The sequence below is a fragment of the Leucopleurus acutus genome (assembly GCF_964270905.1).
Source record: "Leucopleurus acutus genome assembly, chromosome: 9".
NCBI classification, from domain to species: domain Eukaryota; kingdom Metazoa; phylum Chordata; class Mammalia; order Artiodactyla; family Delphinidae; genus Leucopleurus; species Leucopleurus acutus.
This window is the reverse complement of record NC_139144.1, coordinates 97,440,281-97,510,591: the sequence shown is the minus strand read 5'-3', so window position 1 is coordinate 97,510,591 and position 70,311 is coordinate 97,440,281. Positions and strand designations below refer to the sequence as shown.

General features: G+C 48.8%; 3 protein-coding genes and 1 pseudogene across 7 annotated transcripts; 1 reads left to right on the top strand and 3 right to left on the bottom strand.

Moving 5' to 3' along the window:
- Positions 1 to 8,167: 8,167 nt before the first annotated feature.
- On the bottom strand, positions 8,168 to 9,116 carry TAS2R60 (taste 2 receptor member 60; the record flags this gene model as incomplete). The annotated part of the gene is given in 3 exon segments (XM_082846864.1): positions 8,168 to 8,742; positions 8,745 to 8,915; positions 8,918 to 9,116. Coding segments are annotated over 3 exon segments (945 nt in total).
- Positions 9,117 to 12,666: 3,550 nt separating this feature from the next.
- LOC309966658 (taste receptor type 2 member 143-like) lies at positions 12,667 to 14,943 on the bottom strand (annotated as a pseudogene). Its single transcript has 2 exons — positions 13,974 to 14,943; positions 12,667 to 12,715 (listed from the first exon to the last, which is right to left on the bottom strand). The product of its transcript is annotated as a taste receptor type 2 member 143-like (transcript).
- A 26,980-nt stretch (positions 14,944 to 41,923) lies between these two features.
- EPHA1 (EPH receptor A1) lies at positions 41,924 to 57,039 on the top strand. 3 transcript variants are annotated; one of them, XM_082846602.1, is made up of 18 exons: positions 41,924 to 42,035; positions 43,066 to 43,133; positions 47,361 to 47,642; positions 48,635 to 49,043; positions 49,500 to 49,655; positions 50,248 to 50,322; positions 50,447 to 50,574; positions 50,837 to 50,987; positions 51,529 to 51,625; positions 51,858 to 51,925; positions 52,761 to 52,886; positions 53,735 to 53,920; positions 54,081 to 54,142; positions 54,262 to 54,468; positions 54,646 to 54,795; positions 55,042 to 55,235; positions 56,584 to 56,739; positions 56,823 to 57,039. In XM_082846602.1, exons 1-18 carry the CDS (start codon positions 41,954 to 41,956, stop codon positions 56,899 to 56,901), a joined length of 2,676 nt encoding a protein of 891 aa, XP_082702728.1. In that variant the 5' UTR covers positions 41,924 to 41,953; the 3' UTR covers positions 56,902 to 57,039. The 3 variants fall into 3 exon arrangements, with proteins under 3 accessions (XP_082702728.1, XP_082702726.1, XP_082702727.1); XM_082846600.1 differs by having other exon boundaries at positions 49,978 to 50,322; XM_082846601.1 differs by lacking the exon at positions 41,924 to 42,035 and adding an exon at positions 42,245 to 42,296 and having other exon boundaries at positions 49,978 to 50,322.
- A 197-nt stretch (positions 57,040 to 57,236) lies between these two features.
- Positions 57,237 to 66,727, bottom strand: ZYX (zyxin). Of its 2 annotated transcripts, none has more exons than XM_082845929.1 (10): positions 66,613 to 66,727; positions 65,749 to 65,962; positions 65,064 to 65,263; positions 64,821 to 64,913; positions 64,181 to 64,705; positions 59,904 to 60,024; positions 59,589 to 59,758; positions 59,262 to 59,440; positions 58,403 to 58,523; positions 57,237 to 57,820 (listed from the first exon to the last, which is right to left on the bottom strand). In XM_082845929.1, the coding sequence occupies exons 2-10, from the start codon at positions 65,948 to 65,950 to the stop codon at positions 57,716 to 57,718; spliced, it is 1,716 nt and encodes a 571-aa protein (XP_082702055.1). In that variant the 5' UTR covers positions 65,951 to 65,962; positions 66,613 to 66,727; the 3' UTR covers positions 57,237 to 57,715. The 2 variants fall into 2 exon arrangements, with proteins under 2 accessions (XP_082702055.1, XP_082702054.1); XM_082845928.1 differs by lacking the exon at positions 66,613 to 66,727 and adding an exon at positions 66,093 to 66,199.
- Positions 66,728 to 70,311: the final 3,584 nt, after the last annotated feature.

The window sequence follows — 70,311 nt, the reverse complement described above, 5'->3', positions numbered from 1 at the left end:
TTTTCCCTAAAGATTCTAAAAGCTCTTTATATAGTAGAGATTAAACTTTGGCTATGAATGCAGATCATTTCCCAGCTTGTTATATTTTTTTGTAAATTTCTTATGAATTTTTACCATGCAGAACTTTTTAATTAATCTTTTCTTTTACGAGCTTAAAAGGTTTTCCACACACCAAGGTTTTAAAAGAATCTTCATCCTCTCACTTTTTTCCAGTAACTATATTGGGTTTTTTTTGGTTTTTTAATATATTTATTTATTTTTGGTTGCGTTGGGTCTTCACTGCTGTGCGCAGGCTTTCTACAGTTGCGGCAAGCGGGGCTACTCTTCATTGTGGTGTGCGGGCTTCTCACCGTGGTGCCCTCTCTCACTGCGGAGCATAAACTCTAGGCGTGCAGGCCTCATTAGTTGTGGCACGCAGGCTCAGCAGTTGCGGCACACAGGCCCAGTTGCTCCGTGACATGTGGGATCTTCCCGGATCAGGGCTCGAACCGGTGTCCCCTGCATTGGCAGGCGGATTCCTAACCAGTGCGCCACCAGGGAAGCCCAACTCTATTGGGTTTTTTTTTTCTGCTGTATTCGGGCCTCTCACTGTTGTGGCCTCTCCCGTTGCGGAGCACAGGCTCCGGATGCGCAGGCTCAGCGGCCATGGCTCACGGGCCCAGCCGCTCCGCGGCATGTGGGATCTTCCCGGACCGGGGCACAAACCCGTGTCCCCTGCATCGGCAGGCAGACTCTCAACCACTGCGCCACCAGGGAAGCCCAACTCTATCGTTTTTAACATTAAAATATTTGATCCATTTGGACTTTATCCCAGTGTATGGCAGCACCTTAATTCTTTTTTTCAGATGACTATCCTGTTATCTCAGTATCGATTACTGAATAATCCATTTACTTCTGATCTGAAATATTATTTTTATTCACTGAATTTATACTAAAGTCCCATATTATACATATTTGTTTTCTGGACTCTCTATTCTACTGTTGTATAGTCACACACTCTTTTAAAATTTTGAGGTTCATACCACAAATCAAACCATGGTTTTTAATGTATGATAGAGCTTATCTACCTTTTTTTGGGGGGGGATGTTCCTTCCAGCTTCCATAATAGCCTTAGATGTTAGCCCTTTTTTAAATAGGTTTATAAAGAGGGGTAAAGTTGGCATTTTTATAGGTCTTACATTAAATTAAGAAATTAACTTAAGAGTAGCTGACATCTTTACAGTACTGAGCCTTCTCATCCAAGCACATGGTATTGTATTCCATTGATTCATATCTTCTTCCACGTTTTCCTGAGTGCTTTAAAGCTTCCTTCATGTAGGTCTTACATATTTCTCACAAAATTTATTTCAAAGTATTTTGTCTTTTTGTTGTTATTGCAAACAGAATCTTTTCTTTCATTCTAACTGGTGACTATTTGTATATATTAGAAAATTTTGATTTCTGTGCATTTATTTTTCTCCCCACTACTTTACAAAATTCTTACTGTTCTATAGTAGTTTTTAACGTTGATTATTTGGTAGTGGGGAGAAAAATATGCAAACATATATTTTGCCTCCCATTTCCAATGTCTATAACCAATTTCTTTCTCTTGATTACATTAGGTATTATCACTTTAAAATGTAAATAGTGGGAGGGCTTCCCTGGTGGCGCAGTGGTTGAGAGTTTGCCTGCCGATGCAGGGGACACGGGTTCGTGCCCCGGTCGGGGAAGATCCCACATGCCGCGGAGCGGCTGGGCCCGGGAGCCATGGCCGCTGAGCCTGCGTGTCCAGAGCCTGTGCTCCACAACGGGAGAGGCCACAACAGTGAGAGGCCTGCGTACCGCCAAAAAAAAATGTAAATAGTGGTCATAGTACTCATTCTTTTAATATCTTGAGTCTTATAAGAATGTCTAAATTCATTAAATATGCTGCAGGTTTTGGGCTGACATAGATATATGCATCGTTATTGAATACATATATTATTGAGTGTTTTATCAAAATTCATATCAAATTTTTTCAAATGACAGCATTTTGGAAGGTGGTTATATGAATTTTCATTTAGATTTATTTATAAGATAATTTAATGGATTTGCTAACAATGAATCATCCTTTAATTCCTAGATTAAACTCTATTTGATAATGATGTAACGTACTGCTGGACTTTGCTTTCTGATTTTTTTTGTTAGGCGCGTTTTCATGACTATTCCATTGGTATTTGCAAAGAAGTTGTGTTTTCTGAGTGTGTACAGTTTGACATCTATCAATAAAAGCTAATTTATTTGATATTTATTTTTTTCTCTTTTTGACAAAGGTAAAGTCTTTTAGTGATTCTGTTTATATTTCTTGTAATTTGTACTTTATAAGGCTGCTATGTTATTTATCATATATTCACACCAATCTAAATTTTGCATTTTACCTCTTAACATTAAAAACTTATCTCATTGATCATTTAGGTTTAAATTTATTTTGTTTGCATTTACTTGACATGTTATTTTTCATTCTTTTATTTTCAACTCTCTCTTTTTTATGGATCTTAGAAATACCATAAAGTTGTTTTTGCTTTTTAGACAATCTGAAGACCATTGTCTTTTAGGTGTAAAGCCCATTTTTATTTAATTATATATCCAATATGCTTAGTCTCAGTTCTAGCACATTATTTTATGTTTTGTGTTTTGTTTTTAAAGGGTTTCTTTAGGATTTTTACATTTGTTGCATGTTTCTTCATTTTTGTTTGTGGTTCTATTAATTCTAAGGAAAGTATGTTTTTTTGTTCTAGCGCTTACCTTTACAATTTTATATAATTTTCTTAGTTCTCTGCTTCTTTTGATCAAATCTGTTGGTTACTACCTATGAGCAATAATGAAAAAAATAATTAACTATGTTACAATAGGCTGTGACTTCCATCTTGCTGGCACTCTCTCTTGCTGACACTTTGTGTCACCTTCCCATTTATTCACTCTGATCTATGGAAAAGGCTGTGGCCAGGAACTTAAGGAGGCCTCCAGCCAACAGCTCATGAGGAGCTGATGTCTCAGTCCAACAACCCAGGAGAAAGTGAATCCTGCCAACAGCTATGTGAGTGATTTGGCAAGTGGCTCCTCACAGTTGAGCCTGGAGATGACTGTAGCCTGTGAGACCCAGAATCAGAGAATACAGCTGAAATTCTCAACTGTATTATGATGTGCCTGGATTCCTGATCTACAGGAGTTTTGAGTTTGTAGTAAAGGTTGTTTCTTGACTTTCTTGACTTTAACTGATCTCATCTGTGATTGGTAGTGGTATCACATATTTTGAAATTCTGGATTATCTGTCTCTTAGCTTTACTGAAAATGCAGTTTTCAAAGTCTTTTTCAACTTTCCATTGCTTTTATGTGCTTTCCAGGGAAAAAAGAGGGAAAAACACTGACTTATGCAGCTGTGTTTATAGCAGAAGTCTTATTGTTGTTTTAGTTTGCATTTCCTTGATCAACAGTGATGATAATCTTTTCACATGTTTACTTGACAATCTTTATTACATATTTTCATCATTAATCAACATTCTATTAGTTTGCCTGTCTTTTTCTTATTGATTTGTAGAAGCTCTTTGTATATTAGAGATATTAGATTTACCTTTCTGTTACTTGTCCTTTAAAATTGAAAAGGACTTCAGTGATCCTTACATTTATAGAATTTTTTATTTAAAAAGTTTAAAATTTTTCTGTAGTCAAATTTACCAATTATTTCCATTATGACAATATTTTGAGTCTGACTTAAGAAGACCTAAGAAAACAGGGGTTTAGAATTGTAGGAGCTGAAGGGTAATACATACTCTTGATGACACCCAAAAGGGTGGGGAGAAAAGAGTCAATATTTCTGTAAAATATAAAGGCAGTATTTTATGGAATAAAATATTAGAAAATTAAATTATCAAGAAAGGGAAGCTTTTAAAAAATTAAATAACATTTACATTAAAGATCATCTATGTAGGATCTAGGATAAAATGTTGGCTCTGTATTTGCTGCAACACTATTAAATGACTATCTTTTCCCACACTGATTTGAAATGCCTTACTTATCAAATATAATTTTCCATGTAACTATTATCTGGATTGTCTGCTGATGTACTTACCTATTCCTACACCAATAACACAATGTTTTACATATTATAGCACTAAAGTATCACAGTTCTATCATACACTGACCATGAGACCTCAGTAAACTCCTCTAAACTTCAGTTTCTACTTTGCAGTGTTTGTCTGAGAATTAAGTACATAAAGGATATAAGTAAATAAATTTTGTGGCCCCATGCCTCACACAAGATAAGCATTCACGAATGACTGTTATTAATACCACCATAAAGCATGATGAAATTAGACTATAGGCAAAAATTAATGATAATAATATTACTAGGTATTCTTTTAACATCTTTATTGGAGTATAATTGCTTTACAATGGTGTGTTAGTTTCTGCTTTATAATTACTAGGTATTTTAAAAATATAACAAATCCTACTTCTCTTTTATATTTCCCTGTGTGTTCAAGTTCCAAGGGAACTTCTCCCTGTGGGGAGATCATGCAGGTTCTGGTAGATGTCCCATCTCCTAGCCTAATAATACACAGTGGAAGGAACAAAGAGTAGCTGACAGTTTGCTTAGGAATGGTCCACTGGGTCAGTAACCAAGGGGAGAAATGGCACTTCCCTTATATTTCCAGAGGTAGGAGCTTCACAGTTGCTTAACAACATGTAAATGCATAAGAAAGAAGGAAGGTAAAGGTATCACAAAATCAGGCAAATTTTACTCTCATCCATTTATTATTCCTCCATTGTGCATAACTCAAGAGAAACAGAATATACGTTTGACCTCCAACAACAAGCTGGCCAGTGAATGGCATACAGCTCCAATATAACGATAAAAATGTAATTGGTAGTAGTGGGTAGCCCAGATTATATATACACAGACAAAAGTACATGTGCTTACAGCTGGATTCCAGATGCAAGAGAACCATTCTGTTCAATGTAGCAAGTATTTATAAGTGTTTCAGGGGACACATGGAAGACTATGAGGCAGCCCACACTTTCCAGAACTTTAAAATCTACTAAGGAGAATAAAATGAGTATACAGCTCATACCACCACAAGGCAGAATTCATGTCACAACTGAGCAACACCCCACTTGTATGTCCTCTGAAGTGAGAGATCAAAGCTTGAGGTGTGGGAGCAACCAGAAAAGCTTCCCTGAAGAGAAGCCATTTGAATTAACCTTTAAAATTAAACAGGAGGGCTTCCCTGGTGGCGCAGTGGTTGAGAGTCCACCTGCCGATGCAGGGGACACGGGTTCGTGCCCCGGTCAGGAAGGTTCCCACATGCCGCGGCATGGCTGGGCCCGTGAGCCATGGCCGCCGAGCCTGCGCGTCCGGAGCCTGTGCTCTGCAACGGGAGAGGCCACAACAGTGAGAGGCCCGCGTACCACAAAAAAAAAATTAAACAGGAAAAAAAATTAAATAGGATTTTGACAGGTAGGTGTGGGACAAGAGAACACATTTCAGCACGTCATGGAGGAAGTTCCAGGCATGTCCAGAACAATGATAACCCAAATTTTGCTGCAAAATAGGGTTGGTTCTACTAGAATGGAAGCAGTGAAAGATAAAACTATTTCCACATTGTGGAGGTCCATGAATGCCAATTTAGGGACATGTGCTTTAATTGATAGGCACTGAACAGTGATAAGGGTGTGGGTGAAATTGTCAAGAGATCAATCTGGTAATGGTACTTTTGATTGGGGGTCGGGGGAGTGTGGGAGAGAAGGCACTGTAATGAAGCAAGTGGTGAAAACGAAATATAAGCAGTCTAGGTGGGAGAAGAGGACAGTCTAATCTAAGGTAGGATCTACAGGAACAGGAAGAAAGGAACAGATAATAGAGATACTACAAGGGTACCAATTGAAGACAAGCTGCTGATTAGATAGAAGGGTTCAGTGGAGAGTGAGGAGTGAAAACTCAGAGTTGGTAAGTCTGACTTATTAGATATCAATAATAGAAAAAAATAGATTCAACTGGGCGGTGGAGGGAAAGAAAGAGGAGGAAGAAAAAAAGGACAGCTGTTACAAACTTGCTAAGTTTGAAGTGCTCATGGTACTATCAGATAGAAATGCTCAGCAAGCAGGAAAAAATATAGGCTTAGAGTTTTGAGGAAGGTCAAGGCTTTGGTGATTATTCACATGAAGGTCATAATTGAAACTACATGAGTAGATGTAAACATGAAGGAAAAAGGAGAAGATTCATGTCAAGGAAGGAAGAGGGCTGGTGAAGGAAAACACCGAGTCAAGATGATGAACAGTGAGGAAGACACGAAAGGAGCCGCAGAGCAGGGAACAGAACTTAGTGCAGCATCTGAGAGGCCAAGAGAAGGATTTTTAGGAAGACATGTGGGTAAGCAATTACTGGTGATGTTTATTTTCCTGTTTTAAAATCTTCTACCAAAATCAGGTATTACTTTTTGTAAAATATTTTAATCCATTTTTTTAAGAAATCATTTTCTATTAAGAGAGGCAAATACTACAGCAACACATGAAAATGGGGGCTGAGGATAATACCACATTTAGGGATCAGGAACCCATGTGCGTCCTTTAGAAACACATTTCAACAGAAAAGGCAGCAGGAGGTTGTAAGTGCCCATGGGGAGACTCTCAGCAAGTGACTAATTAGTAGGATGATAACTTGAGGGAATGAAAGAGTGGAGGGGATTTTTTTGTGTGGGGGAAGGTAAGAGGCACACTGAAGAAGGGAAGGACAGTAAATAGGAAAAGGTTGAGGACTGGTGTAGAAGTGGGAATTCTTGACTCAGCAAGTGATAGAAAAGAGGCAGGAGAGCATGGGGCTAGGATAGCATGGATGTTAGCCCTGAAAAGCCAAAAGTAGGGATCTGTCTTCTAATACAGAGGGAAAGGGGAGGAAAAAGAGGAAATGAGGCTGAGAGATTTCAAAGCAGATACAGGGACATTGAGGGATCTCAGTTTGAATGATTCAAGAGGTCACTGAGCTTAAGGAAAGTTTGAGAAAATCTGTGAAAGGCAGAAAAGCAGTCTACATGCTTCACCAAACCAAGACTGGAGCCTTCTTCTTAAATCTTATGCATCAGAAACAGATGACCCTCTCCATGTCAAAAATTTTAGTAGGTCCCAATGGTAGAATAAAAGAAGTCACATCTGGGTTCATGGACCTTAACATTTATAGAACAGACTCACTGACTGAGCTACTGTAGAGGACATAAACCATATATAAATCATAAACCCCTAGAATTCAGGGGGATCTCAAAAGGTAATCTGTGAATATACAAATCCCAGGTAACACACACAGCTGCACACATGCACAAATCACACCATGCTCTGTACAGAGAGTTCAGACACCAGGAACTCTTGCATGAAAGGAGAGAGAGCTTCACTGCACTAGATGGCTAGAAATCAGTTAAGGATGAAAAAGGAAATATGGTTTTACAGGATGAAGCCAAAGGAAAATTCAGTTTCCAAAAATCTTCTCCAGTCTGATTCAACAGATAAAAAGTGAATCGTGGGCTTCCCTGTGGTGCAGTGGTTAAGAATTCACCTGCCAGTGCAGGGGACACGGGTTTAAGCCCTGGTCCGGGAAGATCCCATAGGCCACGGAGCAATTAAGCCCATGCGCCACAACTACTGAGCCTGCGCTTAAGAGCCCGTGCTCCAAAACAAGAGAAACCACTGCAATGAGAAGCCCGTGCGCTGCAATGAAGAGTAGCCCCTGCTCGCCGCAACTAGAGAAAGCCCGCATGCAGCAACAAAGACCCAACACAGGCAAAAATAAATAAAAATAAAATTAATTAATTTTTTTTAAAAACGTGAATCATGTGTCCGGATCCTTGCATCCAGTTTCCAGAGGGATAATTTTAAACACCGAGTTTAGTCACAGGGAAATAAAAGTTTCCTGCTTCTTTGGCCACATCAAGTCCCACAGGGAACATTTACTATATCAGCTACACCCTTGCTGAGTGGAAATCACTGACACTAGACCACTAGTTCAGTACATTCCATCTCACCTTGAAATCCTATTTCACTGAAATCATGAAATGCATCAAAGAGGGAAAGAGCATTAAATGTGGCAAAGAGATTTAAAGAAGCAATGTCCCATTCTACCCAGGCCTTCTGCAGTAGAGTCTCTGGGGCTCTTCATCAAAGCAACTCAAGACGCCCCATGCCCTGAGGAGCAGCCCCTCTCTAGCACAGCTCTCAGCCTGCTGTTACTCCAGAAAAGAACAATGGCGTGGACTACTGTGCACAGATAAATCACAGCCTGCCACACCCAGTGCCTGAATTCCCATGATGGAAACACACCTGAGGCACTGAGCACCAGTGACAGAAAATAGGAAACAAAGAGGACAGCAAAGGAGATGAGAGCCAGGAGAGCCTTGATGTGTGCCTGGGCGCTGGGATCGTGAGAGCCTGAGATGGACAGGGAGACCTTCTTGGTGTGTCTTCCCAGAGGTGGAATGAGCAAAGCCATGCCAGCGATGAAGACAACAGGAGGGACTGTCCAGGTAACAATTTTCAAAGGGAAGAAGCAGAGTCTCTCATATGTTCTCACAGCATTCCCAGCGACATTCCAAGGTTGCAGAACCCTCTTTAAATAGTTCTGATCTATTCTCCAGTTGCCTATGAAAACTAGAATGGTGCTGAAGCTGGAAAACCCCACCGAGCTGAGCAGCACCCATGGAACCAACGCAGACACCATCTGCTTTAGCCAGAGGAAGACAGGGGGGTGAAGGTTGCGATTTTCACACAGTAGAAGACACTGAGCCAGGTGGAGAACCATAACGTGACAGCATTCAAGAAGTCCCACTGAAAGGCTAGGAACTGGAATACAGGGTTGTATGGGAAGGCTATTGGATTCAGGAAAATATAAATGTTCTTATCACCACCCATCACAGATAGAAGCTAGAGGCTCCCAGGCTGACCAATAACTTATTGCAGGGTGACAAAGTTCTCTGCAGCAACCACTCCATGCCCAGTGCCACAGTGATTAAGCCATTACCCACCACTGCCACCAAGCACAAAAGGAATAAAATGATAGCAAAGATAAAGGCTATCTTATCAGCCAACTGAGGTCCTGGAACCATGTCCTCTCCACTCATCTCTCCTGAAGACAAGATGGGTCCCAAGACTTCAAAGTCTATTCCTGTAGGGTGGCTCTGGAGGGTCCTGTATGATGCTGGTCTCTCCAGCTTCCCTACATACAGAGGATAAAGTAGAGGATGTGGGCAGGATGTGGGCTATCTGAGGAGGGTGAAGAGGTTTCTTCTTCTCTGAATAGATACAAATATCATTAAGGCTCAGTTTCAAAAGTCCCCCTGCCTGCCCATGAATTTGCCTGTCCTTCCTCTGCCTACTGTCTGCCTATATCAACATTGCTGTGGATACTATATCAGGCCCTTGCATTTAGCATCCCTTACATGGGAGCTTATACCTCTCCAAGCTGACACCTAAGATATGACCACACACCTACTGGCTGCTCTGTGAGGAAATGCAGTGAGCACACCTGCTACTAACAGTCAGAGCTCAACATCCTTGGTTGGTTGGCATGTTCTGGGCATTGTCCTAAGTGATCTTCATTGTCTTTAGTTCCCACAATGACCCTATGAAGCAAGTGCCTTTAGAAAACCCCTTTGATGGGCAGAAAACTGAACAAAACCTCTACTGAGAGAGGTTAATTCAAATACTATTACTTGTGGTGACTGTTATCATCAAATAGAACATAGCAGACAATTATACATAATCAAGCAAGTGCATTTTTTAACCATATTTTATTAGTGACCTTTAAAGGGCATTTCATATAGGAAAGCCTACTATGCTAGCTATAGCACTAATGGGCTATGGCAGGAAGAACTCTGGGCTAGGAATCAAGGCAAGTGTTAGTCCTAGTTCCACCATCACTGTGAGTTACTGGGTATGTCAGTAGGCCCCTCTGTGCCTCGGTTTCTCCATCTGTAAGATGTGAAAAGTATCATCTGTTCTAATTCACAGGATAAGACTAGATTCTAGGACTAGAACCTCAGTTTTCAGAGTGAAAGAAGACATTAAATGGACTGACATATATACACTAGTATGTATAAAATAGATAACCAATATATAGAACCTGCTGTATAGCACATGAAGTCCACTTCGCTGTACAGTAGAAACTAATACAACATTGTAAAACAACTATACCCCAATAAAAAAATTTTTTTAACATTAGAAACATCAAAAAAGATATTAAATAATTTTATAGATGAATAAATGAAGTCTCAAGTTATAGATTAAGACTCCCACCTAAAGTCACAGTTTGGAGAAAAGACCGAGACCCAAACCGATTCCAAGACCAGAAATCTTTGTATAGTTAGCAGCACATCTTGTATCCTATCTTCTTCATCCACAGCTGAAGGCAGAAGACCAGGCTTTGAGTTCTGTCACAGTCACTATCTATGGATCTTTGGACTAGTCGTTTAACCTCTCTGAACCCCACTTTCTTCATCTATAAAATATGGATCACAAATATATGTGAATATATATACACACACATATATGGATGTAAATGTGGAAACTAGAAATCTCTACACATGTATAAGAAATAAGTAAGGTGGTGATGACAAGTGTTATTATAATGATATCCATCCTGTGGAGGGACAAGTGGTCCAAGGAAAATTCAGGAGAGCATCAGGGATGCAACAGAGGTCCAAGGCACCAAATACTGGATATCTACTTTAATTAGAGGAAGGTGGAGTAAGCAAAGGCCACATTTTCAATAGGAATGAGGCTCAAAGAATCAAAAAAAAAAAAAGCAATCAGGTGAGCGCTTACTTACTCAGGTGCGTGTGAGCAGGTTAGTGTGTCACAGAGAGTAAGGCAAGCAGAAAGGGTTCTGGGTCAGCTATGGCAATAGTGAAGGCTCAGGATCAAGTAACATGAGAGTGAGGGAGTATTTTACAGAACACTCATCTTCTGACCAGCACCACAGCCTACTATTTCCATGCATAGAACCCCACAAAGACAGAATAGAATCCAGAACTCTCAGCATCTCTTTCTAGTTCCCAGTTCACCTGAGACAAAGGTCCAGTAGAACTGTCCTTCCAACACAGAAGCCCTGCTGTGGTGAACATGGTGATCTTGGGGAAAGGAGAGGTGAACTAAGGCAACGAATTCACTCTGCCTTTCTGAGAAGATGCAAATCTCCAGGGGATAAGTTCCCAGCTGCTCTCTACCCTGCCCTTGTTCCTCTGGCTGACATTTGGCTGTTTGCTCCTGGAACACGGAGCAATAAAGCAAACTCTGAGCTCGTAGCTCTGGCGTCTGGCCAGCCACAAAGTTCTCAATATGGAAAATTTACATCTTTTCCCTTCTACTTCCTACATATTTGATGGCTCATATAATGGGGAAAATATGCTGTTAACCCTCAATTTGACCAACAACAATTAATAAGCATCTCCTGTATATCATAATGACCCTGTGAAAGGCGCTGGGGCTATAACAGTGAACTAGGTATCTGCCCTCAAAGTGCTTTCATGCACTAACCATAAACCACAAACATTTACTGGACATACACTATGTACAGGTTAAGTTAATCCAAAAGTGTGAGCAATCATTTGTATTTTAATATGGAATATGCTTTATGGTGATTCTTTTGTTGTTTGTGCTTTTTGTTTGTTACATTTTGTTTCTCAGACTTTATTTGGTGGAAGCCAAGTCTGAGAATTTTGAAATTTTCACAGGTAGTCTTTGTATGTATGATCATGAGGGTGGTAAAGGTAGGAATCCTGAGTACATTGCCTGTGTGGGAAACACTTAGTTCTATCTCTCAGAGGATAAAAAAGGAGCACTCCCAGGCTGTGGTTCTAAATGTATGTGTCATCCTACTTCCATACCAAGAATTCTGGGAAGAATTCAGTAACATCAGCAGCCCCTTCATTGTGGGACAGCAAAGGTGCTGTCTTGTATGTTGAAAGGACAGAGATGACACCAGTAAAGGAGATGGAAGTTTGATCATGTCAAGGAAATAGGTAAGTTTGACTACAGCAGGGGATTTCCATAAGGGAATGGTGGCATATCAGGCTGAAAAGGCAGGCTGGGGAAAGATCCCAGAAGGCTCTGAAAGTCAGGATAAGATATTAGGCTGTGTCTTTGGTCAAGATGGGGCCACCAAATGTTTATGGGCTCTTATGAGCTAGAGCCTAGGAAAGGGAGGTTGAGAACATCAACCAATTAAAAACTCCTGAGATAAGCCCACTAGTCCTGGCATAAATCAAAAGGCTGTGAAAATGTTGCAGAACATGAGAGTCGCACCACCATTCCCCTCCCACCCAAGACATTCAGTAAAGTTCTGGAGCTCTGTCCAAGGGAAAGCCAGTCTTCCAGGTGACATCCCTGATGCTCCTGACTTTGCTGCCTCCACCCATCCCTCTTGTGGCTTAAGCCCCAAAATTCAGTCCCCGCAATTTATTATTGCCCTCCCAGCTCACTCATATTGCTGCCAAAAAAAAAAGGAAAAAAAAAAATTTCTTTATGATACTCCCAGCTTTCCAGTTTCCTCTATCCAGTTTCACCCTCTCTCTACTCTTTGGGAAATCCCTTGTGCTCCTCTCCTACAATTTGGGAATCTCCTCTTTTAAAGCCCTAATCTTCTTCCAAGTGAAAACTCCTCACCCCGTTACCTCATCTCTGTTCCTCTTTCTTGCTCTTCTTGCCGTAGCTCAGCCTCCAGCTAGCATTACAACAGAATGTTTTGGGGTCTCAGCTCCCAAGACTGTTGGACAACTTATCATAAATGCAGTTATTTACTTGAAAATCCTTTGTAAACTCTATTCTGTTCTGTTGTTTGTTACTCCTATCTTGATTAGCTCAGACATATAAATCTGTTAACCATGTATGGTGTTTTTCCCAATCTCTTCTGGTCTCTTGGTCTCCACATTTTTTTATAGTAAACTCCATCAGTTAAAAAAAAAATTATGAACATGAATTCTACCATATGCATGTTTATTTATTTTAATTATATGCTTGTAATACTCTACTAATACATTATGTACATCATAAAACACATATCAGAAATAGGGATTAAAAGGATGAGATAAAAATAAATGGAAATTGTCACGCTTTTCTTTCTACATCCAATGGATCATTTTGCACACACTCCGGGATGCAAACACCCTAATTTAGAGACTACCATCCTAGACATCGGCATCCAGGGTCCACCTCCTGGATGAGTGGACAGGAAGAGTAAGATTCTCAAAATTTAAAACTATAGCAAATTTCCTTTGTTTTCCTTTTCTATCTTCTGTTGGCCAAAGCATTTCCACATCATAAAATTCCTTTTAATTCAACATATACCGAACACACAAAGCCATGGGCAGGTCCTATAGTGGCACAAAACTCATACATGCCCTCAGACATCAATTGTTCAAAAGAAAAAGCTCCATGGGTGGAACTGGTCTTAAGCAGGGCACAAAAGAAGGGAATGGCAAAAAACAGCAGAGAAAGGAAAGAAGGAAGTTCCAGATGGGCCAAAAGACCACAGGCTGCAGGGAAGAGCATGTGGGGAGACAGAAAGAAGCTTTCCTGGGCTGAAGTAGAGAGACTGAGCTCTGAAAGCACAGCAAGGTTGAGGAGGGCAATTGATGTGTGTGGGATGGTGTGGGATGGTATGAGACAACCTATGTCACCATTCAAACAAAACTTTAGGTTGACCACAGAACAACTGACAACCATTACAGGTCTCTGTAAAGGGAATACAGACCAATATGATGCTTGGAGAATATATTATTAGGGCTGCGTGTGTAGAGAGTGAAGGAGGCCTGTGAGGAAATGAGGCCACCATTCTAGTCCAAGGTGGTTTGGGACCCAGATTAGGGACCGGGACCACTGGAAGGGAGGGTAGAAACAGAGAGGAGTGGAAAAAGAATTAATGGGGTGTAGAAAGAGTGGGGAAGAAAGAAGGAAATGAACAGAGAGGACAACACCCAAACCTTGTGCATTCTTGCCACCCATGGGCTTGTTCAGTGACAGCAGTTACTGACACTGATGAGACAAACTGCTCCTTGCCCAGGGCTCTCCAAGGCCTCTTCATCAGGGCCTTTCTCAGCCTGGGGCTGCTGTGCACCGAGGTGATGGAGTGCCGACAGATGCCTGCACAGGTCACCACTTCCCAGGCCCAGCGCCAGTGATTCCAGTGGGTTAGGATGTTTATAACAACGATAATCAGGCACAGGTAACGTGATGGTAGAAGGTGAGGAAGAAGGCAAGTGACTTCAGGGCCACAGTGTGAGCCCGGGTACTGGGATCACTCGGGGCCAGGTCTATGGTCCCTCATCTGCCCCAAATGCCGGCGCAGCGAGAACACAAGAGGGTGTACACCAGGGACAGGAGAAATGGAATTGACCGCATGATAATTACATGAGGTAGAAAAAAGTACAAAGAGACAGTCTGTGTTCTACCAGCCAGGGTGCTGTTTCCAAGGGAACTCTGGGCAGCAACCACCCGCACACGAATTGTGTTCCCAGTGTCTAACGGGATGGCTACCAGAGCAGATAAGATCAGGGAGCCCAGCAGCAGCCTGGGCACTGACTGAGAAATCCTCCACTTCAGCCCAAAGAAGACGGGGTGAGAGAAGAATGAGATCTTCACACAGTAGAATGTAGCAAGCCAAGCAGTAAGCCAGAAAGTGAGAGAGTTGATGAAGTCCTAGGGGATGCTGAAATAGTAAATTCTGGAACCAAAACCAAAGAAGGCCACGAGGTTGTTCAGGAGGGCCATCCCATGCAGTCAGAACCGGGAGGCGGCCAGGGAGGCCGCCGCAATCATGTCGCCTGCAAGCAGTGCCTGGCATTGTACCCACTCCCTGATCAGCACAGTAACTATGAAGCCATTCTGCAGCATGGCAGCCAGCAACTCCAGGAAAAAGATGACCATGAAGACCAACATGGGTGAGGAGGGCATCTTCTCCAGGGAGGCTCTGCTCAGACTCGGCTTCTCCTCCGGGGTGCTGGGGCACATCCACAGCCTCTCTGGACAAGCCACACTCTGTTGAGACTATAGATTCAGAGGCTCTCCTTGGATTCAGGCAAAAGCGTAGCAACCAGCAAACACCACCACCTCCCCACCCCCACCCCCACCCCCACCCCTGCCGGTCCTCCAGGATTTGAAAAGAGGATCCCCGTGATTTCCCGGGGCATGCAAATCCCTCCCAGCTCAATGACACCCTGTCTCTGTTTTGCCAAACCTGTATTTGCCTGTTCTTCATTAGGGCCAGATGTAGGAAAATGGTAACAGAATAGAGGCTCCAAGGGTGACTGAAAACACCCATATTTTTCACTACATTTCTCACTATACTCTTTTCTAACTTCCTGTTTGCCTCCCATGACCACAAACCTTCCCCGACCCTTCATGTCCCAAGTTAATATTTTATTCCATATCCTGCAGGTATTATATATGGGTGGAATAAGAAGTCATACAGAGAAATTAAAACCTTTACAGACAAGCAAAAGCTGAGAGAGTTCAGCACCACCAAATCAGCTTTACAACAAATGCTAAAGGAACTTCTCTAGACAAGAAACACAAGAGAAGGAAAAGACCTATAATAACGAACCCAAAACAATTTAGAAAATGGGAATAGGAACATACATATTGATAATTACCTTAAATGTAAATGGACTAAATGCTCCCACCAAAAGACACAGACTGGCTGAATGGATACAAAAACAAGACCCTTATATATGCTGTCTACAAGAGACCCACTTCAGACCTAGAGACACATACAGACTGAAAGTAAGGGGATGGAAAAAGATATTCCATGCAAATGGAAATCAAAAGAAAGCTGGAGTAGCAATTCTCATATCAGACAAAATAGACTTTAAAATAAGGACTATTACAAGAGACAAAGAAGGACACTACATAATGATCAAGGGATCGATCCAAGAAGAAGATATAACAATTGTAAATATTTATGCACCCAACATAGGAGCACCTCAATACATAAGGCAAATACTAACAGCCATAAAAGGGGAAATCGACAGTAACACATTCATAGTAGGGGACTTTAACACCCCACTTTCACCCATGGACAGATCATCCAAAATGAAAATAAATAAGGAAACACAAGCTTTAAATGATACATTAAACAAGATGGACTTAATTGATATTTGTAGGACACTCCATCCAAAAACAACAGAATACACATTTTTCTCAAGTGCTCATGGAACATTCTCCAGGATAGATCGTATCTTGGGTCACAAATCAAGCCTTGGTAAATTTAAGAAAATTGAAATTGTATCAAGTATCTTTTCCAACCACAACGCCATGAGACTAGATATTACAGGAAAAGATCTGTAAAAAATACAAACACATGGAGGCTAAACAATACACTACTTAATAATGAAGTGATCACTGAAGAAATCAAAGAGGAAATAAAAAAATACCTAGAAACAAATGACAATGGAGACACAACGACCCAAAACCTATGGGATGCAGCAAAAGCAGTTCTAAGGGGGAAGTTTATAGCAATACAAGCCCACCTTAAGAAACAAGAAACATCTCGAATAAACAACCTAACCTTGCACCTCAAGCAATTAGAGAAAGAAGAACAAAAAAACCCCAAAGCTAGCAGAAGGAAAGAAATCATAAAAATCAGATCAGAAATAAATGAAAAAGAAATGAAGGAAACAATAGCAAAGATCAATAAAACTAAAAGCTGGTTCTTTGAGAAGATAAACAAAATAGATAAACCACTAGCCAGACTCATCAAGAAAAAAAGGGAGAAGACTCAAATCAATAGAATTAGAAATTGAAAAGGAGAAGTAACAACTGACACTGCAGAAATAAAAAAGATCATGAGAGATTATTACAAGTAACTATATGCCAATAAAATGGACAACCTGGAAGAAATGGACAAATTCTTAGAAATGCACAACCTGCCAAGACTGAATCAGGAAGAAATAGAAAATATGAACAGACCAATCACAAGCACTGAAATTGAAACTGTCATTAAAAATCTTCCAACAAACAAAAGCCCAGGACCAGATGGCTTCACAGGTGAATTCTACCAAACATTTAGAGAAGAGCTAACACCTATCCTTCTCAAACTCTTCCAAAATATAGCAGAGGGAGGAACACTCCCAAACTCCTTCTACGAGGCCACCATCACTCTGATACCAAAACCAGACAAAGATGTCACAAAGAAAGAAAACTACAGGCCAATATCACTGATGAACATAGATGCAAAAATCCTCAACAAAATACTAGCAAACAGAATCCAACAGCATATTAAAAGGATCATACACCATGATCAAGTGGGGTTTATTCTAGGAATGCAAGGATTCTTCAGTATATGCAAATCTATCAATGTGATACACCATATTAACAAATTGAAGGATAAAAACCATATGATCATCTCAATAGATGCAGAGAAAGCTTTTGACAAAATTCAACATCCATTTATGATAAAAACCCTGTAGAAAGTAGGCATAGACGGAACTTTCCTCAACATAATAAAGGCCATATATGACAAGCCCACAGCCAACATCATCCTCAATGGTGAAAAACTGAAAGCATTTCCACTAAGATCAGGAACAAGACAAGGTTGCCCACTCTCACCACTCTTATTCAACATAGTTTTGGAAGTTTTAGCCACAGCAATCAGAGAAGAAAAGGAAATAAAAGGAATCCAAATCGGAAAAGAAGAAGTAAAGCTGTCACTGTTTGCAGATGACATGATACTATACATAGAGAATCTGGCACAAAAACAGAAAGATAGATCAATGGAACAGGATAGAAAGCCCAGAGATAAACCCACGCACATATGGACACCTTATCTTTGATAAAGGTGGCAGGAATGTACAGTGGAGAAAGGACAGCCTCTTCAATAAGTGGTGCTGAAAAAACTGGACAGATACATGTAAAAGTATGAGATTAGATCACTCCCTAACACCACACACAAAAATAAGCTCAAAATGGATTAAAGACCTAAATGTAAGGCCAGAAACTATCAAACTCTTAGAGGAAAACATAGGCAGAACACTCTATGACATAAATCACAGCAAGATCCTTTCTGATCCACCTCCTAGAGTAATGGAAATAAAAACAAAAATAAACAACTGGGACCTAATGAAACTCCAAAGCTTTTGCACAGCAAAGGAAACCATAAACAAGACCAAAAGACAACCCTCAGAATGGGAGAAAATATTTGCAAATGAAGCAACTGACAAAGGATTAATCTCCAAAATTTACAAGCAGCTCATGCAGCTCAAAAACAAAAAAACAAACAACCCAATCCAAAAATGGGCAGAAGACCTAAGCAGACATTTCTCCAAAGAAGATATACACACTGCCAACAAACACATGAAAGAATGCTCAACATCATTAGTCATTAGAGAAATGCAAATCAAAACTACAATGAGATATCATCTCACACCAGTCAGAATGGCCATCATCAAAAAGTCTAGAAACAATAAATGCTGGAGAGGGTGTGGAGAGAAGGAACACTCTTGCACTGCTGGTGGGAATGTGAATTGGTTCAGCCACTATGGAGAACAGTATGGAGGTTCCTTAAAAAACTACAAATAGAACTACCATATGACCCAGCAATCCCACTACTGGGCATATACCCTGAGAAAACCAAAATTCAAAAAGAGTCATGTACCAAAATGTTCATTGCAGCTCTATTTACAATAGCCCGGAGATGGAAACAACCTAAGTGCCCATCATCGGATGAATGGATAAAGAAGATGTGGCACATATATACAATGGAATATTACTCAGCCATAAAAAGAAACGAAATTGAGCTATTTGTAACGAGGTGGATAGACCTAGAGTCTGTCATACAGAGTGAAGTAAGTCAGAAAGAAAAAGACAAATACCGTATGCTAACACATATATATGGAATTTAAGAAGAAAAAAAAAATGTCATGAAGAACCTAGGGGTAAGACAGGAATAAAGACACAGACCTACTGGAGAACGGACTTGAGGATATGGGGAGGGGAAGGGTGAGCTGTGACTGGGCGAGAGAGAGTCATGGACATATACACACTAACAAACATAAGGTAGATAGCTAGTGGGAAGCAGCCGCAAGGCACAGGGATATCAGCTCAGTGCTTTGTGACCACCTGGAGGGGTGGGATAGGGAGGGTGGGAGGGAGGGAGACGCAGGAGGGAAGAGATATGGGAACATATGTATATGTATAACTGATTCACTTTGTTATAAAGCAGAAACTAACACACCATTGTAAAGCAATTATACCCCAATAAAGATGTTAAAAATATATATATATATAGTAAAATATATAAAAAAAAAAAGTAGTAGTAGTAGTCATACATACGCACAAGTCTTGGAAACACTAAGAAAAGGCTCCCTTTCCCTTCTAGTGGCTGCTCAGGCTGCCTAAAATTTCACTGGCAGGCTCCATATTGGAGTTCAAGGAGTCTCCACTTAAAAAGTGAGTTTCCCTAATGTGTTAACATCAAATCTGTTAGCCATTAACACTTTAGTTTCAGTGTGCTTAGAAAACCAAAATTAATCATTTCCCAATAAGCCTCTGAGGAAATGAGAGAGAGTAGATATGTCATAACGAGAAGAAGGGAAAGACAGAGAATGGGAATAGGCAGATCAGATCCAGAGTGGACATCACAATAAGAGCCAGAGGAAGCAAGAGTTTGTGGGACGATAAGAGGAGCTAAGAATAAAGCTCAGAACAAGCCCCCAGGGAGGGACTGTTGTCTGTGGGATGAACCACTTCCTATAATAATGCTTAAGATAATAACAAGCCACCTGTTAGAGCATCACCTTGCCATTTATAAAGTGATTTCACACGTTACATTTTGCCTCCACTGCCCACCACGCAAAGGGACACTGGTTCAGATCAGCCAACCCAGGCTCAGGTAGCCACTAAGAAAGATCCAACTAAAGTGGGCTGTAAAAGGCAGGAATGCAGGTGAACGTGAAAACAGACCAAAAAGGGGAAAAACGAAAAGAGAGAGGAGGGTATAAGAAAGCAGAGGTAAGGTGGTGAAGCAAGGAAGATCCCGGAGTCAGGGTCCTCCCCCATGACCACTCACAGATAACAGCCTTGCTTCCCACTTCACATGGTCTCACTCAAGATTCCAAAGGTGAGAGGTCTATGTGCAAAAGATTTAAAATAAATAAAACCAAGGTTAACTATTTACAGAGGAGACCTCAGGAGAATGAGGTTATGTCGCTTGCTTGAAGAGCTGCTTTATTTTTCTCAAAAGGTTATCGAAGAGCAGATAATCCAATCTGACCAATGGTTTTGCAACAAAGCTTCAGTGATGTGATTTAGTTCTTTGCCGGTTTTCTCTGGCTTCTCAAAGACAGCAGCAATGCGTGGTTTCTGCAGGTTTCACAACATTTTGGCTCTTCTCAGAATCCTTCGGTGAAAAGCCAGCTTCATGATGTCATCAAGAAGCAAGTTGAGGCCATGGTACACACGCCCTGTTGTGGTCATATGTAACCAAGTGTTCCCTGTGTGTTCACAGGCAACTTTCATGTGACTTGCACAGTCATCAAAACATATGCTTTCCCAGAAACAGTCTTTCCCAAGACTCTTCCTTTTCTACAGTTAACAGCTCTACAAAGTGAATGTTTTCTCCCATTTTGATACTCTTCTATGAGAAAGTTGAAAGAGTACCGCTCCTCAGGTACCTGTCCATCCATCTCTCAGCGCTCCACTAGACCTGTCTTAGAGAGGTCCCATGTCCCTGATAAATGGAATATTGCCTGCCATAACAGTAAACAAAGGATGTCACTGTCAACAGCGATTGCAGCCACAAGCCGACTAAGGAAACTCAGGAAGGAAAAGCATACCTGCCATCTAGCAGCCATCAGACTGCAGCCACTCCCTGCGGTGAGCCCTGAGGAAACCCAGGATACGAAAACACAGGATACTGGCCCCAGATAGCTGAGGTGCACTTCAAAGGAATGATTTCAGTGAGCCCAGACTCCTGCATCTTCCCAAACACAGCAAAGCGCTAAATTCCTTAACTTGGGATATCCGGTTTTCTTTCATTAACAATAATTTTTGACTTTCAGACTACCTGCCCTTTGTTGCACAGTTCCTATATATCCTGGCTCCCCCCTTGCCTCCTTGGAGCAGTTCTCTCAGGGTTCCTTGAGATGCTGCCTCCTGGGCTTGAAGACCTAAAAATTCCCTCCAAATAAAACATAACCCTCAACCTTTAGGCTGTGAATAGCTTTAGTCAACATCCCATTCATCATCTGCCTCCAAAGAGGCCACAGGCAGAGCAACCCTTGGAGCTGTTGCTAGGAGCCCTTTCAGTGCACAAAAGCGATCAGAAGTACCAGGCGATTCTCACGAGTTTGGGCCGTGTCTCTCCCTTCTAAAGGTGTCTCATACTTGCAAATGAAACCTATAAATCCTTTTCTGTAGCACAACTGGCAATATTTTTCTAAGATGACGCCTGAGTCTTCTATGAAATGATGCTAGTGTCAAACACATAACAGATTCCAAGTGTATGATTCCAAAAAGATCTATTTGTACTCCCTTCATTTTGGTGCTCTACACTTGCAAAGGAGGTTTTTGGTTTCTGTTCATTAGTTTGCTTCTTTGTCTTGTTTTATTTTTTCTTATTACGTTCAAAAACTCACTGAGTCATCTTAAAAACATGTGAAAATACACATTTTATTTGGCAAGGTTTGTAAATCTTGGTGTCCATTCCCCACTGGACCTTTGAGTGACCTGCAGCGCGCAAATACGTCCACATTCTTCCATGGTTTCATCAGGTAACTGATGGTCTGTGCCACAGAAAGGCGGAGAAGGAAGGAAATAACAGCGTTTTTAATGGAGAGACTGTACATAAATGGGAAGCTAAATCATGCACAGTTCCAATGATGCTCATACAGAATGGGTTCTAAATAACATTCTGGCCCTACAGACTTCCTCTCACTCTTCTATTTAAGTAAATAATTTTGGATAAAACATTGGATCTGATAGCAATCCAAAATAAAACAGCATTTTAGCTCTCTAAAATTAAATTGGGAATTTCCAACATCCTCAATTATCAAAATGTATAAGCAAGTTAAACATTTTTTAATATTCAGGTAAATTTATACAGTTTCTTTTCAAATAAAAATAGCATTTTTATGATGATAAGGTTAGCCTGCAAGGAGGTCCAGAGTCCAATTTTATTTCAAATCAAAATTTTTTTGAATAGTTCTTTCTCTGTCTTGCACCATTTAAACAAATTGGAAGCAATACAATTAATCTCTTAAAGAATAAATCAATGCTCCTTCCATACTGCCATAAAGTTCACTCTAATATCTACTGGAGAGAGAAATCATGTTCAACAACTTCTAAATCTGTGGTTTAGAAGCCATGCCTTCCAGGGGCTCCTTCTAGTAGTGAAGGGGCAAAGGAAAACTGAGAAAGTAGAACCACAGCTTCTCGTCTTCTCTTCACACAAAGCAGCTCTGTTTATATCTACTTTCTAGACTAAGCTTCTGCATAAGATCTAAGTTAAAGACAGAACTCCACTGAAAAAAACAAATTTGAAACTACTGTCCTAGATCAAAAGTTATCAAGAGAGAAAAAGACAGGTTGAGTCAATGCATCTTCTTTCACTCGCTTCCAAAACTCTTCTAAATTGACTGTAAAGGAATTTTTTAAAAATTATTTTCAAGGCACCAATTCACAATGACAGCACAAACATTTGGGAGACTGGGAAGTATGTAGATGGAAGAGTGATAAAAACAGAGCAGAGCTGAGGAGACTGAACTCTGTGCAGGCAGAAGGAAAAATCAAAAAATAACCTGACTTTTACTCAGGATTTGTGGTACCAGGTACCATCAAAGAAGAAATGGTAAAAATTAGCAAGAAGTCAGTTTAAGGTTCAGATTCCCAGATCACTTCTCCCCTGTTGCATAACTGAGCAACCACTCCTGCCTACCCCAGGAAAAGACTGGAGGTGTATCCTCTGGAGGGGGTTAAACAGGATCTCTGAGCTGGGTGCATATTAAATCCATCTGAGGCAAAGGTATATTGAAAACAGTGAAATTAGGTGGACAAACGCTTTCCCTCACTTGGAGCCCAGAACATTGGCACCCAGGCCTTCACCCTCCAGGCAGGAGGTAAGAATAGCCTTTTTCTAAGAATTTGAACTTTCCCAGAGGAAGATATCAGAGAGTCCTCAAACAACTGGCCCAGTCAATCACTCTACAGTGAAGCCTATGGTCAACAAGTCCCATTCATGAGCTTGGTTTCCAACCAGCCTTTCCATCCCTCACTCAACAGAGCAGACAACAAGGAGTTTGGAACATCTGAGAAAAGATGGAAGATAAAACCAAAACAAAGAAATAAAATAGCTACTTGGAGGAAAAAACAAAGCAAGATAAAGAAATCTTCCCCCCACCCCCCAATATCAATATTCCCAGAGAATTAAGAGAAAATGACAAAACTATATAAAGTAAGAGAATGTTGTTTAAAAGCAACACTCAAAAATTTCAAAAGGGGAGCTCTTTGTAAATAAAAGCACATCTGAAATTTAAAACTCAGTAGAAGAGTTGGAAGATAAAATTTATGAAGTCTCTCAGAAAATACAGCCAAAAAAAAAAAAATGTACTGCAAAAACAGAGAACACCAGTCCACAATATCCAATACCCAAGTAACAGAAATTCTAAAAAGAGAGATATAATAAATAGAGGGCAGAAAAGCATCAACAAAATAAATGAAGAAAAATTCCCAGAACTAAAGGATATGGATTTTCATATTAAAAGGATCTACCAAGTATCTGGCACATCATCATAAAATTTCAGAATACTGAGCATAAAGAGACCATCCTACAAGCTTCTACAGAGGGAAAAGAGGGAGGATACCAAATTCAAAATATTAGAAATTGAGTGGTTTTAGTCTTCTTGAAAGTAATTCTGGAAGCTAAAAGGCAATGTAACAATTATCTCTAACCTAGGTCCTCTATCTGGATACTCAAGTGCAAGGTGGAAATAAAGAATATTCAGACAAGCCAAGCCAAGTCTCAATAAAGGACTTTCTATATACTTTACTTTCTATACTCTTCTATGTACTTTACTTTCTATACACTTTCTCTGGGAACTACTCCTCCAAAGCTAGAGAGTACACCATGATAAAGGAAGACATAGGGTACAGACAATACAAGATCCAAGAGAGACGCAAACAAGTCACTAGGATGATTGAAAAGGCAGATCTCTAAATGAAGGGAGGTACACCAAGCATGGGGACACGTCCATTTAGAAGCAGGACAAGAAGCTCCAGGAGAGACTTTCTCAGACAAATAAAATCTTTGAATCCCTGATGAGACCAAAATTGTTGAGAAAGATTTAAACCACTGATAAAGAGCTTGAAGGACTTCCCTGGTGGTCCAATGGTTAAGAATCCGGAAGTTCACAGATTTCCTCTTAAACTCAGTGGACAAGAGAAGGAGTTAAAAAAGAGCATAGCCAAGATATGGGAGCAACCAAGGTGCCCATCAAAGGATGAATAAAGAAGATGTGATATATATAATGGGATATTTCTCCACCATTAAAAAGAATGTTGCCGTCTGCAACAACATGGATGGGCCTACAGGGCATTATGCTAAGTGAAATAACTCAGTCAGAGAAAGACAAATATTGTATGATTTCACTTGTATATAAAATCTAAAAACAAATGAACAAACATAACAAAACAGAAACAAAGTCATAGATACAGAGAACAAACAGGTGATTGCCAGGGGAAGCGGGGCAGGGCGGGGAGGACAGGTAAGGGAGATTAAGAGGTACAAACTTCCAATTACAAAATAAATGAGTCACAGGTATGAAATGTACAGTGTGGGGAATATAGTCAATAATTATATATTATCTTTGTGTGGTGACACATAGTAACTAGACTTACCATGGTGATCATTGTGAAATGTATAGAAATACTGAATCACTACATTGTATACCAGGAACTAACAGTGTTATAAGTCAATTATACTTCAAAAACAAACTCATAGAAAAAGAGATAGGATTTGTAGTTACCAGAAGCAGTCAAAAGGTACAAAGTTCCACTTATAAGATAAACAAGTGCTAGAGATGTAAAGTACAACACAATAAATACAATTAACACTGTGGTATGTTATATAGGAAAGTTGAGAGCAAATCCTAAGAGTTCTCATCACAAGGAAAAAATTTTTTTCTATTTCTTTAATTTTGTATCTATATGAAATGATGGATGTTTACTAAACTACCTGTGATAACCATTTCATGACATATGTATGTCTAATCATTATGCTATATACCCTAAACTTATATAGTGCTGTGCATCAATTGTACCTCAATAAATACCTGGAAGAAAAAAAAAAAGCATTCCCAACTTTCCAGCTCCTCCTGACAATCCCGATAGAAAACTCCCATCATTTTGTCTGCATCTCCAGAAATGAAGGAAATAGAGGGATTTCAGTTGGCTGCAGTGGTAGTTTCCAACTGGGTAAACATAGGGAAGGATGGCACAATGGTGGCAGGAACACTGGGTGAGTGTGGAACCAGTAGGGAATGGGCACTGGCCTCCCAGGCAGGTAGGCTGGCAGAGTAGTTAGTTTTTGCCCATCAGACCGTGGCAATAAAAGTAAGAGGGAAAGGAATCCCCTGGCAGTCCAGTGGTTAGGAATCTGCGCTTTCATTGCCAAGGGCATGGGTTCAATCCCTGGTCTGGGAACTAAGATCCTGCAAGCCACGCGGGCAGGAAAAAAAAAAAAAGTAAGAGGCGAGAAATAATTTTTAAAATCACAAGTTATTAAGTAGAAAGTTCTAGGAAAGAAATACAATCTCAAATTGAACCATCATTCATTGAAAACCTAATTTGTGGCTGGCATTAAGCTAAGCACGTTTGCATATAGCATTTTCTCATTTAATCTTATTTAACGATGCCATATGTGCTCCAGATTTTACGCTTTATTATTAGATACACTGTCTATGCCTTTGTTTTTGTTCTGCAGGAAAATATCAAGAAGCTCCTGCAACTCTGCCTTTACCCTTGATGGAAAATCAGGAAGCCACGTGGCTTGACAGGGTTTTCCATTGCCCGGTGGGGCCAGAAGAAACCAGCTCTACCTAACCTGCGATTTTTCAGTGTCTGAATCTCAAATTTCTGAACCAAGATGGCTGTTTGGAATAGCTAACAAGTGTTTTGTCATCTCCCTGTTTCTCCTCTTCCCCATAATATTTCTTATTTACCACCAGGTGGCAATGAATAAATATGCCCACGCAGGCAAACATTAGGGAGAATCTAAGAAAATATGACATTCCAAAGCAATTTACAAAAATAAATTGCTCATCTTAACATTCTACAAGTTTAAATTAACTTAGAGCCAGTTTGTTGTAAAGGGCATGTAACTAAGTTTCAGAAGACTTGGACTTGGTTTTATTTCTGTCATTTTCTCAACATGTAACCTAGGACTAAATCTCCTCTTTTTCAACCTCGGTGTGTACAACTTAACAATAAAAACTTGGCAAGTTTGTGAACTGTCACCAAGCAATATATATATAAAAATATTTTGTCCATTGCTGAGGCCTGTATATTAGTCATTTAGCAAAACAGGCACAACCCACAAAAGATGGTACCGACAAAGCAAAAGAAACAAAATGCAAACTCAAGTTTTCTGTCTATTGTTTTCCTTTTCTGAAGGGAAACTTATTCCCACAACATTCCTGCTCCAATACCTTTCCTCATTTAAAAACCAAAATGCCTTTTGTGTCTTACTGATGAATAAATCTCAAATCTTGTAACAGCTTCTTTGTAAAGTTCTGAAATTCTGTTTCTTTCTCTCAGAACATTCAGTAGCACCTGCTTCATCCAACGCTTTTTTTTTCTAAAGGGGTCTCTCTTGTGGAATGGGCATCAAAGACTCAGACTAAATGTCCTCAAAGTTCTCTGACGGCCTGAGAGTCCCTGTTTCTGACTCCTCTCTTTCCCAGTCACTGTGGGAGAACTTTTTACCTCTTTCTTTTTCATCAGTCTCTGGGAAAATGTCCAACTTCACCATCTCTCCAATGCCTTAAAGCTACTCATAATTTTCAATATGCACAATTAAGATACCTCATTAATCCAAAAATCAGTCTAATAACAATTCTAATTATTTTGCCCTGTTCTGAACCTGATATGTGGGAAGAGTGGGGTGAGCTCTTGGAAATCATGAATGTGCCACCTCCATTAGAAGGACAGGTAAGAGCAGCTGACCCAGAGCACGGCTGCCTGCCTGGAGATGGAGGGGAGACCATGGCTCTGAATTTTCCCAGTGAACCAGAACCAGCTCTGATCCAGGTCTGGGAGCTAACTGGGAAGGAGAAAAAAGTGGAACAGAAAGAGCCGTCCTCCAGAGAGGTCATACTTCACACCCCAGCCAACCTGTGAGGACAACTCAGTTGAAATCGCTTGGGGATCTATCTTGCCCCCAAGACCTGTTCTGACATGTATGTAAAAAGGCAAATATAAAGATACTCTTTGCTACTTTGTTTATAATAGCAAAAAATCTAGAGAAAAAAATAAAAGCATAAATGTCCTCATTAAATCATTAGTTCTCAGTGCCACCCCCCAAGAGATACCTAGGAAATTTATGCAGGTGTTGATTGTCATGATCTTTGGGGTTACCACTGGTATTTATTGGTTGGTAGCCATGATGTATCTCACGCAAGGAAGAATTTTCCCCATCCAGCAAGGACTCTTGGTGTCCTGCCACATTACTGTTGGTGAAAAACATCTAAGCCAAGAACTTAACTCCACTATATATAAACACAAAGCAAATTTTGCACAGTTTTAATATATGTTGATTTCTAAGAATGGAACCACCAAATAAACTGGGGCACATTGGAACTTTGTTTAGTTTGAATCTTTACCACGAGTTGTTCATCATCTCAGAAAAATCATGCAGTTCATGGCAATGTCATCCAGGGTATTTAATTCAGCAACAAATCACACCCAGATCTGTCTGCATTTGGGAATGTAGCACTCACTTGAGTCTATATTGGTACAAGCATCTGTCTACTTGATGATGTCATCTGCTGCAGTGTGCCCAAGTCATTTATATATCAAAGTACATGTTAATTTATTATAAATGTTTTTTCTTTATATCCTTATATTACAATTAGAACATTATATTGATTTTTAATCATATTTTAAGTAACTTGTATTATTTATGAATTTCATTTCAGGACAGTATGGGGGTATTCTCCGATGTTTTTATAACAAAGAGTCATTGGTCCAGACAGAGTATCTTGAATAAAATATGATACATTATATTATGGAAAACTCTGCAACACTTAGAAGAATTAGCTAAATCTGCATATATTGATATGGAACAATCGTTAAGACAGATAGTTGAGTGAAGAAAGCTGATACGGTATGTACAGAGACATTGATACGGTATGTACAGCTAATACCAATTAAACAAAAATACACTCACACAAAACCACACTATGTATGATGACACACGTATATATAGAGAAAAACTACATGGAGGAAACATCTGAAAGTCTGTAAAATAAACTTATATTTTATTCAGCCACGGGGATAGAATCAGGAATGGCAGTCAAAGTGGATTTCCACTTTATTTGTAATGCTTAAATGTGTACAGAGAATATATGCAGGTATTCATTACATAATTAAAAACTGCTAAAATTAAAATTTTGAAAAGAATTGCTGGGAAAAAAAGCTAAGCTTGAGTTCTCACAGTTGTCACTCCCTATTCTTGGCTTGAACCTCAGGGAGGCCGTCTGCACGAGCAGCCTGAGTATAGCGAGGCCACTGCCCCTGGAGCCAGCTCTCCTGTGGGAGGAGCTTCACCGGCGCCAGGCAACCCGAAGGCTCTCTGAGCCCCACCTGCAGTCCCCCGGCAACAGTCAGCCACGTCTGGATTCCTGCATCCTGCACAGGAGACTGGAATAGAAAACACTTTGACCCGGGTCTCCACTTAGCCCAGGTGGAGCCCTCCACGGAGCGGGACAGCACTGGGAAATGGGCTTTCCAATTCGAAGGTCTGCCACTCCAGGAACAGCCCTGCATTTTCACCAGCAGCCGTAAAGGCGGCCCTTACGTAAGCCTCCTTGCTTTGGGGCTTTACACGCAGGAGAGGAGGGCCAATTTCATGCAGCCGTCAAGACGGGACTGCGCCAAACTGGGCTTCTTCCCTCTGTTTCAGACCAACACTCAGTGAAGCATCAGGATACCCCAGTCCCACGACAGGAAGGAGACAGGAGCATAAGAGAAGGGTTACAGTGAACCCCTGGGCCTTCTGCCATCACCACAGGATCAAGGGCTCAATGTACTCTGAGAAAGAAAGTGGGTACCTGATCCCACAGTGACATGTGACTAAGTCATAATGACCTGTGGTTATGGTCAGCACAAAGGGCCCCCTCTCTGAAGTTCACTAGGCTTACTGTCCATATTAAATACAACATAAAACTTGGAACTCACCTTTTGGAAAGGCAGTTATAGCAGTAGAAGAGTACATTTAGACAGCCCAGTTTGGAGGAAGACGTTCTAAACATAACAGATCCATCTACATGCATGGTAACAGTCATTTCCCCAAGTCCCAGCAGCCTGGAGGACAGGTGACGCATCACAGTGGCACTGGGCTCCGTGTGCCCCAGCCTGCTCTGAGGATCTCCACACCCGGCCCCCCGGGCCTCCACACCCCCACACAGCTGTGCAGGGCTCTGCTCCCACGGCTCTCAGGCTCCCCACTGTTGCTGTCCATCCGGCCGCTCCTCTGCCTGCCCATGTCCTCACGTCACCACCACGCCCTGCGGTTCCCAGAGGAATGTTCCTGCCTCAGAGGAACATGCTCTTTCCTTCAACCTTCAACCTTAGACACACCTTAGATAGGTCAGGACCAGAACACCTGAGAAAACTTCCCTGATGGCAAGACCCGAGTGCTATGAGAGGTCACACACCTTCACTCTCTCCAAACCCCGATGGGAGTTCCCTGCCTTCCAGGCATCCAGTTAGGTGACATTCTTTACTGCTTTATTTTTTACCCTCAAGTCCCCAGAACCTAGACATCACTAACAAACTCTTCACAGACATAAGATTCCTGGTGTCTACACAGGCAAGCATTAAATGTGATTTACAGTGTGAGTTCTGGTGTCAGGCCCACTAGGTTTGAAGGTCACCTTTACCATCACTTAGCTTGAGCTAGTTAACTTCCTGGATTTCAGCTTCGTCATCTATAAATGAGCACACCACACATGTTTCTTCCAAACGTTAAATGGCAATATACGCGAAGTGCCCAGCACAGTCCTGGTTCACATAAGACTCCAAAAGAGCATCAATGCTCTGTCCCAGGGCCACCTGGAAAGAGTGCAGATGAAACCCCCACTACAACTTCCCGACGCAGAGATGCACATTTTAGAGAACTGTATTCTGTTGTATATACTATCTCCTTTCTTTAGCACTGTTTTCTTATCTCATAATGCTTCTGTGGAGAGTGGGAATTCTAAAATTATGCTGGATTGTGACTTTGTTTGGGGGACTTCTGAATAAAGAGTATTCATAGGATTGTAGCTCTTAGTACCCAGGGGCCTTCAGAGATGATGTGGTCCTGCCCCTGACTTCAGGTAAGATCTTATTAGCCCCAGTGGAAGCCAAGAGAGCTCAAGAGACCTGGCTAGGGTCTCATAGTAAAGGATGAGGGATCAAAGGCAGAAAGAAGTTAGAATTAATCCAATAAAATTAGGACATTTGGTTACTTTCATTGTATGTGAGTGTCCATGGTTCTTGGTGTCAAACCCTCAACTTCCTAAGAACCAAGGGCATTTCTGTACAAAAACTATGCTTGTTCACTGCTGTCCCCAAAGGCCAGTTACAATTAGATGCTTCCTCCAGACTTTGCTATAAAAGGAACAATAACTATGATAATAACAGGTTAATGCCATTTTTCTATTTTCCTACTGGTTTTCTTTCCAGTTCTGAGAATTGCAAAATGACAGCGAGGGACGTATTTCAAGCTGGAAAAGTGACAAAGGAAGAGGGAACAGAAACAAACCCTCACCAGGAAATAAAAGACAAGTAAAGGGGCTTCTCTGGTGGCGCAGTGGTTAAGAATCTGCCTGCCACTGCAAGGGACACGGGTTCGAGCCCTAGCCCTGGAAGATCCAACATGCCGCGGAGCAACTAAGCCCATGCGCCACAACTACTGAACCTGCGCTCTAGAGCCCACAAGCCACACCTACTGAGCCTGCGCTCTAGAGCCCGCGAGCCGCAACTACTGAAGCCCGCGTGCCTAGAGCCTGTGCTCCGCAACAAGAGAAGCCACCGCAATGAGAAGCCCACACACCACGAAGCCCACGCACCGCAACGAAGAGTAGCCCCCGCTCGCCGCAACTAGAGAAAGCCCGCGCGCAGCAAGGAAGACCCAACGCAGCCAAAAATAAAAACAAATTTTTTTTTTAAAAGACAAGTAAAGGACAAAGTGAGCTTCGGTGCCTCTCGGGACAAATCCCCGCTCGGGGCACAAGACCCGGCCCGAGGGAGCGAGCTGGAGGGCAAGGGTGCGGGAAAGAGTGACCTTCATTTTCAATCCAGCTGGGCTGCTGGGAGACAGAAGCAAAACCTCCGCCGCAGAGCAGCAGCAGGAACAGGACACATTAGACAGAGAACATATCACTGTGTGCTTGGAATTTCCACTCGCTGCATTCTCCTACCAGGCGCCCAGCAACACGGCAAACAAAAGACTGGCCTGCTCACGGGTAAGCGTGCTCGGCACCGGCACCCGCTCCTCCCGAGAAAACCGAGGTCTGACTCCAGAGCCCCACACCATGAGCTCGTTTGGACAGAGCCTCTCTGGGGAGGCAGAGGCGGCGGCTACATCCCCCATCACACCTCACTGCACAGCGTCACAAGTGTCCCCTTGAAGTATCTGGGCCGTTTTTAACCAATGTTCTGCCCCAGAAGTGTCACCAGGTTAAGCTCATTTACTATTTCCTGGCAATAACAATAAAATCTGGGTAATAAAATGAAGCCTCACCTTTTTTTTTTTTCCTTTGTGCTTAGTCGGGTTTCACTTGCTCACAGGGGACTACGTGCTGAGGCCTCGCACCCGGCCCTGCGGAATGACTGCCGCCGGCACCTCGCCTCAGGCGGGCGTGTGCAGAAGTGAGACGAACGACACTGCATCCAAGATGGCGCCCGGGGCCGTGTGCAGAGAGGCTGCACGTGACGGTGTCATCCAAGATGGCGGCCGGGGGCCGTGTGCAGAGAGGCTGCACGTGACGGTGTCATCCAAGATGGCGGCCGGGGGCCGTGTGTAGAGAGGCTGCACGTGACGGTGCCATCCAAGATGGCGCCCGGGGCCGTGTGCAGAGAGGCTGCACGTGACGGTGTCATCCAAGATGGCGGCCGGGGGCCGTGTGCAGAGAGGCTGCACGTGACGGCGTCATCCAAGATGGCGGCCGGGGGCCGTGTGTAGAGAGGCTGCAGGTGACGGTGTCATCCAAGATGGCGACCGGGGGCCGTGTGCATAGAGGCTGCACGTGACGGTGCCATCCAAGATGGTGGCCGGGGACGTGTGCAGAGAGGCTGCGCCTGGAGCTGATACCTGGAGCCGTGAGCATCACTGCTGATGTGGAAGGGGGGGAAGTCTGTCCCGTCCCCTCTCCTCCCCGCTGAGGAGATCCCTATAAAGCAGCCCCACCCACGGCCTAGGTGGGGAACACTGTGCTCTGAAGCAGAGCTTGCATCTCTCCATTTTTTGACCAGATAATAAAGCTTTCCTTTGTTGCTGAACCAAACTTGGTCTCATTCTATGGGCTCGAGCGACACCAGGCAGGAGGACCCTTGTTGGGTCCTTACTCGAAAGGGTCAGTAACAGAAGGCACCTGCCGCACGTCCGCCAACGCTCTTGTTCTCTCTCGAGCCACCTTCTTCCAAGGCCTCTCTGGTTCTCTGCCTCTCCGTCGCCACCGCCAATCCCGTTTCTCAGTTTCCCCAGCCCGCACGCCCCACTCAGCCAGACAAAATCCTCATTAACGATTCTGATTCCAACTACGGTCCTGTTCCCAATTCCCATGTTTTTTGCCACAGCACCAAACAATTCCTCAACACTGGCTGAGCATCCTACAATTCAACAGAATTCTGACATTATCTACCCCAGGTTAAGGGCTCATTCCCACCAGACTGCCCCCACTTCCAACACCAACCCCCTCCTTGGGTTGGATTAATCTGCTAGAGCGGCTCACAGAACTCAGGAAAACAGTTTACTTATTAGATTACTGTTTTATTATAAAAGGATATAATTCAGGAACTGCCAGGTGGAAGAGATGCACGAGGTAAGGCAGGGGGATGGAGGATGAAGCTTCCTCTCCAGGCACCAGTCTCCCAGAATCTTCATGTGTTCACCAACTCAGAAGCGCTCCAGATGCTGTCCTTTTGGGGTTTTACGGAGACTTCATTATGTAGTCATGATTGGTTAAATTGCGGGCCATTAGTGACTGATGGAGCCCCTCTCTTCTCCCAAGAGATTGGGGTGGGACTGAAAGTTCCAACCCTCTAATCACATGATAGGTTCTCCTGGCAACCAGGCCCCCTATCCTTAGGCTACCAGGGGCTTTCCACAAGTTGCCTCATTAACATAACAAAAGACACTTTTTATCACTCTCATCAGAAGAAATTCCAAGAGTTTTAGGTGCTGGTCAGAAACAGGGACAAAGACCAAATGTATATTTATTAAATTACAATATCACATTGATTCATCACCATCATCTCTAAAGCATTTAACCCAGGGGGAGGGGGAGTAGAAGAGCAGACATTCATTGCGGAACACCTACTTCCACAATGAGATATGTATTTTAAAAATCAAAAATATGGGACTTCCCTGGTGGTGCAGTGGTTAAGAATCGGCCTGCCAATGCAGGGCACCCGGGTTTGAGCCCTGGTCCGGGAAGATCCCACATGCTGCAGAGCAACTAAGCCCGTGCACCACAACTACTGAGCCTGTGCTCTAGAGGCCGCGAGCCACAACTACTGAAGCCCACGTGCTGCAAATACTGAAGCCCGCACACCTAGAGCCCGTGCTCGGCAACAAGAGAAGCCACCACAGTGAGCAGCCCGCGCACCGCAACGAAGAGTAGCCCCCGCTCGCCATAACTAGAGAAAGCCCACGCACAGCAACGAAGACACAACACAGCCAAAAATAAATAAATATATATATATATTTTTTTAATTCAAAAATATGCCTCGGGCTTCCCTGGTGGCGCAGTGGTTGAGAGTCCGCCTGCCGATTCAGGGGACACGGGTTCGTGCCCCGGTCCGGGAAGATCCCACATGCCGCGGAGCGGCTGGGCCCGTGAGCCATGGCCGCTGAGCCTGTGCGTCCGGAGCCTGTGCTCCGCAACGGGAGAGGCAGCAACAGTGAGAGGCCCGCGTACCGCAAAAAAAAAAAAAAAAAAAGAAGGGAAGGAAGGAGGAGTGGGAGAAAGAAAGAAAAAGAAAAGAAACAGTGCTGCCACTTTTGCTTAGTCGGTGCTCTGTCCAGATGATGGGCAGCTTGTCAACAAGAAGGCTTAAGCAGAGTGAAGCCTCTCTCTCTAGCTTGTATCAAGAGACACTTTCAAATAATGGTCATTCTTTTTTCCCAGCCAGCACCTCCTAGACAACTTGGTTTCTGCTTTTCTGTCTGTGTCTAGAACTGAAGCCAGAAGGTAAGGCAAACCCTTCATCATACCACTATGAGCCCCTCCGTCTCTTCCTTTCCCCCCAGGGTCTTACCTTCCCTCCTCTCAGAGGCTGTCATTACTGGGATGACACCGACAAGCTAAGAGAGCTACTTTCTAGCCTAAAGCCTACCCATTATCATTATCATAATAATTAGAATTTTTAAAAAATCACTGTCACCTTCACATCATGCTGATGAATATCCCCAGGACATTCTAAAATTTTATAAACAGTAATTATCTGCTGATAGCATACCTGGAATTTGAGGATACAGGTGCAGTTACCCACTTTCCTCACCAGGTGGCGCTCACACTTTATGACCTGTGGCCTGGGTACCTTCTAAACCCAGGGCTGTATTTGGAGAAGTATACATTAACGTTTTAACAGAGGTGGTTGGTATCTACCATTCAAACATGTATATTTCTGTGTGTATACATTTATAACAGTAATCTCCTAACTAGAACTTGCTGGAAGAAGTTATAGATTGTCCTATTAGAATCCCTTTATTAAAAACTTCTTCAGGGTTTCCCTGGTGGCGCAGTGGTTGAGAATCCGCCTGCCGATGCAGGGGACATGGGTTCGTGCCCCGGTGCGCGAAGATCGCACGTGCCGCGGAGCGGCTGGGCCCGTGAGCCATGGCCGCTGAGCCTGCGCGTCCGGAGCCTGTGCTCCGTAACGGGAAGGGCCACAATGGTGAGAAACTTCTTCAACGCAAAATTTAAAAGGAATCAAATTTATGCGCAATTAAATAGGCCCCATACTTATCTAATACTTCTTTTATAAGACAACAATAACTATTGCCTTCAGACCATAGGACCAGTAAATGAAAACTGTAAGTGTGGGTTATAACCAGCTACATCTCAGCCCTCTCTAGAGGTTAGTTCCCCAGAACTCCCAGCCTAGACTAGCAATAAAATTGGAAGCTTTACAAATAACCTTGGTTAACCAAAGCTGACGGTTTATTTCGACCTTCTCCTCTCTCATACTAGCTAAACTAAAAATGACTTGGAAACATAGCTACTTTACCTCTTTCGCTTCTCTTCCAGCGGTCTAATCCGCAAACTTTTTTTTTTTTTTTTTGCGGTACGCGGGCCTCTCACGGTTGTGGCCTCTCCCGTTGCGGAGCACAGGCTCCGGAAGCACAGGCTCCGGAAGCACAGGCTCAGCGGCCATGGCTCACGGGCCCAGCCGCTCCGCGGCATGTGGGATCTTCCCGGACCGGGGCACGAACCCGCGTCCCCTGCATCGGCAGGCAGACTCTCAACCACTGCGCCACCAGGGAAGCCCCCGCAAATGTTTTTTGATGAGGACAAAGCTATCTCTCTTCACCCAAGGGATTCTGGTTTAACAGTTGTCTCGACTTGTTCTTATTAAATTTCTGACATGCCTCAGTTCACTGAGACTCATTTGTTCTCTTCCTTGTTTTCCTCCCTCCTACCTGCCCAAGTATTCATGCAGCGTATTAATTTCTCAGGTCAGCAAAAGCAAACAGGTTAAGGTAGAAACACACAACTTCTCATGAGACACACACAAATATCAGTATAAGGAATTCTGAGTCTTCATGTGACTGACCCTTCCACGATTTCATGTCACTGCTCCAGAAACCAAAGGAAATAACAGGATGGTTGTGAATTGGTTTTATTTTTACTTTTGAGTGAGATCAGTTAAGAATGGGAATGAGGAAGGTGTGGTCAAGCTTGTACCTAAATGCGTGCTTGGATGTAATGCATAACCCCAAGAGAGTTCCCATTTCACCCCCTTTGTCTCTCCCATCAGCACCAGAAACAATCTGACTTCCTTCTCTGTGTCTGCTACTATCCATTCTTCAACTCAAGTTTCCACTTCTCTGTGGCCCATGCTGCAATGCAACGGAGGCTTACAGCTTCTCTGCCACCTTCTTGCCTCTAAGACAAACAGAATGCTTTGGAGGATGTTAACATTGCAAAGAGAGACAGGATTTTTTTAAGTGCAGGGAGAATTGCAATATGACCTGACAGTGTTAGAGTGGTTTTATTCCCTTAGTGCCTCACAGACTAAATGGCTCCAGAGCGATTTCTCCCAGCTCTTTCTTTACTCTTCTCTTGCCTCTTCTTGAGATCTGAACTTCAACATAACATCCCTTTTAATTCAGGGGCTGATGCTACTCAGACTCCGCCATCCTTCAGCAGACTTTTCCTTCGATTCTCCCAAATCTGTCTTGCAAATAACACTGTGTAGGAGGACACGAAAATGAAAAGGAAGTGGCCTTAAGTTATGTGGGGTACCAGGAATATCTGTTTGCACACTTGATCATATTTATACTCTCATTTACCATGAGGTAGGTGTTTAGGACCAACATCATTCTCACCATTTCCCCCATTTTGTACATGAGGAAGCTGAGGCTCAGGAAAATTAAATGATTTGCCCAAGTTCGCACGGCTATGAAGTGACAATATCAGAACTTTCTAATAGCCAGCTTTGCTCCTAACATCTCAGAGAAAACTTCAAACTGCCTTTATCTCAAAACAGTCCTACTTCTGGTATGAAGAGTTGCAGCTACTTAAACATCAGGTGTTTTTCTCTTGGCAAAGTGACAAGGAAGAGGGGAGGCACATGGTGGGGGGGAGGGAGGTAACCAGGTCAACAGCATTGCTCACAGGCCACCTCTGCACGTATTTAATCAATTAAGGAGCCATGGGGCTAGCAAAAAGTTTCCTTAAAAAACGGACATACCGGGCTTCCCTGGTGGCGCAGTGGTTGAGAGTCCACCTGCCGATGCAGGGGACACGGGTTCGTGCCCCGGTCCGGGAAGATCCCACATGCTGCAGAGCGGCTGGGCCCGTGAGCCATGGCCGCTGAGCCTGTGCGTCCGGAGCCTGTGCTCCGCAGCGGGAGAGGTCACAACCGTGAGAGGCCTGCGTACTGGGGAAAAAAAAAAAAAAAAAAAAAAAAAACCGGACATACCTTCTGGGCAGGTTAAGCAGCTTTCAGAGACACCCAGACAAGCCCGATCAACTTCGGGGGGTGCCCAGTAGATAATTCAAGGGCAGTACTTTAACCACCAATCAAGAGGTCTTTAAAAATAAGGTGTTCTTTATACAATGGAATACCACACAGTGATAGGAATGAATCAGTACACAACTACGTGAATAAATCTCACAAACAGCAGAGGAAATGAAAGAACTCAGACACCAAAGAACACATATCAGGTAATTCCATTTTATGAAGCTGGAAAAAGGCAAACCTAATCCATGGTGTTTTAAGGGGTGGAGTGGGGAGTAGGGGGGGTAATAAAATAAAATGTAGGTGTCCCTTACCTTCTTTGCTTCTGGAAACCCTGAGTAGAGGCCACGGGCCCCCGAGTCAGACAGACCTGGGATCAAATCCTAGTTCTGCAACTGAGTGATTTTAAACAAGTAACTTAAATCCCTGTGCCTCAGGTTTTTGCATCTATAAAACGGGACTAATAATACCTTCCTCAAAGGGTTGGTGTGAGAAGTAAATGAAATAATGTATGTGAAATGCCATGGCAGCGTGCGTAGGTGCTGTAATAAATGGTAACGATGAAGATCCTGCCCCTGTCACCTGATGGTAAAGCAGGATCAGAGAACAGATGGGTAAGAGCACAGACAGAAGGAAAGGGATCAAAGATGTGCAGAATCCACTCGAACGCCACACGGACAGTGCTGTTTCTTCTCTTCCCACTGCCCACACAGTCTCCTGGATAGGGCTGCCCGCAAGTGCAGGCCAGCCGGATGCAGCCAAAGGAAGGCTGCTTTGGTCCCATCCATGCTGGCCCTTGCTAGGGACCTGATACTAATCTGATAAACCGAATTGTATTGATGCTTTCATAGTGGTCGCTGGCAGCTTACTGGGTTACCCTCCTGGTTAAGCTGCATGTTATCCAGCGACTTACGGATGTACAAGGCCCTGACCTAGGCTGGGTGGATCTCACCTTATGCCAGGTCAGCAAGGAACCGGGTGTGATGGGGTGCAGTAGACAATTTCAACAGGGTATTACTAAGGTTGGTGCTGCAGGAGAGGAGCCAGAGCCCAGAAGCTCCAGGATGTAGGGATGTGCAGGCTTCCCTTCCTGACTACAGAATGAAAACAGAGCCAGAGAACTTGGGTTCCCTCCACCTGAGAGGGGAGACAGCTGTCCCTCTGGGAAGGCCTATCAGCTAAAAGATCTATGGCTCCTGGGAGAATAGAGCTGGGGAAAACTCTTTGATTTGCATTTTGTATTGTCAACTGACATCCAAGGGCATCCCTACAGGAGAAGCAAACCGCAGTCGCCCACAACATAGATGGACTTGGGGGCGTCACGCTGAAGGGGGAAAGCCAGACTCAGGAGACTGCATGAAGTTCTGAACCAGGCAAAACAGAAAGCCTGGGGCCAGAGGTGGGATTGACAGCAAAGGGCACAAAGGTTTTTGGGTGATGACAGTGTTGTTACTTCACTGAGCCAGTGGTTACCAGGGTGTATGCATTTGTCAGAACCCACTGAACTGTACACCTGGGATGGGTGCGATTTATGCAAATTATCCCACAATAAAGTTGCCTTTTTAAAAAATACATTTATTTATTTATTTATGGCTGTGTTGGGTCTTCGTTGATGCACGCGGGCTCTAGGCACGCGGGCTTCAGTAGTTGTGGCATGTGGGCTCAATAGTTGTGGCACGCAGGCTTCAGTAGTTGTGGCTCGCGGGCTGTAGAGCACAGGCTCAGTAGTTGTGGCGCATGGGCTTTGTTGCTCTGTGGCATGTGGGATCTTCCCGGACCAGGGATCAAACCCGTGTCCCCCGCATTGGCAGGCAGATACTTAACCACTGTGCCGCCAGGGAAGTCTCTAAAGTTGCTTTTAAAAGAAAAAAAAAATTGATATCTTAGTCGTCGTGGTTGTTCCACTCTGGGAGTAACCGGGAAGCCTGTAGGAGAAGGTCAGGAAAGTCCTGGCCTCTATCATTCTTCCAGCACATTAATGTTTGCTGTTTGTTCAGTACCTTACAGTTAGCAAAGCACTTTCTCCTCTTTTGACCGTCACACCCTCCCTATGAGGTGGGCGTGATGATTAACCCCATTTTGTAGCTAGGGAAACAGAGACACACACATGCTAAAAGGGCTGGCCTACGTCTTCTAACTCTTCTAACTCCGTATCCCAACATCTTTCCTGGAAATGGCCTCGGAGATCACCTAGGTCCAAGAAAACTAAGGTTCAGAGAGTGGAAATAACTCTACAAAGCTGCACTGTTCGTTAAGGAGAGAGGCCAAAATTGAAGGCGTGCCCCCTCCTACAACAAAGGGAATGAGGAATTGTCCAGTTGGGCTCATCCTGAATACAGGTGGCCCTTTCCTTCCCCTTCTGCAACACTTCCAGACCCGGCACAAAGAGACAGACGGAAAACAAGAGCCAGGCTCCTCTGGGCTCCACCTCTCCCTGCATGGGGCTGCCCCCGCCCTACCCCCTTGAGTCCCAAGGGTCTTGTTACTATAACGAAGCACAGCACCGAGCCCATGCATTACCTCACCACAGTCTGGCTTATTTCCTAGCACGATTGTCCAGAGCCTGCTCCATTTCCCCCCTCTGTTGGCTGGGCACCCTTAGCCCATTCCTCCCTGCTGAAATCACAAAGCTCTGCCCCGAGTGAGCCTGCCGGAGCCTCCCCCTCCTTCCCGAAGTCCTTTACTTTAGAAAGAGGCCCATGGGGCAGAGCCTGTGTATCCTACCGCCCCTCTGTATATACATTCTAAAAGCACGCGTGTGTGTTGGGCGGGGGGAGAGGGGGTTAGAGCGAGACATATATGATGGTGTGTCCATAGGGGAAAACATCCTGGGTGAATCACAAGAGACAATGGATGGTGTGTAATTTCGGGGACAGGAATTGAAGGGTGGGAGGAGGGAGGATTCTACTTTCCATTTTGTTTCTTTGCTGTTCAATGTGAATTTTCCAACCAATGTACTTGGATTACATTTATTTATTTATGCCAGTGAGGCTAGTCTGGGCCGGGAAACTATGAGCCATTTTCTTCTTATACTTATCTGTATATAAAAAAAGAAACACGAGAAGGATTAATTTTTGAAAATAAAATAAGCACGTAAAACGCATCACCTCCCTTCCTCCAGGGTGACCAAAACATGCAACAATTTAAATGAGAGAAAAACTATGAATAATTCACCCAAATGAGATGGAGCCAGAGAGGGCTGTAGGAAGGAGAGGCCCCAGGCGTGGAGCTGCCCGCCGTTCCTCAGTGGACGATCACTCCCCTTGGAGCCGCTGTCACCCCTGATTTGCACCTCTGCTGGGGTCCTCTCCTACCTGTCATTTTAGCCATCTGTGTGCTTGCTTTACGCCCTGGCCCCCGACACTCCTCAGACAACAATTTGTTTAGGGCCAAGACTGTCGTACTCTTCTCTGAAGCTTTCAAAGCTTGCTGCACGCAGGGTAGAAACTGAAGAAACATGTATCGAATATACTGGAAGCCAGTCTCCGACAGGTGGGAGGGCCGTGGGTCTACACCACTAGCTTCTCTACCACTCGCGCTCGGAAGCCCTCACCAGTTTCTCACGTTGCTTCGTAAAGGGCATGGTAACGTTCAAACTCCTTAACATGTTTACCGAGACCTTCCCTGCCCCGGCCCACACCTGTCTTTCTGCCTGGTTCCCAAGACAATCCCGAGCCCCAGCAGTCAAACTGGTCCCTTCACTCCCGGAGGCCCCTTGAGGCTCCCTGGCTTCAGGCCCTTGCTCGCGTGTTGCCCAATCTCTACCACCGAAACCCGGCTCACACAGTCTACTCCCTGGAGACTCAGTGTGCGCCCGGCTGGGCCTGCTTCCTCTGCCAACCAACCTCGCCTTGCATTATGGTCATCCAAGCCTCCCCGACGGGAACATCAAGATGTGTCTCTTACCCGGCCTTCCCCTGTGTCTATTACAGTGCTGGGCCCTGAAGAAAGGGAGAGGGAGGAATACAAATTCGAGATGGAATTAGGCGAAAGGCTCGATAGAGACAGGGTTGGGTTTAGGGTTAGAATTAGCACTGGGTGAGTCAATTCCCGATCCCACCCACTAGGCGGCGCCCGCAGTCTCATTCCGGTCAAGACGCCTCCACTTTTTGAAGTTTATTACCTGTTTTACAAGTTTCCTTCCTGCTCTACTGTCCCTTTAAGAAGGTGATCCAGGTGAGGCCTGGACTCCGCCCCGGGCTCTGGCCCCGCCCCCCGCCCCTGTCCGGCCGGCCCCGCTCGCCCAGTCCTCGCACCCAGGCCCAGCCGTCCGGGCCTCGGTCCCAGGTCCCGGCCCCGTGCCATGGAGCGGCGCTGGCCCCTGGGGCTCGGGCTGCTGCTGCTTCTCTGCGCCCCGCCGCCCCCGGGGGCGCGCGCCATGGAAGGTACCGACCCCCGCCCCGCCCCTCCCCCTCCTCCTGGAGTCGGCATTCCTGAGGAGGCCCTCTCCAAGAGCCCCTCTCCAGCGCTCTTGTTTTGCCCGGCTGCCAGGCGATCGACTGGCCAGGCCGGTCTTTGGTCTTTAACCCCAAACAGCTGCTTTCCCGGGTCAGTCACCCCCGCCCCTGCTGGCCAGCAGTTTTCTCCTGGGGGTGGGGAGTGAGTTTCTGGCGGAAGCAGCGTCCAGACCTCCTACCCCAGCAATGGTGAGGACCCCTCATTCCCAGGCAGCCCCGGCCTCAGGCGCCCAACCCAGAGATCTGAACCCTCTGAAGTCAGAAGTGGAAGTCGCTTTATGCCAACCTAGGCTGGGGGACAGAGGGATCTGCCGCTGGGGGATGGGTTAGGACTCGGGAGGCAGGGGCTCCGGAAGGCAGGGGTCAAGCCTTCCATGTGGACACTTGCATGCTCTCTGACCCTACTACCCCCGCTTCCTGGACTCTCCGCTGTGTCTCTACCCCCGGTCCACACCCCCAATCAGGGGCAAGGCAGGCCCTTTGCCAGGGGGAGGGAGCCCCTGCACCCAGGACCCCCCTCCCAAGTCCCCTGTCCACACCCAGCCCACTCATGACCCCCAGAGGCTGAGCTCCTCTCTCGCCCATCCGCCCTTCCAGTTCTGCGGCTGATGGGTCCCCCAGGCTGCACCAGCCCCGCTGAGTGAGAGGCTGCCCGTCCTCTCTGGGGCTGCTCTTCCTAATGCTTCCTGCGTTGACTTTGGTCAAAGGTCCAGCGCTCCAACCCTTGCCCCACTCCGCTTTCCTCCCTTCACACTCGGGAGGAAGACAGACTAATCATCGTAGCCCTTCACTCCTCCTTCCTGGGCCGGTTTCCTCCCCTAAATCTCAGGAACTCACAGCTATTAACGGGATGCTGAAGCCTTGGGGCTGGGGGGCCCAGGAAGAGGAATGTGGGTTGCACGTGTGCGGGGGGCCTTCTCCCCCAGAGATGACAGGCCCCCTTTCTCTCCACCTTCAGTCACTCTGATGGATACTAGCAAGGCACAGGGAGAGCTGGGCTGGCTGCTGGATCCCCCAGAGGATGGGGTAAGTGTCAGGGGAGGGAAGGACCTAGGGTGGCTCAAGGCTGAAGGCCAGTGTGAAATGGGGCGGTGAGGTGGGTGGAGGAACGTAGAAAAGAGCAGGAAAAACTGGAAGTGTCTCCTCTGGGAGGGGGAGGGGAGGGGAGGTGAATCAGAGCCTCCTGAATGTGTGGAGCCTTGGGGGGGGGGGGTGTCAGGCTTCACCCCCTGGGGACCCATTCAAAGCCTGGCTCCTCCTCTCCCTGCCCCAGCGAGGGAGGGCTGAATACTTGTGAGGACCTGGGGGAAGATGAGAGTGACACCTCCTGGGAAGAGAATGGACCATCCCTGGGATGGTTGAGAGCTGAGACCCAAGCATAGAAGAGTGTCCTCACTCTGAGGTCCGTCCATCCCAATGGAGTTGCATAGACAGGTTTCAGGGGGTCTGGGAGCCCCATAAAAGAGTATTCGAAGTTGTGTAGCTGTATGTGGACTTTTTTTTTTTTTTTTCTGGAGAAGAGAGCCAGAGTTTTCATCAAATTCTTCAAAGGGTCTTTGACTCTCCCAGAGTTAAAAGCTGCCCCATTAGAGGTCCCTCAGCCCTTGACACCTCCCCCACCTTCCCCAGCCCAGGCACACCATGCGTTTCAAGCCCCTTCCCTCCTTGGATATTCCGAAGACCCAGTGAGCAGAGGTAGGATCTTGTGAGTCCCATAGAGCACCTTTCTGTCACTCAGCAGAGCTGGCCCTGGAAACACGGGAGCCTCCTCAGGTGCTGCAGCCTCCAGGGCTCTGGCCTCAGGCCTCTTCCCTCTGGTCCTAGACCCTGTCCTCTGGGTGTTCCCTTTTCTCTTTCCTACTCCAGGAGGAATCCAGCCTGTATTTCTGGGGTTGGGGTTACTTGCTTTCTTTCCCTCGGAGTCCCAGGGCCCTGGCTCCACTCTCGGCTCTCCCATGGAGTGGCCTGTCATTAGAATGAATAGACTAAACCATAATGTATCCCACAGGAGGGGCTGCTCAGAAAATCCTGGATTAGGCCAGCTCTGATAGACGCCTCGTCTCATAAAGCAGCTGATCACTCCACAGTGAGGGCTGCAGGTCCGTCTGCTGGCTCCCACAGGCCTCCCCTGCCACCCCACCCACATAGCTCTTCCCTAATAGGGCTGCAGTGGAAGCAAGGCCCCTTTTGCAGCTCAGGCTCAACAGCTTTGTACTAGGAAGGCGAGGAGACAGCAGCAGGCACATTCCCACTGTCTGCCTCGTCCCCCCTCTCCCCCTCCCCATCTTTTCAAAACACACACACACACATATTCAGATTCACGCGCCCCAGAATGTATCTATGTAGCAACCAGAGCCGTAAGTGAAAGGATCCTTGTTGCTGATCCTGGGCAGCTGCTTCTCCCCCATCTGTCACTGCTGGAACTGGGGGAGGCGAGTCATAGCTGGGAACATCTGCTGCCCCTGGTCCAGCTGCAGCCCTGGTGGTCTAGCTAATGAGCTGTGCATGAAACCCCCACCACCTTTCCACCTGACCTTCACCCCAAGCCTTCCACTCCGGCTTCCCCGTCCCAGCTTCTTCCTAAGAAGAGGCTCTAGGTGCCTTCTATCACTGCAGCCTGGACACCCTTTGTCTGATCTTTGAACTCCCTAATGTAGTACAAAGGCACGTGCCTCACAGCAACATATACTTCTGCCCCTGCCCCCATGCCACCCCAGACTTTAGTTAAGGGTGCTTTTTCTCGCCTTTTCCCAAAGCTGCGAGTAACAATGAAAACCCTTGGGAAAGTGAACTTTCTATGGGCCTCAGTCTCGTCTTTATAAAATAAGGGGGTTGCAACCAAAATATCAATGGAATATTTTATAGAATTTGAGAGCTTCTTAAGTTCATCTGGCAGAGAATATACTTAAGAATGTCTGAGAATTCTTTTGAAAAAAGAAGAAGAATGAAATAGGAAACTTGTCCTACCAGATATCAGAACGTACCATACAGTACATCAATTATAATTAAAACATTTGGCATTGCACGAGAATATTCAGGTCAATGGAACAGAATAGGAAGTCCCCAAACAAACCCGCATATTAGAGATTTTAGTATGTGATAACACTGGAATTGCAAATCAATGTGGAAAGTATAGAGTAGTCAATAAACTGACAATTTGGTGTCCATAATTTTTTTTTAAAAAAAGGAAGAAGGTAAAGTTACACCTTCACACTCTACAGACAACAAAATTAATTCTAGGAAGATTAAAGTCTAAACCTAAAAACCAAACCTAAAAGAATGTTAGGAGAAATATAGAAGATCTTTATAAGTTTGGGATGGGAGAGCTTCCCAAGCAAAATACACAACACAAAAAGGAAAGAAGATAAATGGTATTATGTAAAAATTTTAAAAGTATGTCAACATCACAGACATCATTAGCAAAATTAAATGGCATGACGGAGAAAATATATGAAATATGCATTTCGAGCAAATGATTAATGTCTATAATGTAAAAAAAAATAAAAGATCCAAATGAACACTCAGAAGATAGCAGTAGAATATCAGGCAAAGTTATAAATACGTAACTGCATAAGAATACAAATAGACAATGAACAAAAGAGAAACGCACAACCTCCTCCTCAAAGAAAGGTACATTAAAATGGCCAGAAGCTGTTCTGTCCATAAGATTGCCAAAAGTAAAAAGCTCATTAATATCCCCTGTTGATGAGGTTTTGAGAAAATGCGCCCTCCTGCATTGTGAAAGTGTAAATTGATAAAGCCTTTGTGGAGGACAGTCTGGCAGTATCTTCTGATAAAATTTGTGCTATATTTACCCTTTGATACAGCAGGTCTATAGAAATCGTACAGGAATCTACATGTTTACTTAAAAAGTAAACAATCACTAGAAGTTACTTAAATGTCCAACAATAGGTGAATGATTAAATAAATTATGGTCCATCCGTACAGTGGGATACTATTTTATGGATTGCTAAAAAAAATTAGGTAGAGCCATATAGTCTTGTGGACATCTTTCAAAGACTTTTTATTCGTTAAAAAAAAAAAAAGTAAGTTATAGAAGAACACGTATATTTTTTAAAATTATGTTAAAAACACACGCACACGAAAAAAACATTCAAATGTTTCTCTAGAGGCACTGAAAATGATCTGGAAAGTTTTACTCCAAGTTGTTAAGAATGGGTGGATGGATGGGAGGACTTTCACTTCTTGTTATATGTAAGTTTTTATTCTTTGACTTTTTGTAATAAGCACATAGAGGCATAATGATTAAGAGCATAAACTCTGGAACTTAGAGTGTCTGGGTGCACCTCCCAGCTCCTCCTCTTAATAGCTGGTGCCTTGGGCAATGCGTCCTTTAACCTCACTGTGACTCAGTTTCCTCATCGAAAGTGCTTAGAATAGTGACTGGCCCATGGTAAGCGCTACGTTAGTGCTGACCGTTATTATTATTAAGATTAAATGTAAAAGAAGTTAAGGATGGTCTGGATGGTATCTAGGGGTCCAACCAACTCTTTCCGTTGTTGATTTTTTTTAATTTTTTATTTATTTTTATTTATTTATTTATTTATTGCGGTACGCGGGCCTCTCACCGTTGTGGAGCACAGGCCCCAGACGCGCAGGCTCAGCAGCCATGGCTCACGGGCCCAGCCGCTCCGCGGCATGTGGGATCTTCCCGGACCGGGGCACGAACCCGTGTCCCCTGCATCGGCAGGCGGACTCTCAACCACTGCGCCACCAGGGAAGCCCCCGTTGTTGCTTTTGATAGTGGCTGTAACTGGAAGGAATTTTGTAGAGAGTGAGATTCCCTCCTACAGAAGAGTTTTATGCTTGTTCTCACCCTCCAAATGTCAGAGGCTTTAATATTAAACGCAGTCTCCTCGTCTCTGAACAAATAGGCAGAAAGTTTTTGTGCATGAGCTTTTGCTACAAAAATCTGCCTTTGGGGTACCTGACAGCCCTGCTGAGGGTAAAAATGGTGCTCATATTCTTGCAGTTGGAGGGGCTCATTGAAGGGTCCAGAGCTGGCCAGGGTTGTCAAGGGGGTGTTGTCTTGCCCATGCTATATCCGAAGAAATCTCCGACCCTAAACATTTAACCTACTATCCTGGGGCCGTGGGGTGGGGAGAGGGCAGGACAAGTAGCGTGAACCTGGGCATCCCTGACACCAGCTTCCTCGCCATCCATTCTAGAAATTGAGCATTTGGGGAACAGGTGACGATGGCTTGGAGGCTGACGCTCGTTTTCCTCTCACAGTGGAGTGAGGTGCAGCAGATACTGAACGGGACACCACTGTACATGTACCAGGACTGCCCAGTGCAAGAAAGCAGAGACACTGACCACTGGCTTCGCTCCAATTGGATCTACCGGGGGGAGGAGGCCTCGCGTGTCCACGTGGAGCTGCAGTTCACTGTGCGGGACTGCAAGAGTTTCCCCGGGGAAGCTGAGCCCCTGGGCTGCAAAGAGACCTTCAACCTCCTGTACATGGAGAGTGACCAGGATGTGGGCATTCAGCTCCGGCGGCCCCTGTTCCAGAAGGTGCTTCTACCCCTCGGGGCCATTTCAGCCCTGACACTGATCCTTGCCCCACTCCCTTCCATCACCCCACTCCACTCAGAAAAAGAGAAGGTGGCAGAAACAGCAAGAGAGCGTAGGCGTGGAATAGTGGAAAGAAGGTGGGACTAGAAACCAGAAGGTCTGGATTTGAGCACCTTTTCAGCTGCGTCCTGACATGGGGCGTGTCACTTAACCTCTCTGGGCTGTTTTTCCTTGTCTTAAAGGAGTGATAATAATATTTTATTATTAATAGTATGACTGTCAGCCTCATCTACTCCAGAGGCTTTTACAAGCATCCACTGAGATAAGAGCAGGGCGTGGTGGAGGCAGGGGAGAGGTATTTGGACTTTTTCCGTCCATGCTCACTACATTCGTGTGTGACACACGCCCATAAGTATCCCTAGAGTTGTGTAGGAAGACAGTTCTCTGCAGGCTACTTTTTAATCCCTTCCCTCTCTTTCCTACTCAAGAAAACATACTGGAATGCGAAAGAGAAGGGAACATATTATTATAGGATGGACTCTCATTTTTTTCCAAAGAGCAGCTGTTGTGAAGTTTGTTATTAGTCATAAATTAATGATGACACGCTTTATAACTGATCACCTCGTTGGCACTGAGGTTGGGAACACCTTTGAAGAGTGGAAATTATCTGGGCTGTAGCAGCCCACAGCTGGGCTCCAATCCCAGCCCCACCATGTAGTAGCTGTATCGTCTTGTTCGAGGTCTTCAACTTCTCTTAGCCTTAGTTTCTTTATCTGTCAAGTGAGGAAGGTGACGCATCCCACCTTGTAGGATTATTGCACGGACTCGACAGTGTAATGCACGTAAAAATGCTTGGCTCGGTAGCTCCCGTGTCATCAGCCCTCTGTTTATGCCCGTGTAAACTGCAAAGTATTAAGAAAACAGTCGTTTCTGTTACGTGGGAAGGAAGCACGACTCTGCCGTTTTTCCCTCTTCCCCACCCTTCTTCCCAGGTAACCACAGTGGCTGCAGACCAGAGCTTCACCATTCGAGACCTTGCGTCTGGAGCCGTGAAACTGAACGTGGAGCGCTGCTCCTTGGGCCACCTGACCCGCCGAGGCCTCTACCTCGCTTTCCACAACCCGGGTGCCTGTGTGGCCCTGGTGTCTGTCCGGGTCTTCTACCAGCGCTGCCCTGAGACCGTGCACGGCTTGGCCCAATTCCCCGACACTCTCCCTGGACCAGGCGGGTTGGCCGAAGTGGCAGGGACCTGCTTGCCCCACGCCCACGTCACCCCTGGCCCCTCGGGTGCACCCCGCATGCACTGCAGCCCCGATGGCCAGTGGTTGGTGCCAGTGGGGCGGTGCCACTGTGAGCCTGGCTACGAGGAAGGCGGCAGCGGCGGTGTCGAGGGCTGCCTCGGTAAGGAGACTCGAAGAGGTGGTAAGAACTTGGAGGGACCACTCGGGGGAGGGTCTACCGGGTGCCAAGGGAAGGAAGGAAGCCGACGCTCCATCTCAGTTTTTTTTGGTTTTTTTTTTTGCGGTACGCGGGCCTCTCACCGCTGTGGCCTCTCCCGTTGCGGAGCACAGGCTCCGGACGCGCAGGCTCAGCGGCCATGGCTCACGGGCCCAGCCGCTCCGCGGCATGTGGGATCCCCCGGGACCGCGGCACGAACCCGTGTCCCCTGCATCAGCAGGCGGACTCTCAACCACTGTGCCACCAGGGAAGCCCATCTCAGTGATTTTTAAACGGAGTGTCCCAAGGCCCTAGGGAGACACACGCGGGGGTGTTCCCAGCACAAGCGATTTGCGGGAGGGGTGTGATTCTCCCAGTAAAACACTGGACAACCTTGGCTCTGTGTCATTCTCTCTCCAGCCTGCCCGAAAGGCTCCTACAGGGCGGACGTGGACACACCCAGTTGTCTCAAGTGCCCCCAACACAGCACATCCGAGTCTGAAGGGGCCACCGTGTGCACCTGCGAGAGCGGGCACTACCGCGTTCCTGGGGAGGGCCCCGCCAAAGCATGCACGCGTGAGTCCGGGGCCGGGACCTGGCCGCCCGTGACGAGGTGCAGGACCTTGGCTAAACCTGTGTTGGGGTCCGAACTTTCCAGAGCCTATCAGATATCGGGGACCATCCAAGGTGCCGGCCACTTAAAGGCCCCAAACGCGCACCACTGCTCTCCCTGGAGGAACGCAGAGATGCGGTTAAGCTACCTTTTCCCCACTAGGAATCGAATCTCCGGGCAAAGGCCGCGGAGGACTTGGAGAATCGGGGTTGGGAGAAGGCTAGGGGCCAGCAGCTCCGGTGAGGGCCGTGCTGCTTCCTACTGATGGCCTGTCTTCTCCCACAGGCCCCCCCTCAGTCCCCCGAAACCTGAGCTTCTCTATTTCGGGGACTCAGCTCTCCCTGCGCTGGGAGCCCCCAGTAGACCTGGGGGGACGCGAGGATGTCAGATACGATGTGGGGTGTTCTCAGTGTCGGGAAGCAGCGCCGGACGGGGAGCCCTGCCAGCCCTGCGGGGAAAGCGTGCGCTTCTCCCCGGGGCCCAGCGGGCTCACCACGGCCGCCGTGTGCGTGGATGGCCTCGAGCCCGACGCCAACTACACCTTTAACGTTGAAGCCCAGAACGGAGTGTCGGAGCTGGGTACCTCCAAGCCCGCCAGCGCCTCACTCAGCATCAGCATGGGGCGTGCAGGTGAGGGGTCTGGGGGGCCAGCAGGGCCTGGAGGAGGCCGGAGGGCATAGGACCCCAGGGACACACTGACCAGCAGGAAGCAAGGAGAGGCTTCTTAAGTGATTTCCTCCCTCTGGACTCGTAGTGACCCTGTCAGGCTTGTCCCTGAGGCTGGTGAAGAAGGCGCCACGGCAGCTGGAACTGACCTGGGCGGCGTCCCGGCCTCGCAGCCCCGGGGGGAACCTCAGCTACGAGCTACACGTGCTGAACCAGGTGAGCTCACGGCGGAGCACCTCCAGCGTTCCTCTCCTGGGGCGCCGGATGGGAGAAAGCTGCCCGCAGTGAACCGTGTGGCTTTCTCAGGACAGAGCCCTCTGAGAAGCCCTACCCGGATCACTCCGAAGCCCTACCCGGATCACTCCGCAGCCCTACCCCGATCACTCCGCAGCCCACCCCTCCCACGTGTTCCCAGGGCTGCCCTTCTCCACCGGGTCTGGTTTGGCACGGCCCAGGTAACACGAGTCCCCATCCACAGGATGAAGAACGGTACCAGATGGTTCTAGAGCCCCGGGTCTTGCTGACTGAACTGCAGCCGGACACCACGTACACCGTCAGAGTCCGGATGCTGACCCCTCTGGGCCCTGGCCCCTTCTCCCCTGACCATGAGTTTCGGACCAGCCCACCAGGTGGGTGGGTTACTCTGTGTTCTGTCGCAAACACACATGCGACTGTCATCCCCCTGAGGTTTCTCAGACCCTGTTCCAGTCAGTGATCTTCCTTCCTCGTCCACGCACACACACACACACACACGCACACGCACGCACACGCACACGCACACACAGGCACGCAGGCACACACACACGTAGACGCTGCCTGGGCGGATGGCCCCGTGCAGAGTCACACCACACCTCCTTCCCAGACGCACATTCTGATGCCTATACCGCCAGCCAGCATCCTGTCCCATCTCCTAACCCCTCAGGTTAGTGTCCATTGACAGACAGAGCAGGTTGGTGCTCCCTGGGTGGGGCCCTTTCCGCGGGCTCTCTCACCCACGCTCACACCCATCTCCCTGGTTGGGGAATGCACACCCAAAGCCACCGAGAGACCGCCTCACACACACACACACACACACACACACACACACACACACACCGTGTGCCTTGCCAGCCTCCATCATCCCTGGGGGCTCTGAGCACCCCCAGACTTCTTCACCCCACGTGCCTATAGTTTCCAGGGTCGTGACTGGAGGAGAGATCGTGGCCATCATCTTTGGGCTGCTGCTGGGTGTAGCTCTGCTTCTCGGAATGCTTGTCTTCCGTTCCAGGTGCTGTTCCTGTCCCCCCCCCCACCCCCCCACTTCCACCACCCTGGGTCCCTTTGCCCTGGCAGAAGCTGCTGAATGCCGCCCAGCAGCCCTCCCACCCCCTAGTACCAAAGTGTCCCCGCACCACCCGCTCCCCACCCCCTGCCGTTTCTGGGGAAATCTCAGCTGCAGCACGTCTGGGCCCCGGAGGCGGTCCTGGGCCCCTGAAGAACCTGGTCCCCAACCCTCACAGGAAAGCTCAGCGGCGACGGCACCAGAGGCGGCAGAGGCAGCGCGATTGTGTCGCTGATGGGGACAGAGGTGAGCCAGGAGCACCTGTGTGTGCACACGTGTGTGTGTTGGGAGGCGCCACTGGGACGGGACCAAGGGCCCCACATTTGCTAGGACAACTCTGGGGGCACAGGTGGGCTCTCTCGTCCCCAGGGCTCTTGTGTTTTGCTACTTAATTAACTTTGGTTAATTAACCTCATACTGACAGTCCCCCGGAGGCTCTGTGCAATCGCCCGTTAGCTGTTGGTGCCACTGCACCGGCACCCAGGCTCCGGGCAAGCCTTCCTCATCCTCCCTGGCTGGGTCTGTGGGCTGAGGCTGGCTGGGAGGGTGACTGCCCGCAGGCTCCCTGAAGCCCTCCCAGGCATGTGGGCTTCCTGCTGGTCACCTCATTAGGTGCCCCACAAAAGGGGGAGTCTAGGGGCCGTCCAAGTAACAGAGCGGGAGCGAGGCTTGTCTGGAATGTGAACGAGCTGTGAGTGACCGAGCTGTGAGTGACCGGAGGGAGTGACCGGAGGAGTACGGTGAGCAGCGGGGGGGAGGGAGGCGAGGAATTAGGGTCAATGAGCCATGGGATGATTGGGTAACTTGAGGCCGTGAACACGCTTTTGGGTCTGGGTTCCGGGCCCCAGCTCTGGGCCCTGGATGGTGAGGACACACAAGCTTTGCATGTAGACAGCAGGAGGAATGGCTGCGCTATGCAGACGTCGTTGCTGAGGATAGAGACTGTCTTTCACTTCAGCCAGGACAGGACTCCTCGGGGAACAGAAGAATGAGCACCGGGGTCTGCCGGCCCCTCCCTCCCCCTCCCCCCAGTACTCCTGAGCCCTGGAGTTGGGCTGAGCCCTCTCTGTTCTCCCCGCAGAGGACAAGCTGTGGCTGAAGCCTTACGTGGACCTCCAGGCATATGAGGACCCTGCCCAGGGAGCCCTGGACTTCACCCAGGAGCTCAACCCGGCCTGGCTGGTTGTGGACACCGTCATAGGGGAAGGTGAGCCCTGTGGTCCCCTCTGCCTGTGTGGCAGCACAGAGCGGCCAGCAGGCCCCTTCCTTCCGGCCCTTCCCAGTGGAGCCCAGCCGGCCTCTCCTCTGGCCCAAGAGCTCCCAGATGAGTTTCCTCCCTGCTCTACCCCGTGTCCTGCAGCCACTGTGTTCATGTTTTAACCCCCTTATCAGGTGTCCTGGAGCAGCTCCCGCCTCCTGCGCCATCTGCTTTTGTGGTTATGGAATTTCTGATAAAGAGCGTTAAACACATCATCTTTGCCAGGAGGGGGGGTCGCTGTGCCCAGGCTCAGGCTGTTCTCAGATGGCTCCCAAACATGGGAGGGACCGAGAGCCTCCCTAGCCCCACATTCCACCCCACCAGGGGCCCGGTGTCCCTTGGGCCACCAGGGAAAATGGATCTGAACAGGGAACAAAGCTCAGCAGTGTCTTTGCCGATTGTGCGGCCAAGTGGCCGGAGGAGCTTGCGGAAGAGACGCGGCGGTGGCCAGCCCCCCCGGCCACTTGCGCACTGGCCCCGACCAGCCTGCCCTTCGTGAACACAGCCCAGCCCCACCGCATGACCCCCACTCACCCAGCACCTCCTGAGCATCAGAGCTCTGCTAACTGGGGAGACAGTGCCAAACAGTTTGCAAAGCTGCACTCCTGTTCGAGACTCCCGGCCCCTGGCCCTGGGAAGTACAGCCAAGCCCTTGTCTCAGGGAGGAAGGTACACCATGTTTCTGATCCTCTGGTCCAGAGAAGAAAAGGGAACTGGAGGACTGGAGATATCGCTGCCTGTCCCCCCGGGGAGCCTGACCATGCATCTGGCCATGACCCTGTTTTCTTTCCACCCAGGAGAGTTTGGGGAAGTATATCGAGGGTCCCTGAGAACCCCCAGCCAGGGTGCCAAGACTGTGGCCATTAAGACCTTGAAAGACACATCTCCTGAGGGCCAGTGGTGGAACTTCCTTCGAGAGGCAACTATCATGGGCCAGTTCAACCACCCGCACATTCTGCACCTGGAAGGCGTTGTCACAAAGAGTACGACGAGGGGTGGTGTCCAAGAGCGTGCCGGGAGGGAGTGGTAGAGGAGGGGTGAGGCCACCGGAAGTGGAGGGAGATGTGCTGTCAGAGGCAGGAAGTGTGGTTCTGGGTGGAGACGGGGTGGAGGCTGCCGTGTGATGTGTGCTTTGTGTCTCAGGAAAGCCCATCATGATCATCACGGAGTTTATGCAGAACGGAGCCCTGGATGCCTTCCTGAGGGTAAGGAGGGCGGAGGACCAGCTTGGAAGGCGGATGAGCCACGGAGCCCTGGGCATTGGCTCTGGGTCCAGGAAGAGGAGACCCAGCCCATCCCCTAACTTGCCCACTCCCTGCAGCAGGAACGGGAGGACCAGCTGGTCCCTGGGCAGCTGGTGGCCATGCTGCAGGGCATAGCATCTGGCATGAACTACCTCAGTGACCACAGTTATGTCCACCGGGACCTGGCCGCCAGGAACATCTTGGTGAGTCAGAACCTGTGCTGCAAGGTGTCTGACTTTGGCCTGACCCGCCTCCTGGACAACTTTGACGGCACCTATGAAACCCAGGTTAGAGCCTTGTACTAATCACATACACACTCACACACACACACACGCACACTTACATGCCGTACATACAGTCAGTATGTGCACAGCACACGATGCGTGCTCATGTGGACACAATAACGTCCCATGCCCTTCTGTGCCCTGAAACACATCAGCCTTCTGCCCCACGTGCCCTATTAGGGAGGAAAGATCCCCATCCGTTGGACAGCCCCCGAAGCCATTGCCCACCGGATCTTCACCGCGGCCAGCGACGTGTGGAGCTTTGGAATCGTGATGTGGGAGGTGCTCAGCTTTGGGGACAAGCCCTATGGGGAGATGAGCAATCAGGAGGTGAGCCCAGGTGTTTCCCTCCCCAAATCCTCCACGGCCCTTTCCCGCCAATGGCCTCATTTCTTCTTTCTGACCCACAGTCTGTCTGCATTCCTATCCACTCTCGTCCCCTTCACCTCATGCCCTGTTGTCTTGACTGTGGCCATCCTGGTCAGGGGGTCTAGAGGCTCCACTACGACGATCTCGTGTGAACAGAGCTTCCTTGTGGCCTGCCGGGTTAGCTTCTTACCCTCTTCCTCGCTGCAGGTAATGAAGAGCGTTGAGGATGGGTACCGGCTGCCCCCGCCCGTGGACTGCCCTGCCCGCCTCTATGAACTCATGAAGAACTGCTGGGCCCATGACTGTGCCCGTCGGCCCCCCTTCCACCAGCTGAAGGCACAGCTGGAGCATCTGCATGCCAACCCCCACTCCCTGCGAACCATTGCCAACTTTGATCCCAGGTAACCACCCTGGGGAGGGCGGATCTAGGAGAACGGAAATGGACATTTGGCCACATCCACCGAGCGCTGGGCCTGTGGAGCTCCCAACAGAGTCAGGCATAGGAGGCAGCCCCAAATCTGCACCTTTGGGAAGACAGCGCTCTGATGGAGGAGGTGCGGCGTCTCGCCCTCGATAGCTCTGGTTTGATGGAAGATGGGAAGCAAACACGCTAAGATGCAAAGTACATATAAGAGCCGCCAACCTGATGCCCGCTCCAGTGAGCTTGGCCACTTAGAACGGGGTGGGGAAGACAGAGAAACCAACAGGAGGCAGACGGGGGGTGCGTGTCGCGACTGAGAAGGGCAACCTTGTGGGATCTGGGAAGGTGCCCAGATCCCGTAGCCATCAAGGGTTGGGGAACTGAGGGCATGCCAATTGCAAATAGCGCAGGGTGCAGAGAAGTTTGGACTTTATCCTGAGCCTAGAGAACTACTGACCAATTCTTTAAAACTGTCCATGGGGGGACATGATCATTGTGTTTTACCAAAAACATTGCCAGAATATGGAGAATCAACTGTTTGCGGGGGGGGGGTAAGATGGGAGAGACGGGCAAGGCTTCAAATGCTTTATCGGGTAAAGCAGCCCTGGCGTGCTGGCCTCTGTATCAAACCACCATATATAACCTTGTTTCTGGGAGAAAATGTGCTCCGAGTTCCAACTTTTGGAACTATCTTTTGGAGCACAACTCCCTTATACACTGGAGACCGCATGTGCTAATCTTTCTGGAATGCTGGATATTTTCCCCCTGCAGATTTACTTTACTAATGGTTTCTGGCTCTGGCTGGCTTTAGGACAGGAACACTCATTGTATTGTGGGTGTCAGAGTGCAAGAATAACAGCCAGGGTTGGAGGTGGCGAGCAGGGGGCTGCTCCCAGAACTCGGGGGGCCACCCTGAAAAAAGCCGAGACCACGCTGGCCTTCCAGGGCCTCTGCTCACCTCGTCTCCCTGCTTCCTCTCAGCTGGGATAGTCGATACTTCATGTCTTTACTGGCCCCCATCGGTTGCCCAAAGCTGGCCACTGCAGTGCACGTGGGCTGGTGGTACCTTCCGTTTGGACCTGCGAGGCTGCCGCTTGCCCCAGGTCTGTCAGCACAGCAGGACTGTCAGCCTGCCCGTTGCTGTTGCCAGGAAACCGGCCAGGAAGTGGGTTCACTGACAATGGCCGGGCTAATCCACAAAGTCTAGATAATCTCTGTGCTCAGACAGCCAACTTGAATGCTGCCTGCAGATGCACAGAGGCAGAGCCCCGGTTTCAGGAAAGCCCTGCATCCCCCTGCATGGGACTGAGGCAGCCCATGTCCCACAGGGTGACCCTTCGCTTGCCCAGCTTGAGTGGCTCAGATGGGATCCCCTACCGGAGCGTGGCTGAATGGCTGGAGTCCATCCGAATGAAGCGCTATGTCCTGCACTTCCACTCCGCCGGGCTGGACACCATGCAGTGTGTGCTCGATCTGACGGCCGAGTGAGGACCCTGGGCGCCCGGGCGGGGGACGCCTGCTGGGGTTTGAGGCCCAAGACTCACCGATTCCCCCTCCTTGCCCACAGGGACCTGGCGCAGATGGGGATCACACAGCCCGCACACCAGAAGCGCATTCTCTGCAGTATTCAGGGGTTCAAGGACTGAGCCTTCCCCTCACCCACCCTGTCCTCAGGGAGCACGGATGGGACCACGGTCCCTCGACCTGTAGGACTTTGGTGCCGCTGCTGTCCACCCTTCCCTGAGGAACTGCCTCTGGAGCCAGGAAGCCTATTGTTTTAAAAAGGCTGGGGAGGGGGGGCGGGTAGAAGTAAAAAGATAATTGTGGGAGCTGGGGGAGGGTTTAATATATATTCTATACATATACATATATATTTTTGTAAATAAACAGAAGCTGAATTTTCAACTTTACCCCAGGGTTTTTATCCCTCCTTCTCCTCCATCTCACCCTCAAGGGCTGTAGGCACAAAAGAGTCAACTGCTAAGAATTCTGGAAAACACCTTTTATTTGTAGCTGTAGCCACAACCTGGCAGCACAGGGGTGGGTGGGAACGTCCAGGCTGGTGAGCCCAGCCCAGCCTCCCAGCAGGTCAGGGCGTTTCCTGGCCCTCAGCAAGCAGAGTAAGAGGCTGCTGGAGGGCCAGCTGAGGGCATCGGTGCAGCAGTGAAAGCAGCAGCGCTCAGTCTGGTGCCCCCTCAGGTGGGGTACCTAGACGATGGTGGGTGGTCCCTGCAGGATCGGGGAGGACTGGACCCCAGGGCTGGGACTCTGCAGCCCTAGGCCATGTTGGGTGGGGCCCCGGATCAGGGCACAAGGGATACTGGGGTGGGGTCCGGCACGGAGGGAGGGGCTCGACGTCAAAAATTAACTGTGGGGAGGGTGAAGGGGGGAGGTGTTCTCATTGTGGGTGGTCTGCTAACGGGGAATGGATTTGCAGTCAAGAAGGGAGCCAGTCCTCACTCAGGTCTGGGCTCTGGTGGTGTGGCATTTCCGGCAGAGCACGTGGCCATCCAAGGGGAAGCAGCCGTTGTCGTCCGCCTCGATGGACAGTGGCTTCCCACAGTCCTGGGAGAAGGAAAAAGAGTGCACTGGCGGGGAGGCCCCCTAAGCACCCCACCTCCCCTCTTTAAATTAGGAAGGCCGGATGCTTCACGGCTCAGCCATGCCCTCGTTGTCTGTGTCCCCCAAATCACAGCCGCCTCCACTCCTATGCCCGCCTCCATCACCACACTTTCACTGTTGTCCCCTAGGACTCTCCCCAGGAGGACGGGCAGTGGGTAGAGCCGCTTCCGAGGCGCCCGCCCCAGTAAAGGATGTGCGGCCTCTCCCACCCGTCTCACCTCTATTCTGACTCTCCTTTAACCTCACTGAGACCCCCAGCCCTACCAAAACAAAACAACACGCTTCCCTCCCATCGGTCCGTCCCCTTTCTTGGTTTATCGGCAACTCAGTGACCTCACAGAGGACCCACACTCTGCAGTCCTGGAGTGACGGGTAAGCATCTCTGCTGGGCGGGCGTGGATGCGGTCTCTGTCCACCCTCAAAATTGCAGCACTGATTTACTCCAGGGCCCGGCGCTGTCCATCGCTCATTGGTGAGCAGCGTCCCACCACCTCCCATCCCCAGGGGGCCGGGGTGATGGCCGACCTCACACTTGTAGCACTTCATATGGAAGTTCTTGTCCAGAGCGACCACACGCACGGTCTCCTCTCGGCCAGGCTCGGGCATGATGGGCTCTGTGCAGACGGAGCACCTGGGGGCATACTGCCTGTGGGGCAGAGAGCCGGGTGCGAGTCAGAATGGGGGCGAGGGGCACCGGTGCTGCCCCCAAGAGTGCAGGGAAATGAGATGGCAGACTGGTCCTTACCTCCTGCCACACCCACCCTGCAGCTCCTGCAGAAAGCACCCCCAGAGGACCCCATACCTGGGACCCCACACCTGGAACCCTGCCCCTCGCCTACCCCGCACCACGTGGCTGCCTCTGCCCAACTGCTGAGGGGCACAGAGGGGTGTGACGTGCTGGCCACCCAAGGTGGAGCCCCGAAACGTACACCTCCCACACACTCAGAGGTGGGAATCCGAGTCTGCGGAGTCCCTGCTCCCGCCCTTTAGCTGCGTCACGGGATTCTGCCAGTGGCCTGAGCAAGTCGCCACCTTGTAAACACCGTGTCTAAGGGGAAACCCGAGTTCCAAACAGCTGATCTCCAGAGGAACTCTTAGAATCCAGCCTGTGTGTGAGGTGAAGTCACTGCAGCACACAGTGCTGAATGCAAGACCACACCCAACATAAAGAGCTGGGCTGGGGGAAGGGGACGAGCCAGCAGCAAGACTCGCCATCCAGGCCAAAGGCCGCCGGACAGCTCAGTCCAAAAGACAGACAGGACGTGGGGACAGAAAGCAGGTCCAGGGGTTTGGAGCCGTCTTGGGGTCAGGGGGCAGCCTGGCTCCCAGAAATATGGGAGCTGGCGCCCAGAGAAGAGCCCGGCGGGGGGCGGAGGATCCCCACCTGTGGTAGTCGGGGACGCAGTGGGGCCGGCTGGCCGGGTCCACGATGAAGGCCGTGCCCTCGAGGGGGCAGGCGCAGACCACACAGGTGAAGCAGTGCGGGTGGTAGGCCCTGCCCGTGGCCCTCAGCATGCGGTCAGTGATGGGCTGCCCACAGGCGTTGCACTTCTCCAGGGTGTCCTGAGGAGGCAGCAGCAGGAGGCTGGCAGGGAGCTGGCACCCACGGGCCGGCTGCCAGGGCACGGCTGCCCCACGCTCGCCCCCCACCCCACCCCCCACCCCCACCCCGGGCTGAGCCCCAGGGGTCCCCAGCCCGACCCTGACTCACAGTATAGCAGCCCTCACAGTACGGCGCCCCCTCCAGGCTGTAGAACTGCTGTCCCTGCAGCCGCTGCTCACACTGATGGCAGGTAAAGCAGGCGATGTGGAACAGCTGCCCCAGAGCGCGCACCGCGGGTTGAGCACGTGCCAGGGGCTGGTGACACCGGCCACAGGACTCTGGGAAAGCCGCAGAGACGGAAGTGAATGGGACGAAGGGCGTGAAGCTTGCAGGGGCTGAGCTGGCCTGGGCAGGGAGTGGGACCACAGACAGCGGAAAGCACGGGAACGCAGGAGATGTCCCTGCGGGCGGGCGGGGGCTCACCGCTGGCGGCCACGTTCTGCCTCTGAGGATGCTCCATGTCCTGCATCAGCTGCTGCGTCAGCTGCTCCAGCTCCTCTACCTCTTTCAGGGTCAAGGCTCCTGGGGCCCCAGAGGAGCGCACCTGCAACCCCAACACTTTCCTCACACTCTCTGAAGGGTCACGCCTTCCAAGGACCCGCCCCAGCGGCCTTACCCACTTCCTTCCAAAAAGGACCAGCTCCCCTCCCGTTTCCCAGATACTCAAGTTGGCTGGACCCAAAAGGCTGCTCGTCCTCCCTCCCCAAGGCCCAGCACCACACAAGGAAGGGGAAGAGGACGACACTTCCACCCGCTTTGCCCGGAGCCCCTGGGCAGTCACAGGCAGGCCAGAAGGACGGAGCGGACGCAGGCCACGCACACAGCAGCGCAGGTCACCGAAGCACTGAACACACCAGGCCACGCGTCAACTCCACAGAGCATGCTGGGACATGGCCCCCGTGAAGAGACCGGCACGCGAGGGCGTGTGCACCCACACACGCGCACACACCTACCCGTCCCGCCGGCTGCCGAGCAGCCCCTGTCAGCGTGAGGATACAACACAGGCGGGAGTCAGGTTAAACCCCAGGGCTGTCTGCAGGAGCCCAGCCCGCAGCTCCCACGGAGAGGTCCTGGGGTCCCCTCCTTAGAGGGGGTTCCTGGACCACCTGACCCCGGTCCCTCCCCAGTAGGCCTCAGAGAAGGGCCACTCTCTAGGCCAGCCTAGCCCTCCTGTTAGGGGATCCTGAGACAGCTGGAGACTGGGGGTGGGGGTGAGGTTAGGGGGGCAGTGCCAGGAACCCTGAGATCTCCCGGGAGGAGGCGCTGCAGGGGCTGTCCGGCCTGTAGCAGCATTTCCAGGACATGGTCCCACGGGAATGCTGGGTGGGTCTCCATTACTAAGTCCACCCGGGACCGAGGCCCCCGATGCTGAATGCTCTACCTGCCCATGCCTTCACTCCCCTAACACCCAGAACTCAAAGCCTCCCAGCTCCCTCCTCCCGTGGCCACCTTCCCCTCAGCCCTGGCTCTACCACCCTCACACCTGTCCGCGTGGAGAGTTGCATCCGCCCAGGGAAGCACAGATCCATCGATGCTCCAGCTCTCAGCCATTTGCCCCACGGACTCCTGCTACCTCCTGCCTGTAGCTGACTGTGTAAGTCCCCGTAAGCCCCCGCTTCTATGTAAGCTTCCCCTTTTCCTCTCCCGGTCATCCCTTCTCGGGGACAGACAAAGAGGACACAGCCAGCCCTTTCTCTCTGGTGCCACTTAAATGCCTCTTCCATTCTTTGGAAGTATGAACTATTCAAACATCAGCCCTCCTTGGGTACCCACGCTCCCCCACGACACACCAATCCAGCCACTGTTTTCCCTCTCTGCCTGCGAGCACCGATGTCCCAGCTTCAACATGCATGGCACTCAGACCTCTGCAACTCCAACAGCTCCCAACGTCCCTCCAGCTCAGGCACCTTCCACCATGGGACACCCTGGACCTGAGATTTATTGGTCTCTGCCTCCAAGACCCTGGGCGTGACCTCCCAACCATCACCTCCTCCCCCTTTTCCCATCCACATCTACTGAACGAACCTGCTCAGAAAGGCTTTGGTTCCTCTGCCTCGCAACCCTCTCCACGTGCCTTCTTCATCCAGCCATTCTGGCTTGCCTCCCCTGAAGCCCAGCCCCTCGACCATCGACTCCTACAAGGCTCTCATGGCCACTCTTGCCACCTTCAGCCACCATCACTTATCTGATCCAATCTCAACCCTGGGTCACGCCACCACCCGCTTCCTGCTTCTGCCTCCCAACTGCAGAAAGTAGGTGGAGAGATCCCTGAATGCTGCAGAGGGAGTTCACCAAACACGGCAGCGCCCTCCGGCCCTCCAGCCTCAGCTCGGCTGTCTGGCATTTGGCTCTTGTGGGTTCCCAGTCGCGTTCCCCATGGCAGCTGTTCCAAACCCTTGCATCTCCTCCAGCCCCCAACTGCGTCGTCGCGCCCTGGCTCTCACGGATGACCTCACCTCCTACGTGAGCGAGGAACTGGGAGCTGGCCGGCTCGAGCTCCCTCTCGTTCCTCTCTGCCCAAGACTGCGGCCACACAGTCCAGGGTCTCTGGGCTGGGAAAGCCCTGGGGGCGGGGCGGTCACCAGCAGCGCTCTGCTCCCCGCTCTCAGGCAGAAGAACCCCTCTTCCACGGGCTTCTTCCCCCTGGTTCCCACCCATACCTGAGCCCTCCTCCCCTACTGTCAGCCCTACACACACACACACACACACACACACACACACACACACACACACACACACACACACGCCTTCCCCTCCCTGCCAACCTCTGAGAACAGGCCACTCTGGCAACTGCATTTTCTCACCATCCACTCTGCTCAACTCTGTCCCCACCACAGGACATAGCTTCCGAATCATCCAATCTCCAGCCTTATTTTAGTCATCATGCTTCTCAGACCCCCACTGAAGAGCTCCTCGGCCATCATCCGCTTCTCTGAGATGCCACCCTGATCTGTGACTCTCCTCCTCCTGCCATTCTTCCCCCTGGTCCAAGGTTCTTCCCAGGGACCCGGCCCCTCCTGTGTAAGTGTCCCCGGGCCTTCAGTATCACCACATACAACCAACGCACATATGCTCACCTCAAGCCCAGGCCCTCTCCTGCCACCCATCCCCCATTGCTAACTGAATGACAGTTCCAGCTGAAAGAAGGTCCTCCTGGAACCTGTTGCTCAACATGCTGACAGCTGGACCCACCTCTTCCGGCCCACACCATTTCCCCTTCTGGACTTCTCTATTTTGTCAGCAACACTGTCATTCCCCAACACACCAGGGCTTTTTTTTTTTTTAACCCCTCCCCCTCCTCTGGCAACTGTGTCAGTTACTGAGCCTGGAGGCTCTTCCTCCTCTCCGGGCCTTATTTTTCATTTCCACTAATGTTACTGACGCCCAGGAGTGAATCCCCACACGTCGCTGACCTCCTGTGTCTAGGCCACACCTCTGCTGGAAAAACTTTTCCAAAAGCACGGCTGTCACCAGACCTCCCCACCCAGACACACACCACCTCAAAAATCATTACTGCCTCTCCAGGACCCACAGGCTCCCTGGGTGCGCTATTTCATCTCCTTCCCACTAAGCGCCCTCCCACCTCTCTAAGCATGGCTCTGTAATTTCCCCACAGGGACCTTCCACTTTCTATCCTCCAGACGCCCCTGGTGTATCTGTGCCCTTGAGTTTTGTTCATGCTGTTCCCACCCGAATGCCTGTCCCTCTCCTCTCTGGATTCTTAAGTCCCACCAGCCTTCGAGGCACAGTAGCACCATGATGCCTTTTCCTAACTTCCCAGCCTCAACACTGGCTCCCTGTGTGGAGTTCCTGTAACGTAGGATTCTGCACAACTCATTGGCACTTGGCATCTCTTCCTATCCTGTGCCTGTACACACACAGACATCCATGCGGTCAGTTAACTCCGTGGCTGGCTGGACTAGATAGATGACTGGCAGGGTCCCTTCAACCCAGAAGATCAGCCTCCTGAACTGGAAGGCAGGAATGGTCAGGCAGGAGTGATAACTGTTCTGCGCTGGGCGTTCCTGTGCTGGATACAGACCCACAGCACGTTCCACACTTTAGCTCACTTAACCTTCCCAACCATCGTAAGGATGGATAGTGAACTGAGGCTCAAAGTTCACCTAACTTGCCTGGGGTCTTGGGAGCCACAGTTCTATTCCAGGTCCACTGACGCCCTCGGGCTCAACCTCTTTGAGATCTCTTCCCTCCCGAGTACAGAGCACAGTGCCTGGCACTGAGCAGAAGCTGGCTGGCTCAGCCAGTGTTTACCAGTGGCTCTTATCACCAGATGGGCCCTCAGGCAGTGAAAGCACTCAGAGGAGCAGAGATTAACTCAAGACTCCAAGAAGGGGGAAGATCTGAAGTTGGACTGCTGATGATCTCATCCCTCCTCTTCAACTTTCTGGGGCAGGGCGCGAGGGAAGGTCCACCAAATCCTCCTCCTAACTCAGAGGCTGTGTGCTCCCCCTGCCTCCCAGTCGGGCCCCACCCAGCCCCAGACCCTGCCAGGCTCTCCTCCAGAAGCGCTTTCTCTTGCCATTGTCCCACCATTCCAACAGCAGAGGCTGAAAACTCCTATCCCACCACCCCACACCCACCCCACTTTCCGGGACCACCTTCCTCCTCATTCTCGGGCTCCTGGCTTAGCCCTGCCCCCAGCCCCCTGGTGTCAGCCTGGTCTTCCCACCCTCCCTCACCTGGTTTTGGTTTTGAGCCGGTGGGGGCACTGCGTGCTGCTTCTCCTGCACTTGGGGCTTCTCCTTCTGCTGAGCATAGGTGAAGTTGGGTGGCTGAGGGGAGCCTGTGCCAGTGGAAGAGGGAGCTTCAGGGGGCCCCAACTTCTGAGTGGGCTGTGACCCGGGTCCACCTGGAGCTCCAGCGCTGAACTTGGAAGCCACAGGAGTAAACTTGGGAGTCACTGGAGAAAACTTAGGGGTTGGAGATGGGGCAGGGGGACCTCGGGGCTGGGTGTTAGCCAAAGGCACAGGCTGCGGCTGGGGCTGGACATGCATCTGGACCTGAGGCTGGGCCTGGGCCTGGGCCTGGGGCTGGGACTGCACGTGAATATGTGTCTGGCTCTGAGGCTGAGCCTGCGACAGAGGCTGGGAGCTAGCAGGGGACTTCCAGGGAGGCAGGGGTGCTGTGCCCCCAGTTGCAGGCTTAGAACTGGACTTGGAAACGAATGGAGTGGTGACCGGTGGGAGTACATATCCAGATGACACCTGCAAGGGAAGGCAGAGGGGAGAGAGGAGTGCCTTAGAGAGGCTACTGCCCTCCATAACTCCATCCCCATGCCCTTCCTCCCTGCCCTGCCTTTCCTACTCTCCTGCCCCTTACCCGGGCTTTGAAGGGATCATTCTTGGTCATGTCATCCAGCAACGAAGACAGAGAGTCGATCTCCAGATCAATACTGCTCACCTTCTCCCTGGGCTAGAGGATCAGGGGTCAGAGCACCCATCCCAGTTCTCCACTGCCACCCCACCCCCCATGAGGGCAGAGATGCGGGGAGGTCAGCGGGGAGGACACTCCTCTCCTTTCCTTGGGGTGTCCACTGTAGCTGCCTCTCCCAGGCCTCCATACCTGTGGTGGGAGCTGTATGGGGGCCTCAGGCCCTCCCTCCTCCACTAGCGGAGGCGGTGGGGAAGGGAAGATCTCCTCCTCCGAAGGCGCAGGGGGAAACGGTTCCTCGATCGGGGGAGGGGGAGGGGGGAAGGCACCTCCCAGAGCGCCCTCGGCGTCGTCGGCCTCCCCAAGCACAGGAGGAGGCGGTAAGGGAAAGTCTGGTGTTGGAAGGAGAGAGAGAGGGCAGTCAGCAGGGACCCCTCTACGCTTCCTTCAAGTTCCCTTCCTTGAAGTAGCAGCTCTAACCCCCAACCCAATAACTCTCTCGAGGGTCCTGGAGCGTACGGGAAGTTAACGGGGTGGGGGGCTGGGCGCAGGACGCCCTGGGAGCACTGGGTCAGGAAAGGCCGGGGCTCAGCCGAGGAGTGGTACATCTCCCATTACACTTCGGAAAACGGACCCAGAGGGGAAGATTCGTGCCCCACATTCCCGCCTCCCACCCCCAGGCGGGGGACCTGGAGCAGTCCCAGGAGCCCTGGCCCCCAGCCATGAGCTCCACGATGAGGTAAGAACATCTGCTCGGGACTCGGTGGCTGCGCCCAGCCCCCTCCGCTGCGACCTCTCCAGACATCCCCAAATTCCCGAAACCACTCCCCCCAGGCCGGCGCCCGCCGAGGTCCAGCCCCCAAGCTCGGCCACATACCTTCCGGGGGCGGCGGGGGAATCTCGCCCACGCGGCCCATCTGTGCGCGTTGGGCCCCAGCGGCCGAGGGTGGCTCGCCGTCCCCGGGCCGGAAAGGATTCACTTTGGGCTTTGGGGCCACCACCGGGCCGAACTTCTTCTGCGGGGCGTAAAAAACTGGAGCCGAGACGGAGATCGCGCGAGGCGGGCGGGGGGCCGCCATGGCCAGGCCGTGCTGCGGGGGGTGGGTGGCCGGGTTACGCAGCGCCGAGCCGGGCAGAGGACCCCCTCGCCGGCCCGGCTCCCCTCTGCTCCCCCGTCTCCCGACCCCGTGGGCGGCCGCGGGGCGGCTCCCCGCGCCTCACCGCGGGTCGGAGCGTGCGCGCCGCGTCTCGGGTGGCCGCCTCGCAGCCGGGTCCGCGGACTCTGCGTCCCGGTCCCGAGCCGCCTCCAGCCCGGCGGGGAGGGACGCGGGAAGAGGGAGGGAGGGAGAGGGCGGGGAGAGAGCGGCGCCGAGACCATACAAGGAGCGGCCCGGGGAGGGGGCGGGGAGAGGCGGGGAGGGCGGACGGGGCAGGAAACTCCCCCAGGAAGGGGCCCTGATCCTGCCCCGGGGCCGGAGGCTTCAGCAAGGTCCTCCCGCCCCCGCCACCCCCCGCCCCCGCCGCCCCGGCCGGGCACGGACCGCCCCTCCCCAAACACAGGCCTCTGATGTCATTTCCTGACTTGACCCCCTCCACACTCCCGCGGGTGCCCGAGATCTGACTCACCGTCCCCACTCCGGGCTACGCCGGCGGAGGTCGGGCGGGGGCCCCAGAGGTGCCCAAGCAGCCCGGTGGCGCCTCCGCCCCGGCCCAGCCCCCTCCTCTCCGGGCCTGCAGTTACCTGCCTCCGCCACCTCCAGCGGCTCCTCCGCCTTCCCAGCCAGCGGCCAGCCCCGCGCCCCAAATCCTCTCCGGGTCAGCCCAGACAGGCGGGACTGGGATGGAACTGGGCTCCTAGGTGGACGGGGATGGTGAGTGGGGGGCGTCCTCCCCGCCTACGGCCCCCTAGGCCCTCTGTGCCCTGGGGCAGGGGTGGGCGGTGTGAGCACGAACCTCAAGGATCCTTTGGGGGATCCTAACCAAATCCTGGGCAGCTACTTAAGGCTTCGAGGAATTCGCATCACCCGCGACCCGCCTGCGGATCGGTTAAACATTGCAGGAGGGAGAGTCGCGGCGGGTGGGGCCGGGCAATGGAGGTGGGAGGGCGGGGCGGAGGCGAGCGCGGCCAGCGCGCTTGGGGCGGGGGAGAACGGACTTGGGCGCGGGCTGCAAGTCTGCGCCCGTCCTTTTTCGCCCACCGTGACCCACCCCTCGAGGAGGCGGTGCGCGGCCGGGCGGCCCTCGGGGGATTCGGAGACTGCGCTCGGTGGAGCCCCCCATTGGTCCGACCGGATTCCTCAGCCTTCTTGTGCCCTAGGTCACAGGAAAGGGACAAACCTGGGTTCGTTCTTTCTTTCTCTTGTCTTTTTTTTAATTGAACATGGAAACTTACCGAATTGCCTCCTGAATTCTTCCACACTCACTACCTACAAACTATGAATTCACATGGCCTTTTGGCTTGTAAGTCCAGCGTATCACCCTCAGACGCTTCCTTTTCTCTCACTCTGTACTGCCAGACCTCACTGCCATCTAAGGCAGTCCCCTCGTGCACACTCTACTCAGTATTTCCTTCCAAATTGGCTACACCCTACGGTCAACGAGCATCTGTGCTACGCTCTAGAGATTGTCCAGACTCACTCCTTACATTTCCCGTGAGAAAACAGGCTGGGAACTTAAGAGGTGGGCCCAGGGTCACGCCCAGTAAGCTGCAGGATCTAGACTAGAACTGTGTCTCTTTGAGGGCTCTGATGTCAGAGCTCATTCCTCTCCACCCTGGTGTCAGGTGAAGCAACCCTGGGTACAGGAGAGCAACGTGAGGCAGCCGGAGTGCCCAAACTAAGGGACAAGTCTCTTTGTTCTCTCCGCATCATTTTCTCCATGGATAAAAGAGTGATGATATTTAATCCACGTACCTTATTGAATTATATAAAGAAATAAATGCAATATCATATCTGAAAATGCTGTGTAATACCCAGTATTATTATTCAATTCGCAGTTCTGACAGGTTAACCTAAGGCCATTTTCCCCACATGTCCCCTTCCAGGTTTCCAGGCACGTCCCTCATGGGCCCTGGTTTATGCATGCCGTCTCCTTCCTTCAACTTGATCAAATATTTAATCACACCTAAGACTACCTCTTTGTCTCCTTCTCAGACCCCACTGATCTTTCTTTTCTCTGGTGTCTTATTGCCTTTGTCACCGGTATTTCTCACAGCCACAAGCATGTGTAGCCATGTATAACATGAAGCATGCAGTGCAGACCTTCTCTGACACGTATAAGCTGGTGCTGGGCCTGTCCCTGTGAAGATCTGCTAGAAATTCGATACTAGATTTCCTGTGAGACCAAAAGTCTCATCGCCAATCCTTCAAAACATACCCACTTAGGAAAGTTAGGAAGATGGTTTCCAGAAAGCATCACGACAGTAAAAGCCATCTGCCCTCTCAATGTCTCCTTAAGGAATGTGCATGTGCAAAATATAGTATATTTAATTGTTAGGCAGCTGAACCTATTTATAAATCAAGCATAGAAGAGTGCATAGGCAAGCGCAGTTTGACTGACAACTAAGAGCATTCGGGATGCAGAATGCTATTCGGGAAGCTAAGAGCTTTAAGCCAGGCATTCTAAATACAGGTAGAAACACACAGAGTATCCCAGAAGGACAGATTCACTAGGCCAGGATGTCTCAAGTGGAGTTGCAAGGTCAATGCTTTTAAAATGCACACAACCAAAATAAATTAATTAATTTAATTAAGTGCACACAATGAATAAGAGCAGTCCTAATGATTTTTAGTTATTTTTCTTAAGTAAGCAATTCTAATTGACCTCCTCAGGTAGTGTGTGTAAAGTGTAGTGCATAAGTACACGTTCCGCCTGATCGTTTCCAACAGCTTGAGGCCAGACAAGAGAGAGGAAGAAAATGGGCAGTGACCTTTGCTACTTAAAACATCTCTACACACCTCCAAGGATTTATATCCACCAGGTGCCAGAAAGTCTTCTTCAAGGGCGCACAACATAAAGTGAGAACTTAGAAAGTAGTAAAGAAAAAAGAAGAAAAAAAAAAAGGAAGGAACAAGGGCAATGGCAAAAAAATAAATTCTGAAATGAGAAGAGGGATGCGATCACGAGGTTCTTTCCATATGCTGGCTGCGGACGGACTGAGGGTCAATTATGTGCCAGGTGCTGTGCTAGGCGCACAAACAACAGCAAGGACAGCAACCACCGTAACAACCACAACAATAACAGCACGCACTTAGATAAAGCTCAGCATGGGGTGCTAAGCACGATACCTATTACCCCACTTAATCTTCACAATAAACCTGTGAGGAATGTACATTATTATCCCATTCTTCAGTTAAGAAAACTGAGGCCAACTGGATGTTAGATTTTCCACCTCCTAAACTGCAGAAAGTTTCTTGCGATGCAAGTATTTTATTATTTGAATACAGCCCTGCCCCCTACTTACGTCCTTGCAGTGCATCACTTGCTCCCTCAGGAGCCCCCGCTGGTGCATCTACAGCCTCTTCAGGTCAGCCTCCAACTCCATCCCCCGCTTTAAGTCCTTGGGCCACCATTTTCTTCTTCCATTACATCGTATCATCAAATTCTGTCTGTCTGTCTGTCCATCTGCATATGTGTATATACACACACGTTTTGTGTATGTGAGATATATATATGTATCATATATTTGTGTAATAGAACATTTCCAGAGCCTTCTCAAAGAATTGTTAACAGCGGTTGGTGTTAGGACCTAGAATTGGGGGAATGCAGAGGTCTTTTATAACTGTCTTTTTCTCCATGAATATGTATTACTCTTATCATTTAAAAAAAAGGAAAAGAAAGGAGAGAAATGACAGAGACATCATCTCTTTTTCCTTATATCAGAGTGTTTTCTTGCACTGAATACTGGGTGCAAGTGGTCTACAGCTTTCCCAGATTTACTCCTCTCTTAGTCCCACTTGAATCTCTCATCCGTGGGACTGCAGGCATGATGGAGGGTAGTGTGGGAATGGAGGTGGGGGTGGGTGAAGTCCCAGCAAGGCCCAGGGATGTTTGTGGCAAAGCCAAGGAAGAGCCGCTCCCTGCTCTGCCCAGGGGCACCCACACCCCGCGCCCCACCCCTCCAGTTCTACCCCTCATCCCCCTCCCTACGCCCACCTCCACAATGGAAGGGATGAACTTAAAGCCACAAATAACCCCCCTTTTCCTCCTTTCTTCCTGACATCAGAACATCATCGTCTGTGCATTTTTTCTTCCATTCCCCAACCTCAGTTTAACCAATATTTACCAATAACGTCTATGTTATAGGCACCCGGGATATAAAGATAAATAAGCCCAGTTCTTTCCTTCAAGGTACTCGATCTAGAGTAAAAACACTTAAGTAGGTATTTTTAGTATAATCAAGTAAGTGCTAAGATGAGATTACAAAGTTTTCACACACCCA

Excerpts from the sequence above, each read along its gene's own strand:
- EPHA1 (XM_082846600.1), top strand. The coding sequence starts at position 41,954 with ATGGAGCGGCGCTGGCCCCTGGGGCTCGGGCTGCTGCTGCTTCTCTGC. Across the intron at positions 51,626-51,857 it reads ATGCTTGTCTTCCGTTCCAG|GAAAGCTCAGCGGCGACGGC; the intron begins GTGCTGTTCCTG and ends CAACCCTCACAG. Across the intron at positions 55,236-56,583 it reads ATTGCCAACTTTGATCCCAG|GGTGACCCTTCGCTTGCCCA; the intron begins GTAACCACCCTG and ends CATGTCCCACAG.
- ZYX (XM_082845929.1), bottom strand. The coding sequence starts at position 65,950 with ATGGCGGCCCCCCGCCCGCCTCGCGCGATCTCCGTCTCGGCTCCAGTT. Across the intron at positions 65,264-65,748 it reads TCCCCCGCCGCCCCCGGAAG|ACTTTCCCTTACCGCCTCCT; the intron begins GTATGTGGCCGA and ends TTCCAACACCAG. Across the intron at positions 64,706-64,820 it reads ATGATCCCTTCAAAGCCCGG|GTGTCATCTGGATATGTACT; the intron begins GTAAGGGGCAGG and ends CTTCCCTTGCAG.